The sequence below is a fragment of the Corylus avellana genome, chromosome 2 (assembly GCF_965113065.1).
Source record: "Corylus avellana chromosome 2, dhCorAvel1.hap1.2, whole genome shotgun sequence".
Lineage (NCBI taxonomy): Eukaryota > Viridiplantae > Streptophyta > Magnoliopsida > Fagales > Betulaceae > Corylus > Corylus avellana.
Genome location: NC_142491.1, coordinates 24022366 through 24083313, shown reverse-complemented (window position 1 = coordinate 24083313; position 60948 = coordinate 24022366). Strand labels below are relative to the sequence as shown.

Genomic DNA, 60948 nt, shown 5'->3' with positions numbered 1-60948 from the left:
TAGATGGTATTAAAGAGAGAATGCATCTTTTGTGAAGTTGTAGGATTTAATATGTAAAAAGAGACGCAAATTCAGCAGCTCATGTCTTAGCTAAATAAGCTATTAAGTGTGACATAGATAGTATTTGGCTTGAAGAAATTTCAAACTGTATTTATGGTATTGTAGTCGGGAAACAAATTGCCCTGGTTAATCAATGATTTTATTAATAAAGCATAAGTTAGGTATGCGAGAAAAACATGTTGAGAAAATAGAAAGCAGAATTAGGGCTCAACAGTAGAAACTATCAACCACTAGAAAGGTGAAAAACACGTTTAAGATAAAAGAATGGGAAAAGTACATTTATTCCTTTCAACTTTTTGTAATTTGTAATGTTTCACCCTTTAATTTGTGTAATGTCCCACTTATTTATTATTGAGTTTGTAATGCCCCATTTTTTTTTAAGTAAAAAAATAGCAAAATTAATCCGGATAAAAATTTAAAAAAATGGAAAAAGACAAAAAAAAAAAAAAAAAAGACAAAAAAACAAAACAAAACTCATAAAAAGGGACAAAAATCATGAAAATTTATCTTAGATAATTTTTTCTAATTTTTTTTTTTTTAATTTTTTTTTTTAATTTTTTTTTTTTATAACAAATTCAAAATTCAAATACAAATTACTTGAAAGTTAGTGGGAATAAATGTACTTTTTCCTAAAAAAGTTCTCTTGGCCCTCCAAATGCTGGAAAAGCTGCATTTTTTTATACTAGATTTTTTTTTTAAAATTTTTTATTTATTTATTTTCAATCTTGGTAATCCTAACTACAATGATGCGGACCTCATTTGCTGATTAAAATATAAACATGCATAAAAGGAAATGATTTTAACATATACAACAAATGTTCAAATTGATGAAGTAAATGATTTTAACATATACTAGAGTTTTTTATTTTTTATTTTTTGTTTTGTTTTAGGTCTGTTAAGCCTATAAGGTCAGCAATGCAATTCATTTCATCTTAGGTAGGATCGAGATTCATTATAATTAGCTGCGTGAATTGTGTGCAATTTGAACAATCTAACAAAAGAAAGGGTCGAATGACCATCTATTTGCAATTTCGAACTGCTCATACAAGAGCAAGCGAGCCCTACAACCTTGTCTCTTTAAAACAACCAAAATAGTATACAATTGGGACAACCCAATTTGAAGCGATCCTTAACCCTCCAAAACGACATCAATGCAAGATGTGTCACCTAACGGTCTAATACCGACAATATTTTGAGAAACTTAGCAACTCATTGCCTCTCTCTATTATATATGCAAATAATGCAATCCTTTATTACTCATAAAAAAAAAATGGAAATGCTTTGGGTCAAAGTAAACCTCACTGATGTGAGTGGGGGACCCGAAATGAATACGAGTCTAAAATAATTGAACAGCCGACCTGTTTTAGGCTACCCCACGAAAAAGTGGTGGCAGCTGGGACCATAATTAAAATATGAATCATATAATTTGTGTCTGACAACAATATCTGATACATAAAGGAACATGGGGAGGCAGCCTCGTAGAAATTGAGATTTCTGGTAGTTGTCTGTTTGAATTGCTAGCAATTTGAGAAACTGAACTAATTTACTTGGGTAATTAAGTTACTAGACTGTTAAGAAATTAATCATATTTTTCAGAATTGATGAGGTGCAAAAAATTAAGAACTCAAAAAACAAGCAATCACAAAACACAGAGATTTACGCGGTTCACCAATAAAGAATAAGTCTATAGAATTTCAGCGAGATTTTACTATTTTCGAGAAAAGAATACAAAAGTTGCACAAAACTCAACTACAAAAGCGACTAGGAATAAGACTCCCAACTAGGTTAGAACACCAAAAACATGCCAACAAACTGTACTCCATGGACTAAGAGCATGTTTGAGATTGTGTTTGAGAAATGGAGTTTTTAAGTCAAAATGCGCTTTTTGGCAAAAGCTTCATTTTGCGAAAAGTACATTTTGCCTATTTTTATGTTTTTTGGACCTTTAAAAGTACTTTCAATTTTTTTTACCAATCGGTTATTTTTTTCTTCAAACAGACTTTTTGAGTGTTAAACGCACTTTTAGGTCCTTCAAACGCACACCCAAACAGCCCCTAAGCCTCCGAAAAAAGAAAAAAAAAAAAAAGAATCTTATTTAAATCGTAGGGCTTCTAATGTCAAAATGGATCAAATACAAAATTAGGCTCTACATTATTTGAACAGATAAATCCTATATAAAATCTCTCACGTTACTAGATCAAATTACTATAAATTTAAACAAGTAATTGCTGTAAATCTTTATCCGATACAGAAACTAGCCAAACTAAAAAGCCTAAAGTTTGGTGGGGGTGGGGTGGGGTGGGGTAAGAGACATGTACATAAAGTTATAGGTGAAAGTGTGATTAATAGAGAATGGGAAGATGACAATATCATCTCACCAAAAAAGAATTTCCATCACATCTTTAATGCATGCCAAAATAAAGTGATATTCATCGATGGTCATGAAAGAGGAGATGGGTCTTCACATTCGTGGACATTTTCTAGTGGGTCACATCTTCTTCACCTTGTCACCATGTAGCATATATCTATCATATAATAATTAATTATATGTACACATATTATGGTCCTTTTTCTCTAGAGAAAGAGAGAGAGAGAGAGAGAGAAGAGGGCTTTATGGCCCTCACACAAACAAGGCCAAAAATTGCACACCCCACCATTTTCATGATTTTGAGATCTTATCATCATCATCATCATCAAGCATCAACCATATTTTCCAGAATATTACCACAACAACCAACCTACTACTCTTCCAAATCCTCACAAATCTCTTAACTTCTACAATATATTCAAAAATCTGTTAAAAACACAACACTGGTTTCCGAGGGCCGGAGAATGGAGACGAAATTTACTACCCCATATGCTCTTCACCTACCCTCCGACACCAGGCCGGCTAACCGGAAAAACAAGCCGGAACAGAAAGAAGAAAGCGGTATGTCGTCGTCGTCGTCGTCGTCGTCGTCTCTGAATCTGCGTAACCTGTCGAAGGTGATCCTTCCGCCATTAGGTGTTTCTGCTTCTAATCAAAATCAAATAGAGTCAAAAGGGTGGATCATATCACCCATGGACTCCAGATATAGGTACGTTATATATATATATATATATATATATATATATATATATATATATATTAACTCCACAAAATATTTTTTTTTTTTTAATTATTTATAATTACCAAAAATCAATGGTTATTTGTTTTTCTCAATTATGAACGATAATGGCTGCAACTAATTCATTTCTCAATTTTTTTTGTGCTCATGTACATTTGCATGTCATGTCACCATCTTTTCATGACAGCCACTATATTTTAACGAGCTACTTTTTATATCTATCTACTTAAGTACCGTTTGTTTCGAAGTTTGGCTCAACGGCTAGAAATGGCGGACGGTCAATGACGGCGATGAACAACTAAGGAGAAGCTCAAATTCCAAAAAAAAAAAAAAAAAAACTCATTTTAAGTAACTTAAAAGAAGTTTTTCTGATCAATCAAAAATATTTTGGATCTAATCAAGATTTTGGGCAGTACCAAGTATCGAAAAATGGGAATAATTTTTTTTTTTTTTTTAAAAAAAAAATATGGTGTGGTGTGGTGCAGGTGGTGGGAGACATTTATGGTGGTTTTGGTAGCATACTCTGCATGGGTTTACCCGTTTGAGGTTGCATTTCTGAATTCATCTCCAAAGACAAAACTATGGATTGCAGACAACGTTGTTGATGTGTTTTTTGGAATCGACATCTTCTTGACATTTTTGGTTGCATATATTGATCCAATAACTCTACTTCTGGTTCGTGACTCTAGAAAGATTGCCTTCAGGTTAGTACACTCTTTTTTTACTCGTCGCTTTCATGCCAGAAGTTTCCAGGAAAATATTTTCTGTTCTTTCTATTATTACAATATTTTTATTTGTATCTTCCAATTTTAAAAAGTGATACAGAGCTTACGTATCACTATCGCATGTTAAATTAGTCATTTTTATATTTTTCTCTTTAAAATGTATTTAAATTAAGTTAATTATTAAAAAAAAAAAAAAAAAACTATAAATACCAGAAAGGTGCGACTCTTTTCATATTAGCCGCCTTAATTTTTTTTATAAAAGTGTTTAATTTGATATGAGATGATAGTATGGGACGATCCGATGTAAACTAAAATGCTAAGGTAATTCAAGGATCAAAGTATATATTTTTTTCTCAAACTTTAATAACATGTCAAGTAATTTTTTTTTTTTTTAAGAAAAAAAAAACAGAACCTTTTTGGAACCACTTTTGATTGATTTCTCAAACAAAAACTGGTTATCCTTATCTCAAATAAAGTGAAAATAAATAGGTTAATTTAGACATTCAGTGATGCATGTGCATATTAAATTGATGATTGGAGTAAGAACATGTTCAACTTGGTAATGGGAGAACAAAATCACAAGCGTTTGCTGAAATTGGCTTTCTTGGTATGGTATGATTGATTCTCCCAGGTCAAGATTCACGCAGTCTAAATTGCTAATAATTTAAATATATAATATGAAAAAATATATATATATATATATATATATATATATATATATAGAATTCATCTGTTTGAGTAGGTGGTCAAACAACTCACAATTTTTTTCAGCCATGTAAGCCTCATATAATTTTTTTTTTTAATATATATATATAGTAAAGTATGACGGTGCGTTGCATGCAATAGGATCATCTTAAATTGAAGAGTATTCAGTTATTTATTTTATAAGAGTAAAATTGTCATTTTACATATTTTTTTTTTGATAATTTTATCCTTGTAATATAAACAACTGAATATTTCTGAGTTCAAATATATCTAAGTATGTGTTGGACCAACTTTTTATAATTATTATTTTAGTGGCCCCAAGAAAAATCACACAGTGAAGAGAGAGAGAGGGGGGATATTCTGCTTTTCTTCATAACTTTTTGTCATTAAAATAGTCATGAAGGTCGTATAAAAAGGAAAAAGAAGTCCAAAACGGAGGTCATCAACAAAGTAAGAAGAATGATTGCGAAGAGGGTAGAGTTGGAATTTGGTGCACAAAAATTATATGTTATCGCAATGCCAATCATGATTCATGGCGGTGCCCTCAATTCCCTTTAGGCCTTTATCTACACCACGACAAGCTGTAGAAATAAGGGAACAGATCATATCTGATCTATTTTAGACTAGAAAATATTTAGTCAATGGTCAGGATCTCTTTACAGAGATTTTAAGGCTATGAATAAGACACTTATTATTTCATTAATAAAAAAAAAATTAAAATAATTAAAAATAATAATAAAAAATTAAGAGGTGGCTGGCCACTCAGTAAGGGTGGCCAGACCACCCTAGTTGGAGCTGGGGGTGGCCGATGGCCCTTGGGGGTGGCACGACCACCCTCAAGGCCAAATCTTAAAAAAAAAAAAAAAAAAAAAAAAAAAAAAAAATCATTTGGCCCTTGGGGGCCATGGGGGTGGCCGGCCATCTGGGGTGGTCGAAGCCACCCCCATGCCCAATGGAGGTGTTCCGGCCACCCCAAGGGCCAAACGAAAAAAAAAATTATTTGGCCTTTGGGGGTGGCCGGACTACCCCGAGGTGTTCCGGCCACCCCCAATGGGTGGCCAGCCACTCCTTAGTTTTTAATTATTTTTCTTTTTTAATTATTTTTAAAATATATATAATTTTATTATTTTTTTAATTAATAAGACATGTGTCTCATTTATGACCTTAAGATTTCTATAGAGAGATCCTGACCATTAACTAGATATTCTCCAGTCCAAAATGGACTGGAGAGGATACTGTTCCAGAAATAAGTATATGATTCGTGATGCAAATGAGTTTGACATGTTGAAAACTAAAATTAATTTCTTCGGCGTAGATTTCTATATTTTTTAGCTCGTTAGATGTAATGAACGACCGGATTTAAAAATTTGAGAACCTTATATTTAAAACAAAATATGAGAGAATCTTAATCCGCTAGTATCTGGTGCATCTATCATTTTTATTTTATTTTATTTTTTTATTAAATAAAAATAATCACAAAATATTTAAAATTACTTTTATTCTTATATTACGTCAAAATACTTTTTCAAACAATTTCTAAAAACTAATAATAAAACTAGTTCTGAATTTATAATGTTAAGAATAATATTTAATCTACCTGAGAAGCACATGGTCAAGTAAAAAACATGCTACTAATGTGAAAATATCATTTCTTTTAAGATAGATTAATAACAAGTTTACAAGTGAGCAAATTGCTAGTTTAGAAAAATATTTGATAAATAAAGCATCAGTCATATAAATTGCTACTTTTAAAAACTATAGGTGGACAAATGGTTTTGAAAATATTTTGCTAGTTTTCAAAATAATTACAAGTCCAATTGAGTTATTGATCGTAATCCGCGGGCTAGTGTGTCAAATTTATTTGGGAAAACTTCACGTAACCACTATGAACTTTCATTGTTTACACATTATCTTTCTTAAAGTTGAAAAATTCTCAATTTATTATATCAAACTTTAAAAACATTGCAATCTCACAATTTCTGTTAAAATTTAGGGTTAAATTAGACCGTCAAATGATGAAATGACCATTATACTCCTATAAATTTTATGAAATTGAAAAATTATCCTTAAATTATAATTATTATTTTTTTTAAAAAAAAAAAATTAAAAATTGCAATATAGGGGTATTTTGGAAATTTCTTACTCATCCATTAGGATTTAACATAAAATTCTAAGAGAATGGTGATATTGCAAATTTTTTTAAAGTTCATTACAGGAATTGAGAGTTTTTGAATTTTAGATAAGGGAGATATTACAAAAGTGATGAAAATTTAAAAGAGTTTGGTGACATTTTCCCAATTTATTTTTATTTTTATAACTATTTTGCCCTCTGAGTAAGAGTCGGGCTAACATATATGGGCCTGTAAATTAGTGATCGAAGATGATTGGGATTAACGGAGTGATGGTGATGATGTTGTGATAATAAAGGTACCTGTCAACATGGTTCATTATGGACGTGGCATCAACAATCCCATTTGAAGCTCTAGGATACCTCTTCAAAGGCAAACGGGAAACGGGCCTCACTTACTCCCTCTTGGGCCTGCTCAGATTCTGGAGGGTTCGACGAGTCAAGCAACTCTTCACCAGGTTTTTCTTTTTTTTTTCTCTCAATCGAGTAATGATATAAGAAGGACTAGAGTCCTCCAAAATGTGACGTGTCTTATAAAATCACCATTGAATTTGAGATGATTATTATTGAATTTTGATCTATTAGTGATTTTAAATGACACATTATATTTGGGATGACTCTACGAGAACTCTAGTCCTCTTTATATCAGTACTCCCCCACTCATATTTCCCTCACAATCTGGAGACACATTCTAAACGTAACTCCTTCTGCCTTTCTCTTACTCATTTGCTAGGCTTGAGAAGGATATCAGGTTCAGCTATTTCTGTGTAAGGTGTGCTAGGCTATTAGCTGTAAGTAATACATGCTCCACCCGCTCCGCTCAAATTGAGATTTTCAGCAATTTGTTGCTTAGATTGATGTCAATTTGGATAGTAATTATGAGAGGTTTCATATGAGACTCACCTGACCAGCAACTAATCTGGACAGTGGGTCCCATATAGACAGTTTTCTTCTAAATTGGGTTGGAGAAGCTTTCTTTAACTCAGTCTATAAAAATAACATATATCATTTGAATATGTGAGATGTACATATGTTTTTATAGTAGGGACAAAGTTGTAACTAACATAAGGAATTGTAATCGGTGGGTGCAGGTGACGACATTTACGGTGCATTGTGCCGGGTGCCTGTACTACTTGCTAGCAGACCGGAACCCACACCAAGGAAAGACATGGATTGGAGCTGTGATCCCTAATTTTAGAGAAACAAGCCTTTGGGTACGATACGTTTCAGCCATGTATTGGTCCATGACTACCATGACCACAGTTGGCTATGGAGATCTCCATGCAGTGAACACCACGGAAATGATCTTCATCATTTTCTTCATGCTTTTCAACCTTGGCCTAACGGCTTACTTGATCGGCAACATGACCAATTTAGTCGTTGAAGGAACTCGCCGTACTATGGAATTTGTAAGCACTCCTTTTTGCATCTCTTAAAAAATGCTATTTAGTAGACTGCTACACTATTATCATACAACTATAGAACGACGTGATAATAAAAATCAATCATTGATTTTTTAGAAAGTTTCAGAAAATTTCATTGAACTTCCACTCGTTTTAACACTATCCCTCAAAGTTAAAAAAAAAAAAAAACTTTCAATTAAGAGTATCAAACTTTTAATTTCTTTCAATTATCTCATTCGTTAAGATTTTCTGTTCATTTTTGTCATAATGCCCAAAATACCCCTGTTTTTTTTTATAATAAAAAAACTAAAAAGCATTTGCAAAGATTTTTTTTTTTTTTTTTGAATTTTTTAACTTTGGAGTGTATATACTTTCAAAAGGAGTGGAAGTTCAAGGAGGTTTTGTGAAGTTTTCCCTTGATTTTTCTTTTTACATGCCCTTACTGATCTAAATATTGATTTTCACTGCCACATCATTCACGTTGTATGGCAGTCGTACAACAACGTACTAAATAGCATTACTGCACATTTTCCAGTCCCATATATATATATTATATATATATATACACAGAGAGAGAGAAATGCTAGGCTTACAGAAAAACTTTTACAAACTGATGTGGCATAATATGATTGGATATAAGATAAGTTCAAATTTTGAAAAACTTAATCATGTTATACCACATTAGTTTATAAAAGTTTTTCTGTAAAATTTGTTTATAAGCCTAACACTCCTCATATATATATATATATATATATATATATATATAATCATTTTATGGATTTCTTATATTGAATTTGGTGGAATATATATATATTGGATGCAGAGAAATAGCATTGAAGCAGCGTCAAATTTTGTATGCCGAAATAGGCTGCCTCCAAGGTTGAAACAACAAATACTGGCATACATGTGCTTGAGGTTTAAGGCTGAGAGCCTGAACCAGAACCAACTGATTGAACAACTGCCAAAGTCCATCTGCAAGAGCATTTGCCAGCATTTGTTTTTGCCTACCGTCAAGAATGTCTATCTTTTCAAGGGCTTTTCTGCAGAAGTTCTATTAATCTTGGTACGTACGCAAACTAAATATAATTTATAGCTTTTGAGACACGAATATCATTGGGAGTGAATCCCAATTTTGGTTGCCTTTTCTTGCCTTGATCTAACATATATATATATATATATACACACACACACATGTGGTACATTGAAATTGACTAGGTTGCCAAGATGAAGGCAGAGTACATACCACCAAGAGAGGATGTTATAATGCAAAATGAAGCAGCCGATGATGTTTACATCATTGTCTCCGGTGAAGTTGAAATCATTGATTGTGAGGTGGAGAAAGAACAAGTTGTGGGAACTTTGCAATCTCTCGACATTTTTGGAGAAGTTGGTGCACTTTGTTGTAGGCCTCATGGCTTCACATATCGAACCAAAACTCTTTCACAGCTCTTGAGGCTCAAAACCACCTCTCTAATGGAATCAACTCAGACCCATCTTCAAAACTATGAGAAAATGCTCAAAAACTTCCTTCAGGTCCATATAGATTTTGTTGATTCTACGGAAACTTCACTTTTTTTTTTAGGGAATTACTCCGAAACATAAGTGTTTTTACAATGTCAGTATCTCATGTACGTTTTAGTCCCTTTTAATTTCACGTCGTAGGTCAGAATTAAAAGGAGCTGAAACATGGGATGCTAACTTCGAGGTTATAATTGTAAAACCACTTATATTTTTCGGGGGGGGGGGGGGGGGGGGGGGGGGTAAGTGAAGATTTCCCCAAAATGTACTTATGTTTACTTTGACTAAGGAGTTAAGGCTTGTTATATGGTGTAAATTAATGCAGCATCACAAAAAGCTAAAGGATCTGCATATTGGAGATTTGATGGTGGAGAATGGGGAAGATGAAGAGAGGGATCCAAACATAGCTTCGAATGGGGAAGATGAAGAGAGGGATCCAAACATAGCTTCCAACTTGCTGAATGCTGCTGCTACAGGAAATGCTGCTTTTCTGGATGAGCTTCTCAAGGCCAAATTGGATCCTGATATTGGAGATTCCAAAGGAAGAACCCCATTGGTATTTTTTTTTATAATGTGTTAATTGATTAAATTACCTATGACATGCATATGAGTGAAATTCATGTACATCATCATTGACAGATCAAATAATGTGATGATGATTACATCATTGTTGTTTGTGTTATGATGCTTCAGCACATAGCAGCATCAAAAGGGCATGAAGAGTGTGTTTCGGTACTGCTTAAGCATGGATGTAATGTACACTTACGAGGTAATACCCAATGCTCTACCCTTCCATTTATTACATAAATTTTTCTGCTTTAGCGATAAAAATTGGGAGAAAGGGTTTTGCAATCACGACCTCAAATTATCAAAATTTGCAATGTAGGTATCATATTTTTCAGTCCCTTTTAAATTTACCCTACGGTTAGAGTTTAGAGTTAATTCAAACGGAAAATAGATGAAATTTCTCTTCTACTCCTGTAAAATTCAAAAAATACATATTTACCCTTAATTATTATTTTTAAAATAATAATAAAAAACCTAAACCAGTGTGGGTCTTGGCCATGGGTTAGTCTAGACTAGCGGTGGCAATTCGTGTTCACTTCTCAGGTTTAGGTTGTGTCGATATATGTATATATAAGACCATATAGGTCAACCCTAACCTGACCCATTTAGTTAAACGAGTCATCTCAACCCTAACCATCTAATTTTGTATCGAGTTCGTGTCAAGTTTGCGGGTCATGTCAAAAATTGCCTATAGTATATTATGTAGCGTGTTGAGTTTGAGCAATGTCAAAGCATAGGTATAAAACGATATAGGTCAATCATAATCCAACCCATTTAATTAAACGGGTTAGACTCGTCGACCCAACCCTTTAATTTTGTGTTGGGTTTGTGTACAGTTTGCGGGTTTGGTAAAAAATTGACTGCCCTAGTCTAAACCACATCACCAGAAATTGTTCTAAAAAATATATTATTTTGGGCATTTTGGCATTATATGTTAGGATTTAATGGGGATGAAACTTGGGATACTGACATTACAAATTTTGATAATTTGAGACTATAATTGCAAATCCTAAACAAGCAATGAAGTAAGTGAAGCTTTTCCTAAAAATTAATTACGCTCTTCAGGTTCTTCAATTTGAATTAGGATCTTTTCAATTTCATTTGAACTAGAAAATATTCAGTTAGTTATAAAAAATTGATATTTTTGTCCCCTCAAAAAGTAAAAAGATATAAATATCCTTCTACTATTACTAACTCTGGATATTCTCCATTTCATTTGAAGTGGAGAGGATCATGCTCCCTTGAATTTACTTCAAACTATTTGGTTAATTATGATAATTAATGCCGTAAATGGCAGACATGAATCGCGACACTGCATTATGGAATAGTATATCATCAAAACACCATTCCATATTCCGGATCCTCTACAACCCCACCGCCCAATGCGATTCACACACCGCCGGCGATCTTCTCTGCACCGCCGCAGAAAGAGATGACACAACCGCGATGAAGGAATTACTGAAACAAGGACTAGATGTTGACTCCAAAGATCGCAATGGATTAACGGCAATCCAGATTGCCATGGCCAAAAACAACGTGGAGATGGTGAATCTTCTTGTGGGGAACGGTGCAGATGTTTCGAATGCAAAAACACACGAGTTTCCTACGGCAACTTTGAATGAAATCCTGCAAAGGAGAGAGGTTGGTCACCGGATTACAGTCCCCGATGCCGGAATAAATGGAGTGGTTTTGGCAAGGCATGAAGGAGAGCATCAATGTCCTGGACATGTTTGTCCGAGGGTGAGCATTTACAGAGGCAATCCAGTTGTGAGGAGAGAGGCTGGTTGCGTGGAAGCTGGGAGACTTATTAGGTTGCCAGCTTCCATGGAGGAGCTCAAGAATATTGCAGGTACTTTTTTTTTTTTTTTTCCTAATCTTATGTTCTCATGAATGATGCTCAAACATTATACTAAGAGGGTTAGAAACTACATTTTTATCCAAGAAATGATACATTCTAATAAATATCCCACAAGTTGCCCATATAAATGTGAGCCGGCAAAGAGCACATGGCCCATTTGCAATTTTTTAAAATTTTTAAATCAAAATATATATATATATATATATATATATATATATATATATAAAAGAAGTTATATTGCAAGGGGTGGCTTCGTGGTTTGGTGTGGCCGAAGCCACCCCTAGCCAAAACTGTGGTGGCCGGCCACTCCATATGGGGTGGCCGGCCACCCCTTGCAATATCCTCTTTTTTTTTTTTGGTTTTAATTTTGATTTAAAAATTTTTAAAAATTAAATAATAAAAAATTGCAAATGGACCATGTGTGTTTTGCCAGCTCAGATTTATATGGGCAACTTGTGAGATATTTGTTAGAATGTATCATTTCTCTTTTTATCTTACAACTATCTCGCATTAAGGCATATGTGGCAATCCTAATCAACTCTTGAATTAGTTATTGTTAAATATATGAGATATACTATAGTGCAATAAAAAGATCATTTTTTGCCCATAAAAGTTGTAGGTAGCAAGATGCCACATGCCCTATCAGTGGGTGAGGCCACAGTAACTACGGATGTGGCTTGTGGCCTCTTACCACCTAAGACTTTTATAGGCAAAAAATGAACTTTTTATTGCATTATAGCATTTCTCTAAATATATATAGCGGAAACTTTACAAAATCCCCCCATGAATTTTTACCCGTTTTGAAATTACCTCCTCCGAAGTTCAAAAACACTCAATTTAGGATATCGAATTTTCAAGTTTTTGCAATGTCCTCCATTCGTTAGGATTTTTTTGTTAAATATTTTCGAAATTCCCAAAATAGCCTGATTTTTTTTTTATAAAAAAAATTGCAAAGATTCATGTAAAGGTATTTTTTGCAAATTTCGTTAAATCAAAAACCAACGCCTAATCTATGCATTTTTTTATTTTCTATTAAAAAAAGGCTATTTTAGGAATTTCAAAAATATTTAACGGAAAATCTTAACAGAAGGGGAACATTGTAAAAAATTAAAAATTCGATACCCTAAATTTAGTGTTTTTGGACTTTAAGGGATATAATTTCAAAATAAGTGGAAGTTTAAGAGGTTAAGTGAAGTTTCTCCTACGTGGTTAGGACTGCCACATTAGCATTATGAGATAAAAATGTGGTATATAGGACATAGCATTTCTCTTACATTAATTCTACTCAAAGATGACTTGAATATACTTTTTTACTCATACACACACAATAACATATTCAATCAACATGGCATTCATTTCATTCCCAACCCGGAAAATCTTAACCCTACATTCAAACACTATTTATTAGAATATTAATTAAATGGTTAAATTTATTATCTCCTATTGGTTTAGGCTTAATGAATTGGGAAAAGCTACATACACAGATACACTCACACTTACACTTCTAAGTGTACACTCCCTGACATGGTAGTAAAAATCATCATTAGATCCAAAATCTAATAGTAATTTTTACTGCAACACTAAGGAGTATACACTTAAGAGTATGTGTAGCATCTCTCTTATAAATAAGTAGTTATTTAAGATAGTATGAGACCGGTGAACTGAGTTTGAATCTTATCTTTGTAATTCATCTTGCATTTAAATTAAAAATTTCACATATTTAAAATCACTTACTCATAAAAGTTTGAACCTGCACATAAAGGGGCCAATGTGTTAGAATATGAATGAAATGATTTAATTCATCATTTTTTATAACCTCAAACATTGCATATACTAACTATTTTTTTTCATTATTGAAGTAAAAAAGTTTCCAATTTGACCTTATTTGTTTGTTCTATGATTTTGAATAGGTCAAAAGTTTGGGTTTGATGCAAGAAATGCTACAGTAACAGATGAACAAGGATCACAAATTGATTCTATTGATGTCATTAGAGACAATGATAAACTTTTCATAGCTGAAGATCCAAATTCTGTAATGTAATAAAAAAAAAACTGATACATTAATTAATTAGATTATGTGGGATTAGAAAATAGTTTGTCAAGTATTTTCTATCCCTCACTTCCAGAAGGAAAGTTCTTGCCTGAAAGAGAAGTGTATGTTTTTAGTAGGAATAAAAATGCTCACATATTCATACAAATATCTCTTGTTTTCCCTTTTCTTTAAGTTTTATTTTTTATTTTTATCTTGCACTAATCAGATTGCAATTTAGGAGTGTTGTCTAGGATTTCTCCTTAATGCTCTTCTTTATTTATTTTGATAATCCTTTCTGACTAATTTCAACATGTTTTTCATATGAAAAGTTTTAATCTATAGGTTCGAGCAAGAAAAGATTACATAATGTTTATCTAATAGGGCTTAAAAAAGAAGATTATTTGCTCAGGAAAAAGAAGATGATAAAAAAGAACTGAAGCACCAAGCCAACTTGCTTCAACCTTCTTTAATTATTAGAATATTATTTAAATAATTAAATTTTTTTATTTTTTATTAATTTAAGCTATTAAAACAATTAATTATTTAATACGGTATCGAAATTGTGACTTCGTCTCCGTATTTTTATGAGCCCCAAGCTCCCAAATTAACCTAGGCTCAAAACTAGGGTGGATAGATTAACTGTTTACCGCCTACCGACTGCGACAGAATCTACGTTAACCGCCTACCGTCAGAAGTCGGTCGGTAATCAGTTAAAAATTTTTATACCGACGTTGGTTTGGTTTGGTTATATAGTATAAGTATCTTTTTGTCGAATTAACCGATAAGTAACTAATAATAAATATTCTAGGACCAATTTATTAGTAGAATTGTAGAGCATATATATGATGAACTTTTATTGTGTCAATTAATGGGCCCATTTAAAATTTGTTTGGTTCAATAAGATATTTTAGCCCATAAAACAATTTGGACCCCCCAAAACAATCAATTTTTTGCTCAATTAAAAAATCCCACGGTTAACTGATTAACCAAACTTTCGAAATAAATCCTAATCGAAATGTAATCGATAAATTAACTGATTTAACCGACAATTTTAGTTAACCAACCGAAAATGACTTTATAGAACCAAACCGAACAGTCTTGTGAGATAATGTGAGATAATTAAATGCGGGTCTTCTTGGATAATTCAATCTTAAAGAAACATCTTGACATAGAGGTTTGTGAGATTAATCTTATCACACAGAGGATCCAATCTGAAACATGTTTTCTTTTATATATATATATAAAGTAAGATGAAAAAAGAAAAGGCGGAAAGGTAAAACTAGAGTTTGATGATATTTATTATTCAGTTCATTCATCATATATATATATATATATATATATATATGGCCTGCAATTAATTTAATGGACTTTCATTTTGTTTTGCAGAGCCATTATTAATGGTGAACATTTCTTGTTTTGCTGGGTAGTAGAAACACAAGCCCATTTTGCACTTGCATTTTGCTGGGTCACCGCAATCATCAACAGTCTTGCATGGATAATTCACATTCCTTGCTTTCCACTTTTGACTGCAAACCTGGTAAAATCTGTTATAATGTTACAAACATGCTTTTAATTTTTGAGCCGTTGGTTTATATTGATGAGTTTTTAAAGAAAAAAATCAGACTAACGGTTTTATGACCGTTTGGATATTATCAAGTTTTATGATTTTTGTTATTCTCTTCAACCGTTATCACCGTTTGTCATTTACTCATATTCATTAGCTTTGGAAAAGGTCAGCACTTACTTATTTCTATATATGAATATATATTCTTCAATCTCGATAGTGAAAACCATTATATATATATATATATATATATACCTTGGCCTACATAAAAAGTTCTATTCTAAAACGTCACTCTTTTGCATATCGGCTTTGGAGACTCTCTCTTTGATGCTGGAAACAATGCCTTCATCAATAGCCATACGGCAGATTTTTGGCCTTATGAGAAGAGCTAATTCAAACACCCCACTTGTCGTATTTTAATGGTCATCTAGTCTCCGATTTTATTGGGTTGTTCTATTACTCTTCGTTATTGGAAGTGCGTCTTTAACGAAGGTAGACACTATAGTCTAATCCTGGGAGGTTGCGTGTCAAAGGATCCGATCGCACCGAGTGATACACTCCGGGAGGCACGAATCAACCTTTAAGAGAATTTGTGATTCTATAGCATTGTGAGATCTTTCCATACTCTACTTTTCATCTCTTGTATTTTATTTATTTTATTGTTAATTTTCATATTGTAATTATTTTATATCAATGAGAATTTGTGCACCATCCAAAATTATTTCCAACAATCTTAAATGTTGATTATGATGGTTGCACAAATATTGTGATTAGTATCATAACAATAGTATTTAAACTTATAAGAAGGCAAATACTATAAGAGTTTGTGGTATGCAATTCGTATATGAGAAAGATGAAATCAAATATTTGAGTGGAAATATTTTGTATTCATTTATCAGAAAAAGAATTTAATTTCTTATGTAGTTGTTGAAAATGAAAATATTTTGATTGAAAGAGTTTTCAATTATTTGAACTCAATTTATTGATTGTCAAATAATCTTTTATTGTTGGGTTACTATTCTTACAATAAAAAGAGTTAAGCCTTTTTTATGGATTTGTAGAACTTAGCATTTTCTTTGTTATGTTGTGCTAAGCTTGGCTGGAAAACATCCATATAGATTAATAATAATAACAATGAATAGTTACTCATGGTGTGGTGGAGAAAAATACATAGGCATTGCTAAATGTGTGTAGAGAATACAACTTTGCTAAAGATTTTTGCAGGTAAGCACATTGTAAGAGGAAAAGATGTGGTACGCGTATTGAGTCGATCGGTTCTTACGATACCTAGTTGGTGTGTGGTGACGACAAGCATTTTACACACCTTGTGGTTGTCATAGTCTTAATCTTGTACTATGTGATATTGTTGATTCATGTCCTAAAGCTATATCTTTTTTTGGAATTGTACAACGTATATATACTTTGTTTTCATCATCTACAAAACGATGGAAAATATTACTAGATAATGTGCCAAGTTTAACTCTTAAGCCATTATCACAAACACATTGGGAAAGTCGGATTGAAAGTATAAAAGCAATAAAATTTCAAACTCCACAAATTGTTGATATTATTTCATGAAACTAAAATTTCGAATTTATTATTATTTTATGATTATTTTGAATTTCAAATAAATAACTGATCTCCTATTATCATGTTTTAATAGTCATTTATTTTAAATAAATAACTTTTTATCCTATTATCTTGTTTTGATCGGTTACCACCACTTCATCAATATCTCCTATTATTATGTTATATGAGATCATGTGTTTTCAAGTTTCAACTGTTTTTTCAACGTTAGATTTTAAAATATATGTAACCGTTATTTCAATTAAACAAAAAAAAACTGCTTCTGAGATAATATGGAATTATATAGATATATATTAATTCCCAGTAGTTTTATTATTTTACAGATAATTTTATTTTCTCTTTCTTCCTCTCACGATTATTAACCGCTGTTACAAAAAAATTTCTGTTCTGGATAGTGTTCAGAGTTTTGCAATCTGCACACTACATCAGGCAGTATTGTATCCTGAGGATAAGATTGCTTTGATTCCCTTTTGCAAGACTTCTAATAGAAGTGGGAGGCAATGTTTATCTAAAAGATAGAGTCACAATCGCCTTACTGTCCAGATTTCATTTATTTCTCATTCTGTTTGTATTTTACGTTTATTTTTCCCTGCAATTCCCACATCTAGATTTTCCAACTCAAATAAGAGAGGCTCTGCTACAATTAGCAAAAACAAGTGAAGATTCTAAAACAAAAAGTGAAGCTAATTGTTTAGCAACCTATGAGATTGAAAGTTTAGAATTCTTATTGAGTATGACTATTTGGTATGATATTTTATTTACTGCAAATACTGTTAGTAAAAATTTACAATCGAAAGACATGCATATTGATGTTGCTATAGATTAATTAGAAGGTCTTATTTCCTATTTTAAAACTTATAGAGAAACTAGATTTGCATCGGCTATGATTTCATCTAAAGAGATTGCAACCATAATGGAAATAGAACATGTTTTTTGTGAAAAACGTGTAATTCGTAGAAAGAAACAGTTTGATGAGAATGCTAATAACGAGACAACATAAACTGCTGAAGAATCTTTTAGAATTCATTACTTCTTATATATAGTAGATCAAGTTATTTCTTCAATTCAAAGTAGGTTTGAACAATTTTAAATATACGAAAATATTTTTGGTTTTTTATTTAATTTTAAGAAATTAAAATCACTAGATGATGGTAGTTTGCAAAATAAATGTCTTAATCTAGAATGTTTCCTAAAACATGATCTTGATGGTTTAGATTTATTTTCAGAACTAAAAGTTTTAAAAGAAATTTTACAAATAGAAGAAAATGCTCAAATTGATATATTAAATTATATAAAAAGATTTGACTATTTTCCAAATGAATGTATCGCTTATAGAATTTTATTGACAATATCTGTTACAGTTGCTTCTGCAACAAGAAGTTTTTCAAAATTAAAATTGATAAAATCTTACCTAAGATCAACAATGTCACAAGAGAGATTAAATGGATTAGCCATATTATCAATTGAAAAAAAAAGATATTAGAAAATCTTGAATATAAAAACTTAATTAGAAATTTTGCATCTCAAAAAGCGAGTAGAAGAATTTTTAAATAAATAAATAAAATATATATATATATATGTTACTTTAAAAAAAAAAAAAAAAAATTGACTTTAAAAAAAAAAATTGTTACTTAAATAAAAAAAAAATAAAAAAATAAAAAAAACAAATTTAGGCCCAATTTCAAAGTTTTGCCTAAGGCCCCAAAATACATTGAGCCGGCCATGTGTCTATTGAGCATACAAGTATTAAATTAATAATTGCGGATCCCATGACTAAAGGTTTACTGGTGTGCTGTCACAGGCACCCAAAAATAAAACCTATACTTCTAAGAACAAGGATGGGGGGCTTTAGTATAACGAAAACAATTTTAAGAAGAACAACTAAGGAACAATTCAAATTAAAATATTGAAATCAATCAAAGGAACAAACATTGGTCTAAGTCAACATCCACCATCGGAATGTTACAACTGATCATCGATGCGAATATATATCAATTCATACTTTGAATATTCACCGTTGGAACTATTTTCCTATCTCTCCTTAGTCGCAATTAATTAGAAAACAAACGATCTAATTAACCTTAACTACTAAACAACCCAAGACAAGCGCTAAGGGTTTAATCTAGTAGCAGCCTTAAGAATTAGAGAGATCGATGAAACTAAACAACACAAGCACAAGCGGTTGCATTTAATTTCGTCAAACGTTCTTCCTAAGATCTAATAATTTCTGACGCAGCAAATCATTAAATCTTAGTTGCTTCACAAATTGGAGGGATCAAACAATTACGGATTTGATATCTAACCTAGCAGTAGATTGCAACGAATAATAAACTAGTAGGCCTCCTAGTAATTAAACAAGACAATTATGAAAATAGGCACAGAAGAACATCCAATACTCAAAGCATAAATTGAATAATAAAAACAAATTAGATCTCACAGTTTTATTGATTCCGAGGCTTCCGTTTCCTTCGACCAATTATGAAAGTTTAGTCGCGCAAGGCCATGATTGAAACTCAAAGGAGAAGTTAGAGAAGAGGGGAGAAGATGCTTCTCTAGTCTGATGATTCCCCCCTCTTTATACACTTTTATGTCCCATATTAGAAGCCTACAAAATCTCCTAAAAAAATATTCTAAATATTATCCTAAAATAACAATGTCCAAATCTGACTAATTAAGGAAAATATTAAAAATAAAATAAAGTACTAATATAACTAGGAAGGTGGTATTTGCAGCTGGAATTTTCGTGCACCAGATCAAAACTTCCGCAAATAAACCGCGTCAGATCCGCGTATTAGATTTGTATGCTAAGGAACATTCCAGAACGTCAACAGTGTAGATGCAGCAACTTCAAACCCAATTTCTACCTTTATGCTTTCAGTATCTCTCAAAAATCAAAACATGAAAGTTGTAGAGATTTTTCTTGGTGTTCCATATCATCTTGAATCATCTCAATCGGAGCTCAGAGGAGAGAGTTATGCCCAGATTACAAAGCAAAGTCGAAACTGTCCAAAACCGCCCAATTAGCTTTGTTTTGCATTTAATGCCTCCTTTTGCATCCTAAATCAAAATAAAAGAATAATGAGTACATTTAGGCACCAAATAAGTATAAAAGATTAAACATTTAAGGAGAAAAATTCAACATTTTGCATTCTCATCATTTACCGGTAAAGAAAGTATAAAGTTATGTGGAATATATGAGATTCATTAATTCATTTGTGCTTAGTTTCCCTTTAATTGGTCTATAGACATAAATGTAATGTTATAAAGATTTTGTGCGCATATATATTATTCTTATCAGTGGGGATAAAATTAAAGTTGGACCTAAATGACTTATAAGAAGTTCATTCATAAAGTACATTATCCATAAAGTATTCATTTAGGGGGGTATTATACATTGTGATACATGGAAGGGACGGCTTATCATATAAAAGCTTTACCGCCATGATTCGTGTGTAGTATTCCTTGAGTGAGAGGGAGGATTCCATGAATGGTTGGAATAAATAAAGTAATTGCTATATCATAGAACCGAACACCATAAGGAATTTATGTGTCATAAGGGCCAAGCGGGAGAATGTAAGAAATTTTATTTAAGGTATGTCCCTTATGTCACATATAGGGGAAACTTCACTTACCCCCACAAACTTTCGCGGTTTTGGCAGACACCCCTCCATTGTTCAAAATCTCTCACTTTGGTGTATCTAATTTTGATTTCCTTTCACTTACCCCCTTCCGTTAGGATTTTCTTTAAAATTCTAACAGACCTCTCCTCACTTGCCGTGCATGTGTTTTTTTATTTATGAAACACCGGTTATACCCCTCTCTTTTTTGCTGAAACACTCGTCTTCCTCTCTCCCTCTCTTCACCTGCACACCACAAAAGTGACTAAATAAAAATATGGTTCAAAAAAACCATCAAGAATTGAAGTTTGATTATTTCTAAGGTTGGTGGCCACCTTAGAGGCAAGGGAATAAAGCTGAAATTAGGGTGGGTTGAAGCGCGAAATTTGACAAGAATTAGTTTAGGACGATCTAATGGGTTATGAAAATTATGTTTTAACTCAACTTCAACAAAACAGAGCTCCAAGTCTTTGTAGAAGGACAAAGACCCTCAAAGCTCAGTTACAATATATTATATAGCCTTCAAAAAAGTATTAGTGCCCAAGCCTCTTGTAAACAGAGAGACTCTCGAAAACCCATTTACATGGGTTCCATAGCTAACACAGCAAAAGCACAGCTTTTCCCCTCCGTTAACTCCACCAATCTTTTTCTCAACCAAAACACATTGTACACCAAACCCTGAAGGTCCTCCATACTCTTCCACAGATTGTTGTATTCAGCCCATAAATCCTTTGCCGTCAAAGAATGGATTTCTTCGTCTGTTTCTTCAAATGCTCGATCCCACCAAGCCATCAAATTCTTCCTCGCCACTTCAGAGTAGCTTCGAAGCTGAAAAAAAATGAGGACACTGAGGGATGCCTTTCAGAATTCGCGAAATGCTTATCAGTGGTAAATCTGGACATGAAGCCGGTACATAATTTTCTTCCATTAGCGAAACCATCTCGTTCTCTTTATGGGTTGGTTGCTGAATGGGTTCAGGGGTAAAACGGGGTTTTCCTTAAATTTTCCCACATGTACGGCACATGCGAAGGGTTCTGTTAGGATTTCACAGAAAATTCTAACGGAGGGGGGAAAGTGAAAGAAAATCAAAATTAGATACATCAAAGTGAGAGATTTTGAACAATGGGGGGTGTCTGCAAAAAGCGCGAAATTTTGTGGGGGGTAAGTGACGTTTCCCTCACATATATTATTGTGATTATAAAATATATGTAATTACGGTGTTCAGTGATTTATTTCAATTAAAGCTTATTCTATGAAATCAAATATTTTGAATTAAATTGTTGATTTAATTCTTGTGGAAACAAATATTTGAATTTATTACTGATTTTATTTTATGGAATCAATAAGTTATATTGATTATTTATTTGATTTTTATTTCTTGATGGGAGGAATAATTAAGGTAACAGCTCTAATTGAGGGTCCATGACCTACCTATAAATAAGGCCTGTGTATTCCATTAATTGGCACTCACTGGTAGGCATAGGTTAGAAGAACCTCTCAATAATTTTTAGATTTCCAGATTTTACTGCTGTGAAGCTGTTCTTCAATTGGCTTGAACAAAAGCATGGCTAGAGGTATTTATATAATTATTCATTCCGCTGCTAATTTTATTGTCAATTAGCATTTAATTATATATTGAATTCTTACATATGCATGACGGTGACGCCAATCCTTCTTGGACTTGGGGCTTTGCTTGAGAGATCTCTGCCAAATGTGTATAAATGCAGCACTGTAGATACATTCCGCCTTGGCTCTCTCATCTTCTCGCATGCATGGGGTGAGTTTTCTCTTCTTTTATTACATTAGGCTTTGTTTGGTTGCTGAGAAAACTGAGGAAATAATTAAAAGGAACTCTGAAACTTCAAATTTTGGCTGTTTGCTTGCTGAGAAAATATATGAAAAGGAGAAAATGGAAATAGAAATGTAGTAAACATTTTTTAGAAGCGTTTTTTTTTGAAGTGTTCGAGATTGTTCCTAAAACTGAACCAATGATTCTTTTTTTTTTTTTTAATAATATTATTTTAATATGACGTGGCACCCATGTGGCGCCTTCAAACCACAGAAATTACGCCACGTGTTAAGCAAAAATAATGAGGTTTTTTGCTTACCATATGTACCATTTATGACACTTTTTAAAACTCAAGTGGCTATTTGATTTTGATATAAATCACAGGTACTAAAAATGTATTTAACCCTATATATATATTAAATGGTGTTGTTTTTGTGTTTAAATATATATACAAATATATAAACATTTAGAAAACATGTCGTATGTAGTAGGGTATTATCGTATTACTATAGAAACGACGTCATTTTCGTTTTTTTTTTTTTTTTTTTTTATCAAAAAAAAAATTAACTTTTTCTTTTACAAAACGGTTAGCGATTATTAAGGTTATCAACCACTAACCGCTGGTTAACCATCTAGGCTGTTCGTGAATTTTACTAACCGCCTAGGCGGTTATGGTTAGCGGTTTTAGCCAATAACCATTAACTGTAACTACTTTATTACTCCTAATAAAAATGAGTAATGGTAGGAACCATCATTTTATCATCTTTTTATCTTCATAAAGTTGATGTGTTTTTTAAAATCACAATTAAATTTTAGATAAATCATACTTGAATTTTGATCCAATGGTTATTTTAAATGCCACATCAACTTTAGGAGAATAAAAAGATGGTTCATAGCATTATTCAATAAAAATCCTTCTCCATCACATCTTTCACTCATCTCCATTTAATGAATAGGTCAATCCACCATTGAATTTATATGGAACCTACATGAGTCTACAAATCTAATGTATCTACCATTAGATTTGTCAAAAGAGACTGTTGAAAGATAATTGAGAGAATGGTATGTAAAATACCTCCAAAATACGCCACACATGCATTTAAAAAATGTGTTTTTCACAACTATAGGGGCACATGAAAATTTTATAGATTGGAATTGAGAAAATTCTTCCATCCCAATTTGGATGATTAATTTTATAAATCAATATATTGTGTATTTTGTTCTAAAAAACGTTAATAATTATTTTTAAATTAAATAAATGATATTGCTAATTTTCATGTACAGTATTACTATCTTTACAATATTGCTAATTTTTCATAATATGCTATTTTGAAGAGAAATGAGGTAGGTGAAACCAATAACCAAAACTGATATTCAAACAAATCTGGAACTTTTAGATGTTGTTGACCGTTGACAATTGGATGATGATCCATATCAGCATGACTAATCTTCTCCTTATGATATGATTCTTAATTAATATAAGTGGACACCAATGTCATTATACATGCATTAAATTGAGGATTATCTATTTGTTGTAATTGAAATTACCAAAATGATCCTAATTAACTTGATTTTTTTTTTTTTTTAACAAGTTATCTATTCATTGATATAATAATTAAAAGGGTTAAATACCTAATATCCCCTGGAGTTTAAGAACTTTATTTTTACCCTCCTGGGGTTTCATTTTTATCACAGGACCCTCTTGGAGTTTTGATAAAAGACCAACTTAGTCCATCTATTAGTTAACCGTTAAAACTGACACGTGGACCAATCAGATGTTGACACGTGGTATCTATTTAATTTTTTTTTAATTAAAAAAAAGTATTTAAAAAAAAAAAAAGTAAAGGAAAAAAATTGGGGGTGGTTTTGTGCCTAGAGCCACCCCCTTTGGCCATGCCACCCCCAATTTTTTTCCTTTTCTTTTCTTTTCTTTTTTTTTTTTTTATTTTTTTGTTTTTTCCGTTTTTAAATACTTTTTTTAAAAAAAATTTTTCCTTTTTTTTTTTTTTTAAATACATTTTTTTTAATTAAAAATTTTTTTTAATAGGTGCCACGTGTCAACATCTGATTGGTTCACGTGTCAATTTTAACGGTCAACTAACGGATGTACTAAGTTGGTCTTTTATCAAAACCCCAGGGGTCCTGTGATAAAAATGAAACCCTAGGGGAATAAAAATAAAGTTCATAAACCCTAGGGGGTATTAGGTATTTAACCCTAATTAAAATTGGCAAAAATGCTCCATACAATGCCAAAGATACAATTTGCAATCTTCACAACCCGAACACTATTTATGACACACACAAAGCTTCTTGGTCTATTACAAAACAATATCTATAAAATGCCACCGTCCCAATTAGTTTTTAGATTTACAGCAAATTCTAGCGAATCAAATCTATATCTACTACCAGGTCATTGATTTTTTGGTTTTTCGATCTTCGCTACTAGTGTTTTACCAAATGCAATCTCCTTCGCTAGCTCTACTATGGTGACAATTCTTCTATATGCATGCTTGGTAACTCCTCCGTCATCAGTTTATGGTTTGCTCCCATAAAGGAACCAAAAGAAAACAAAAGTCCGACTGAAAACCAATTCCGTCATTCTAAAGGATTCGTGAAAACAAAACTTAAGAAAACGACTAAAACGCCACCCAATAGATCGCTGCTGATAGGAAATCTAGGGAGAAAACAAATTTATTCAAAAAAAACAAAAATACAATATTAACAGAAGAACAATTCAGCGGCTCATGAAATGGCCCAGCACGCTTTAAAGATCTCAACTGACCAAGTGTGGCTTGAAGAACCCCCCAGTGTATTCTTGACATTGTTATTTTAGAGCAATTAGCTCTATCTATGTAGGGCTTTGTCCCGCATTTCTCAGTTTTTTCTGAATAAAGATTGCTTTCTCTCAAAAAAAAAAAAAAAAAAAAAAAAACAGAAGAACAACAAAAACCCCCAAACAGGCAGCCAACACACCCTAAGACATTCTACATGCCACCACCAGCCACCCACGCGTTGCCGCCATCAGATGTTTGCAGAAAGGACTACCAGATTTCGGATCGAAGGCTCCCGATCTACACAACCCCTTCAAAATCAGCCTAAACTCATGCATATATGCACCCTCACGCACTGCTGTAGTAGGTGGAATCCCTTTTCAAACGCTGCTGTCGGACACCCCACGCTGCTGCCAAGCAACGGTGGAAGTGGGAAAGGTGGGGGGGTGGGGGGGTGAGGGGGGAGTTACGACTAACTCTCCCCACTCTGCTATGCTCTGTTTCTCGGCTAGGATTAACTTGATTCTTATTACCTAACATATCTCAAGGTTTTATGTACAGAAATCTCAAAAGTTTGAACATTTGATCAATTAATAGTATTTGGAGGAAAGAAAAATAAAAAATAGTATTTTGGTTGGTGATTAATTTGAAAATGATGATTGCATGTTGGTTGTGCTGTAATTTGTTTGATTATAAGAACTTGAAATTTTCACACCGTAGCTTAAGCACATGTTGAAAAGGCCCTAATATAACTAGAGAATTAACACATGTTAAATTGATAATTGTCTCAAAATTTTAAATTAATAGAAAAAATAAATAAATTTAATGATTTAAATAATACTTTAATATCTCTGCTCGTTTGATCATCTCATTTTTAGAAACACTTTTTCGATTTTCGTTAATAAAATTAAGATGTATTGAGGCTTTATTTGTCGAGGTGATTTCTTAAAAAAGATTTCTCCCAAGAGCCCCCAAGAAAATTAGGTGCTCTCTCTCTCTCTCTCTCTATCTGTATATGTATAATTATTTGTTAGCATCTTGATTTTCTTTTTTCTTTTTTTTTGGGCAAATCTTTTTTGGCTCTTTGAAATCGCAGCTTCTGGAAGGGTCTAATAAGCATGCATTGCCTGGCTCTCTCCCTTCTCTCTATGTGCCTTAATTTCTTGTCATGTTCAATTTGTTCCTTTGCTTTGTTTGGTTACAGAGAAAAGGTGGAAACTTTTTTCGTTCTTCAAGCGAGCAAAAAGTGAAATGTTCCTTTGAGTTCAACTGAGTGGGTATATTTGCGGAAGTTTTGGTTTCTATGGCTCTCAGTGATTTGAAATTTGTAATTTAATGCAGAGAAATCGTGCATTATACATATAAACCCGGTAGGGTTGGCGTTGTCTTGAAGAACTTATAGTATAATATCTGTGCCCCGATTATTGTTGCTTTCGGTCATGTACTAGTAACTTGACTGAGTTTGATCTTGGATGGCCCTCGCTATTAGTAAAGCCGTAATGGTCACTCATCCTTTCATGGTATGCCTATCACAAATAACAATTGAATCCAAAGCCAAACAATAGAAGTAATTCTCTTTGATCCCAGGGTCAGGCCCATATAAACATCTTCCCGCCATCTTTTCATGGCGATCCACACAAATATGTTCAATCATAATTCGTATAATAAGCAAATATCCGTTCGAAACATTTATAAACATGTTATGAAAATCGATAGGTTTGAAAAGTAAAAAATGTACAGTTCAATGACATATCACATGTTAGAATAAAAACAATTTCATAAGCATTTACTTACCTCGAGCAATCCTCCTCACTCCTAAATATCTTAATCACCAAGTCAGTGCAAATCACACTTTAATATTAGATACCACATGCTAGGAATACTAATCTACACACGTAAAACCCTAGTAATACGGTTGAAACCTTAATCCGTTATTAAAACTCTAATTATTTATTTCCCGGTATCGTCGAACATTCATTCCTTAAGGGTCGAACATTCATCCTTTGAAGTTGGAACGTTCTTTCTCCTGGATTAAGAACTAAAAACCTAAAAATCAACCACAAGTTCTATTTTTATGCAATAATCTTAATTCCTACACATCACATAGGTCCTAAAATATTAAAACACACCATTCATGTATAGATGAGAACCACTAAGATTATTCTCATATGTTGATTAAACTCTTGAAGGTTATAATATGCGTTTAATAAACCCAACATTAAAATATTAAGCATGGGTAGTGGAAACATTATATTATATATTAGAACTCATCATCTACAAGGAGTTTTTTTTTTTTTTTTTTGACATGTCCACACAAGAGGGGGAGGGGGGATTCGAATTAGTGACCTCCGCTTCATGCGGCGTAGTTCCTAACCGATTGAGTTACCTCTTGGGGACCCCTACATGGAGATTTAAAGTGGCTCACATGTCACATATATTATATATTATATTATATTAAGGGAGTTTTTATTAAACTAAAACTTTTCGGTAATTAAATATATAGATAACTACTTAAGGTGAAAGGTTATTTAATTTCACCAAATGTTGTATCCCTTGACGGAAGGAAGCAACGTTAGATAAATTGGATAAGAGTCTTAGTCTATCTATAAATAAGCATGTGATATCCATCAATCACAAGATGAACGTGAGAAACATATAGGCCAAAAACTCTTATTTGTCACTCTCCAAGATATTGTGAGAGTTATAAGATTGGTTCTAGGATTGTAAATTCATCAAACATTCAAGTCTGAATTTCTCGATTATTCAATTCAAGTACTTAAGCAACAATAGCCAAATGATAGTGTTTTTATTTGATGTTTATATGATAATCTTCCCCCAAATTCTTACATTATAAGAACTCAACCACTATTAAATCTAGGATACATCGTTCAATGTAAAATACTTGTGTTTTCATGCAAGATTCGTTTATTATAAAATCAACCTACTTAACAAATCACATATTTCTCCTAACAAACAACCAAAACATGTTTAAGTATGATTCAAAACAGTGGAATATGCATAAAACTAAGAGGTTAATGATCGGTTACTGATGTAGGGTGAGCGTAGTGGGTTCGCAATAGCAAACAACAATAGAATTACAACTCTTCTTAAACCAAGATTCTATCAAGAAATCAAGGTAAAAGTGATAGAAAATCACTCATAGAGTGTTTCATATTGATAGATTAATCAAAATATATAAAATCTGCCTCTTACATATTAAGTATGCTGGATTTATAACAATAAGCAAACTTGGAGCAAAAGTAAGCCTAAGACTATTATGGAAATTTCTAGAATAATAAAAGGGAAAATTACAATTAAATAAAATCCTAATTTAAATAATATAAATAATAAAATAAAATATATTTGATTGCTAGATTATCTGACTTGCTGGAATAAAATCTTCATTAATGTCCACAATAGAGCAATCAAATATTTCCTTATTTGATTATTGCCTTTATTTCCGTCCATCTTTTCAATTTTACCTTTGCACCCTATTTTGACCTAATAAACATCAGAATTAGCCAAACCTTATGAAAAATGACTTTGTAAATCTTTGAATTATCTTTCCAAGGCCACCATGTTTGCTCAAATCCGATATCCGAAACTCCAGATATAACCTTTTTAGTAAAACTTATCAAGTGTGAATTTTACCAAAATGGGTAAAATTGGCTTGCGTCCGTTACCTTTGGGAGGAGTCCTCCATGCTTTGGAATGACTAACGCTCAAGAGTGGCCTTCTTTCTCTTTCACTCTCTCACTCTTAAGTCTAAGGTTTTTGAACTAAGGGCAAAATGGGTCTGAGACTCCATCCTTGCTTTAAATAGGACAACCCTTGCATCGCATCTAGGGTTTTCAAAAAGTGTCATTTAAAAAAAAAAAAAATTGTCTGGACAAATTGAACATTTGTTGAAAGCTTCAATCGTTCAAGGATGATCGGTCAAATCCAACATCAATCGTTCGAGGGTCGCAGGTGTTTAAAATAAAATAAATAAATAAGGAGAGGTTCTTTTATTACTAGAAATACCTTTTATTTATTGAAACTTGCGAGGGGTTAGATAAAAGGTTATTGTCATTGTTTCATGTTATTTTTATTAAAATATAGATATTGATTATGAGGGGCATTACACATTTGAACTGGTAAATACTCAGTTCGAATTGAGACCACAAAAAATGAATTTTTTCAACAGAAATTTGTAAAAACATTTCGTCTATTTAAAATCCAAATTATATCAAAAATATTTGGGCACCAAATTAATCAACACTAAAAACCTAACACCATTAATTAAGTTGTTGAAATTTGGATGAACCCAAGGGTTATTCATTTTCAATTTTGGGAGTTTAGTTTTGTGCATGTAGTTGTGATTTTAGTGTTTGTTACTTAGGGGTGGTGCGACCACCCCCAAATGCTCCTAGGGTGGTTGCACTGCCTCAATTTCTGGAGTGGGTGGCCAACCACCCCAGGTTTCATTATTAGCATTTTAATGGTGAAAATAACTCAATGCATTGGAAGTCAATATCACACGCCCTCATGTTCAACATGATTGGCTTTTAGCACAAGCGAAATTCCGAAGAGGTTTTAAAGAACTGCCCCAAGCCAACTTGCTTCATCCTTCCGATTATAATATTAATTAAATAATTAAATTCATTATTTTTTATTAGGTTAAACTTCTTCCCTCGTTTTCTAGTTCTATTTATATTCTTATTATTCTTCCTTTTTTTTTTTCTTTTTTTTTTTTGGATTGAAGTGAAACTCGTTTATATCAAAAGATTGCAAAAACCCTTACTCGTTTTATAATGTAAGGAGAAATTCCTCAAAAAAAAAAAAAAAAAAGGTAAAAGGTAAAACTAGAATTTGATGATATTTATTATTCAGTTCATTCATCTAATTAGATAATAGGAATATTTTGGGAGTAAGTACAATATATTAAAAATTCATGATGAATGAAGATACTCAATTTCTTTTTTTCCTTTTATTTATAAGAATGACAATACATACGGCCTGCAATCATGAATTTAGTAGAATTTCATTTCATTTTGTTTTATTCATTTATTTTCCCTATATTTATATGGATATATGATAATACATATGGCCTGCAATTAATTTAATGGAGTTTCATTTTGTTTTGCAGAGCCATTAATAATGGTGAACATTTCTTGTTTTGCTGGGTGGCAAAAACACAAATTCATTTTGCACTCGCATTTTCTTGTGTCACCACAATCCTTAACAATCTTGCAGGGATAATTCACGTTCCTTGCTTCCACTTTTGACTGCAAACCTGGCAACATCATTTATATAAGTTAAAATAATATATAAAGTTTTATTTCAACACAATCTCCTTTACAATTCGTTGATACGTGTTGGTATGTGATTGGAACGACATCAGTCACCAAAAAATTGTAACACCTTGTAATCATATGTTGACACGTGTCTACAACGATATAGATCTAGCAGTTTTCATCTGTAAAACCATAAAAACTTTGAATTCAAATTTGATTGATGAGGTTTTATTCGTTTTAATTAGATTAATCTCCATTGATAAAACAATAACTTTTCAATTAATGCTTCTATTAGTGGGCACAAATGATTTAACTACATTTTTACTTGATTCTGATTTAACACAAATTATTTTGACTACTTTTTTCGTTTTGTTATATAAATCCTATTGAATATAACTATTGAATATTTTCATAAATATTCATAAATATATGTTAAAATGAGGGAAGCAATATCGAAGATTGTTGACCATCACACACACACACATATATGAATAGGGTTAATATATATATATATATATATATATATATATATATATATATATATATATATAGTGTGTGTGTGTGTGTGTGTATATGTGTGTGTGTGTGTGTGTGTGAAAGGAATTGTAACACTTCTTGAATAGAGTTAATGGATTCTTACAGAAGCATATAACCAAGAGTGCAATTAAGAAAGTCAGCTTCAAGGAAGATTTCTCCATCTCTGATATTTTTTGTGCAGTCGTTTATGAAGATTTTGATGATTTTGATGTTTACTTTTGAACTTGCTCCTTGGGCTCTTTTTAATCATAACTATGTGTATATATAGGTGAAATCAATGAGCAAAAATGGCTGTAAATCTGATTTAGCCAAAAGTGGAATTTTTTTTGGATTTAGTTTACATTTGATAATTAACATAGGTTGCATTAATTGTACATTTGGAAACTATATTCCATGTATCTAAGTTTAATACAGAGTTTTCCTACAAATTGGTCCATGTGTCTTTTCTTGAGCATGCAGCACGTACTTTTTTAATAGCATTAATAGAGTTTGATGAAATTCTATTAAAGAAAGCATGTGTTCTTTACTTCTTTACATGCTATTAAAAAATGTACATGTGCTTTCCGCACGCTTAGGTAGGGACATATGAAATTTTTATAAATTAAGATGGAAATATTTCCTCCAACCCAATTTATATGATTACTTTTACATATCAAGATATTGTGTATTTTGTTCTCAAAAAGTTAATAATTATTTTTAAATTAAAAAAATGATATTCTAAAATGCATTTACCATCTTTACAATATTGCTAATTTTTCATACAACGGTATTTTGAAGAGAATTGATCATGATCCCCTACAATTTTAAGAAAATTATATATTCTCAAATTACGAAAATCAAACCTTTTTAGCCATTGAAACAATTGGAAAATGGTACTTATTAAAAGGTGGCATGTTACGGTTGAAAATTAAGTATATTTTCATTAAGATCTTGCTCAATATGTTGTAAACAAAACTTTGAGCCAAAAGCTGTGTTTTGATTTTCTGAAAAAAGAAGCGTATTATAAAAGTGAAAAATAACACTTTTGAAAAGAAAATTCTTTCTAGTTGCCTTGATAACATGCTACCTTTTTAATATGTGATATTTTCCAAGCGTTTTGATTCCTAGAAATAGCATAAATTCTATAATTTAAGAATCAACAATTTCTTAGGAGATCCTAATCCTAGAGAAATGAGGTAGGTGAAATCAATTACCAAAAATGATATTCAAACAAATTTGGAAATTTTGGATGTTGTTGACCGTTGACAATTGGATGATGATCCATATCAGCATGACTAATCTTCTCCCTTATGATATGATTCTTAATTAATATAAGTTGGCTCGAACGTCATTATACATGCATTATTTGTTATAATTGGAATTACAAAATGATAACAATTAACTTGATTCTTAGTACCTGACATAACTCAATGTTTTATGTACCAAAATCTCAAAAGTTTAAACATGTGATCAAATAGTATTTGGGGGGTAATTCATAGTTGTCTAAAAAATTTAATTAATTGAAAAATAAATTTAATCATTTAACTAATAGTTTAACACTTCAAGGGGTCACGAATCATCAGAGCTATCAAGATTCAAGCCTTTCCAAGTCTTGCAAGCAAACCTCTTCTACAATACTTTTTCGCAAGTTTTACTTCTACATCACGCAATCTTAAATTAAGCTATTCTTGTCGCTAATTTGAGATCAAAAACTTGTAGTAACATTTAGCATGACTTTACTAAGAGAAATGCTAGGCTTAGAAGTGTTAAATATATTGGAGATATATATTGAAGAAGGGAGAGAAGAGAGAGAGAGCGGAAGCATATAATGGACTACATTGTAGTAAGACTATATTATATGAAGGATTATAGAGACCTCTATTTATAAAGAGGCAATCAATGACATGCAAGTAATCTACATAACGAAGTAAATAACCCTAAAATAATATCTAATATATATTCTTAACATCCTCCTCAAACTCAACGTGTAAGCTTGAATTTGGAAAAAAGAATGGAAAAGAAATAGTTGAATTCGCCGAAAAAGTTGCTTGTGTTGGAATAGTTGCTGGAGTGACGCCATAAAATTTGCTAGAAACCAGTGGCTTACTGTTGGAATAGTGGATTAGGCCGCTGCGATGGGTCTTCACTAAAGTAAGTTAATGCATTTGGACTGGAGCCTAGTTCACTTAGTAGCAGTTTGACTCAAAAACCATATACTAGTTGAAAAATGCTACGCTGGTGTATATCACCCAATATGCGAAATTAATTGTAGCAATCTATAAATAGTCAATCACCAAAATAATCAAAACAGTAAATCAATCATACACAATAATTTTGGTGACAATGAGGAAACTTTTTAGAAATCATTTTAAAAGTAAAACCTCTCCGGAATAGCCAAACTCAGGAAATCACTATAAGAACATATTCTAATATTACAGACACGGGGAACACTTACAACCCTATGCAAGTCCTTGGCTCTATAATCGACACGCCTCCAACTCGTCTTGTTGCTCACAATCTTCTTCACACGTGATTCTCCTTTATCATACCCTTCCAATTAACTTCTCAATGAAGCACACAATTCAAACTAACCAATACTCTAAGAGGGATGATTTATCTCACAATATAAACTCGCTATTTGCACAGTCTCTCACGAACTTTCTAGTAAAAAATCCATACCTATACAGATCTGTAGAGATCTATATATAAATCCTAAAGACCCCTAGTCTAGTTAGAACTCAATTACATTGTAAAATAGACCTAGAGGCTACAAACCGTCCGAACGGTAAGTGGGTCCGTCCAGACACGGCTTGTAATACACGGGAAACTTGGTTTCGCATACACGGCCATTTGGACGGGGAGTATGTCTGTCCGGACCGGCCACGGGCAACATCGTTTCGAAGCGTCTTGTGGTGCGATTCGTCCGGACGGCTAGCAGACGAGATTGTAGACGAGACTTTCGGGTTTTCTTGTTCATCTATCTCATCCAGACGCCACGCAGACGGGCTTGCAAATGAAGCTCTTGGGTTGAAGAAATACTTTGCGGCACTGATGTCCGTTCAGATGGCTATGCATCCCGTCCGGACGCCCATGTGGTTTTGGCACTTTGAACACCATTTTCATCACCGAATTTTAGCCAACAAATAAAACAAACACTAGTAATGGACTAGCTTGCTTGGTCGGTTGAGCAGATAGAAAAGGGCAGGTTGAACGAGCTACTATTGCCCCAAACGCTTGAATCGTCTCGCCTGTCGGCTGATTTGGCCCAAAACACTTGGACCGTCTAACCTAGTCGGCTGAGCTGAGTTGAGAGAAAATGGCCAGTTGAAATGGGCCTGTTTGGCTTGAACCCATGGACCGGATGAAAGATTGATCTAACCCAAGAGTTATGGGCTAAAATGGATTGATGACCTGGGGACAGGCTACAATTAGTGGTGATGGCAGCGGTTGGCTAGGGATAAGTGGGCCAGTAGAAATGGCTTGTTTGGTCGGAACCAATGAACCAAATGAAAGGATCAGTCTGACCCGAGAGTACTCGAGAAAAAATGACCACAAGAAGAATGTATCGAGGTGAACTGCGCCAAAAAATGCATTGGAACCGAATTGAACAATGCATAAACCGACTTGAATCGGACAAAACAAATGCCTTAACTTGGTGAAGAATCTCATTTTGTGCCATATAAAGATGCCAAAAAGTAAAAACAAACCACAAATATGAAAACAATGCAAAAAATTAAGTAGAAAACACCTGGTCAACTCTGAGTGCGGTCAAAGTCAACGGTCAACCATAGGAGAAGTCAAAGTCAAACAAGAGGACAAAGTCAAGCTTGACAATGGGCTGACATGGCAGAGACTGACATAGCTAAGGCTGATGTGGATCTTGGTCTGGTTGACACATGGTGATAGGGAGGAGCGGAGAGTGTTTGGTGCATTTGATACACGTGCTCCACTGGCGGCTGCACGTTGGTTCGTCACACCCACACGCAAAATATTCTACTAGTGCGTGGACGAACGTCTAACTTCTGTTGGCGGCGTGCTTGACAGATTTGTGATGGCTGGCGACAGATCTATGGAACGGTTTCACAACGAGGTTGATCGACTGGACGTGGTGGCGCGTGTGGGCGGGTGCAAGCGTGGGTGGCAGAGATCTTGACCAATCTAGACTTGTCGGCGTTTGATCTATTGTTTGGCATTGCTACCGAGGCTATCGAACGAGTGTGGTGTTGCATGGCTGCGTGGGCAGAATGTTGGGGAGGCGCGTGGATGATCCGATGAGGCTGTACTCAAGGGCTCTAGGCTTGTCAGGCCCTGATCTGTCAATTGGCATTATTACCAATTTACCACGGCGGCTCGTTTGGACACCGTTGGCGGCGAATGGAATGACCGGCTCTTGGTCTATAGACTTGGAACAACTTTTGAGGCTATGAGCAGCAGAAATTTTGGCGGCACTTGATGTAGGGTGACGAGACTGAAATTCATCAAAGGAAAACGCCAAACAATTTTACGTTTATTGAAGGTCACAGAAAAGTGGTTCTAATACCATGTTAAATATATTTTTGAGATATATTGAAAAAGAGGGAAAGAGCGGAAGCATATGATGGACTACATTGCAGTAAGATTATATCATATGAAGGATTACAGAGACCTCTATTTATAGAGAGGCTATGAGTTATAGGCAAGTAACCTAGTAGAGTAAGGAAACCCCTAGAATACATAAGGAAGTAAATAACCATAGAATAATATCTTCTTCTTTTTTTGACATGTCTAATATATGTTCTTAACAAAACAAAAAAAAAAAAACCCTCTACACTATCTGAAGAACTCGCATTAGGGTGGGTTTGTTAGCAAAACCTCTACAAAAATTCTGACTAAATTAAAAAGGATTCAATACATTGTTTGTAGAACAACTTCTCATCAGGTACCCATCTTCGTACATCTCATTCATTCACCCAAAATCAGTGTATTTGTTGCGTAACAGCTTGCATCTACTCTAATTCCATACACCCACAGAGCTTCATTTTGAAATAAAATAATAAAATCAGCGAGAAAAGAGAAGATTTGGGCTTTCATTTTTGCATCTCTCTCATGTTTGGATCAACCGGGTTTGTTCTCATACGTCAATTAAAAACATTTAAATGGTTATAATATGCGTTTAATAAACCCATCATTAAAATATTAAACATGGGTGATGGAAACATTATATTATAAACATTTAACCACTTTTAAATCTGGAATACAAGGTTGAACGTAAAATCCTTGTGTTTTCATGCAAGATTCGTTTCTCATAAAATCAACCCATTTAACAATTCACATATTTCTTTAACAAAAAACCAAAACATGTTTAAGTATGATTCAAAACAATGAAATATGCATAAAGATTGGTTACCCTTAGGTAGGAGTCCTCCAAGCTTTGGAGAGACTAACCCTCCAGAGTAACCTCCTTTCTCGGTCCTCTTTCTCTCTTCTACTCTAGTTCTAGGGTTTCTAAAATATGGTCAAAATGGGTTTGAGACTGCATCATTACCTTTCAACAGGACAAACCCTTGTATCTAAGGTTTTCGAAAAGTTTCCTTTTAAAAAACAAATTGTCTAACAGATCGAATGTTTGTTAGAAACTTCAATCGTTCAAGAATAATCGTTCAAATCCAACTTCGATTGTTTGAGGGTTGCAAGTGCTTAAAATAAAATAAATAAATAATAGAGGTTCTTTTATTGCTAGAAATGCATTTTATTTATTCAAACGCGCGTGCGAGGGGTTAAATAAAAGGTTACCATCATTGTCTCATATTATTTTTATTAAAATATAGGTATTAATTATGTGAGGCATTACATGTTCAAACTGGTAAATACTCAATTCGATCTAAGAAAACTTTTTGAATTTTTACAACCAAAATTCCTAAAAAGATTTAGTCTAATTAAATTCAAATTACATCTGTTAGAATATATAGAAAATATATAATATTTTCCGTATATTCCCTAAATTGGATAAGAGTCTTGGTCTATCTATAAATAAACCTGTGATATCCATCAGTCACAAGATGAACGTGAGAAACATATAGGCCAAAAACTCTTATCTGTCATGCTCCAAGATATTGTGAGGGTTAAAAAATTGGTTCTAGGATTGCAAATTCAGCAAATGCTCGAGTCTGAATTTCTCAATTATTTAATTCAAGTACTTAAGCAACAATGACCAAAGGTTAGTGTTTTTATTTGATGTTTATATGATAATCTTCTCCCAAATTCTTACATTATAAGCACTCACCCACTATTAAATCTAGGATACATGGTTCAACGTAAAATACTCGTGTTTTCTTGCAAGATTTGTTTATTATAAAATCAACCAATTTAACAAATCACATATTTCTCTTAACAAACAACAAAAACATGTTGAACTATGATTCAAAACAGTGGAATATGCATAAAACTAAGAGGTTAACCATCGGTTACCATTAGGAGGAGTTCTCCATGCTTTGGAGTGACTAACCCTCATGAGTAGCCTTCTTTCTCTCTCTCTCTCACTCTAAGTCTAGGGTTTCTGAACTATGGGCAAAATGGGTCTGAGACCGCATCCTTGCCTTTAAATTGGACAACCCTTGCATTGCATCTAGGGTTTTCAAAAGTGTCGTTAAAAAAAAAAAAAAAAAAAAAAAGAAGGTTGTCTTGATAGATCGTAAGTTTGTTGAAAACTTCGATCATTTAAGGATGATCGCTCAAATCCAACATCAATCGTTCGAGGGTCACAGGCGTTTAAAATAAAATAAATAAATAAGGAGAGGCTCTCTTATTATTAGAAATACATTTTATTTATTGAAATGTGCGAGGGGCACTTCAAAAAATAAAAATAAATAAATAAATAAATAAAAAGGAGAATTGTTTACGTTTTTACAGTAACTCACTTTTTGCCATGTCACTAATTAGTGACATGTTGAATTTGCAACATCGCTAATTAGTGACGTGGCACATTCCACATGTTAATAAATAGCAACGTGTCAAAGACTGCCACGTTGCTAAATTTAAATTCAATTTAATTTAAAAATATATATATTTAAATTATATACATTAGTTACATGGCAAATTAATTATTGACGTGTCAAAATGACACGTCAACTCGTTATTGACGTGCCATTTCACACATTAAAAATTATGTGTTTTTAAAAAAATATTAGGTAACAAAATTTAATTTGTATACCCTATATATGTGTATAATTATATCATTGCAGTTTAGGGCTTTTTTTTTTTTTAATCTCTATATATAATGATTATTTTAATTAGAATTAAATAACTTATTGTAGTGAAATTAAATTGAATTTTTAGGGCTCTAAATGTCATATATTTTAAGTGTTGCAAACTACTAAGCTTTAAAGTTTAGTAAATTTACTAAACTTGTAATTAGTTTGTACAACTTAAATTCAGTGCAAACTAATTAATTAGGTTGTTTCTGTAAGAGATATATTCAAACCCATTAAAATTTTATAAAATTCTTCAACTTCAAGAATTTTATAAAATTTTAATGGGTTTGATTGAATTATAGGTTTATAATTATAATAAGGTGCTTAATTAATTATTATGCAATGCTTTCACTATATTTGGTTATTATATGTGCTTTGTATTCTTTAATTTATTTGGAAAAAATTATTATGGCTATATCACGTTTTCAATATTGTGGGATTATTATCAACAAAAAAAAGTGGATTTTATTATTAACAATCTAGAATACATATATGTGTTCTCTTAGTCTTTAAGTATATTTTATTTATAAAAAAATATAAGAGAAAAAAAAAATGACATGACGACTTTTTTCTCTTATAAACAAATTAGTGTTTAGGAAAATATTAAATAAATAATTCCAATTGTTTTTTCTTGACGTGTTACATGTAACATGTCAAGCAATTATTGTCGTGTCACATGTGGAACATCAATAATTTCTTGACGTTTCTCCTGTGGACACGTCAAGAAACCTAATCGGGAAGGCGTGAGCCCAACTGGACCCCCTTTTGCTTTTTTTCTTTCCTTTTCCATCCTCTCTTTCTTTCTCCTCCCGCACGCGCCAACAGCCTTTCCTTTCAAATAAGTTTGATGGGGTTTGTTTTGTCATTTTTTTATTTTCTTTTTCTTTTCCTTCTCACCTTCCCCACCTACCGACATACACCCTCCTCTTCTCTTCCTTTCTTTCCTTTCTCCTTCTCCTTTCAACTTTCTTCTCCCAAATTCCTTCCTTCTGCTTGTCTTTTGGTTCTCACTGAAACAAAGAGTGAAAACCAGAGAGGTTAGGGGGTTGGGAAAAAATGAAGATCTAAGGAAGAAGAAGAAGAAGAAGAAGAAGAAAATGAAGATCTAAAAACGCTCCTCAACTCTCTCCGCCAAAAGCTCACCGACTCCCCTCATCCTCTTCACACGTCAATACTGACACGACACTAAACTTTAGTGACGTGTCAGGAGGCGTGACACGTCAAAAATGGGTGGTCAAGAAATTTTTTTTTTTTTTTTTTTTTTAGTAGTGGGGTTAGATAAAAGGTTATTGTCATTGGTTCATGTTATTTTTATTAAAATATAGATATTGATTATGAGGGGCATTATACCACTGCAAAAAATCGAATGGTTTCTGACGTGGCAAACAGTAACCAAATTTTGCCACGTCAGTAATTATTGACGTGCCAAAAGTGGCACATCAACAAATTTTTTTTTGACATGTTAAATGTGCCACATCAATATTTATTGACGTGTTATATTCAACACGTCAGGATTTATTGACACGTCAGGAAATTTAAATTTAATTTATTTTTTTATATATATATGTCAGGTTTCTGACGTGCTATTTTTAGAACGTCAAAAATAAATAAATAAATATTTTTTTTATATCAAGTTTATTTATATTATATATAGGGAAATTATATTTAAAATCCTTAGGTAAACGCACCTTTATTAAAAACTCCATAGGTTTTTTTTTCGGAAATTTAGTCCTTGGGTCACTCGAAACTACTAGAAACTCCATACCGTTAATTTTTGGTAACTGCCGTTAGTCCACTCAAAACTCACCGTTTCATCTGATTAAAATATTAATTTTTTATTAATTTAATTTAAAAAAAAATTAAACTTTAAAAAAAAAAAAAGAAAAAAAAATTGAAGGGTGGCCAGGGGTGGCCGGGCCACCCCTGGCCACCCCCCAACCCTTAAGGGGTGGCCGCAAGCCACCCCCGGGTGGTTTGGGGTGGCCCGCAGGCCACCCCAAGCCACCCATGGGGTGGCTCGAGCCACCCCATGGGTGGCTTGGGGTGGCCCAAAGGCCACCCCTGGTGGCCAGGGGTGGCTCGCGGCCACCCCAGGGGTGGTTTGGGGTGGCCGCGAGCCACCCCTGGCTTGGAGGGGTGGCCCGCAAGCCACCCCAAACCACCTAAGGGGTGGCCGCAAGCCACCCCAGGGGTGGTCAACCCACCCCTGGGGTGGCTTGCGGCCACCCCTGGCCACCCTTCAATTTTTTTTTCTTTTTTTTTTTCTTTTTTTTTTAAAAAGTTTAATTTTTTTAAATTAAATTAATAAAAAATTAATATTTTAATCAGATGAAACGGTGAGTTTTGAGTGGACTAACGGCAGTTAACAAAAATTGACGGTAGAGAGTTTTCTAGTAGTTTCGAGTGACCCAGGGACTAAATTTCCGGAAAAAAAAACCCAGGGAGTTTTTAATAAAGGCGCGTTTACCTAAGGATTTTATATACAATTTCCCTTATATATATTTCATCCCTTTTTTTTTTTATACAGGTTTCTGACGTGCTATTTTTAGCACGTCAGAAATATATATATTTTATATCAGGTTTATTTATATTATATATATTATATATATTTCTTTTTTTTTTTTTAATATCAGGTTTCTGACGTGTTAAATGTTGGCATGTCAGTAAAAAAATGAGCGGGATTTTCAACTTTTTCCCTCTTCTTTTCCCTTAATTTATTCTTTTATTCAACTTTCGCTGGCCTTTTCTTTTATTTCCCCAGACCCATGAGCTCTCTCTCTCCGAATCCTCTCTCAATCTCCCTCTTCTCTCTGCACATGCAGCCGGCCAGCTCCCTCTAGAGGGAAGAAGAAAAGGAAAAAGAGAAGAGAAGAAGAAGAAGAAGAAGAAAAAAAAAAGGAAGAGAAGAAGAAGAGAAGCAGAAGAAAAAAAAAAAAAAAAAAAAAGGGAGAAGAGAAGAAGAAGGATAAGAAGATAAGAAGATTTTTTTGGTTTGACATTTGGGTTTTTTATTTTTCGATTTGGTTGATTTTTTTATTTGGGTTTTTGATTTTTTCATTTTTTGGGTTTGGGTTTTTGAAAATGGAGGAAAGAAGAGAGAGAGAGAGTGAGAAAATGGAGAAAAGAAGAGAGGAAGAGCTAGTAATTGGAGAGAGTGATCAGAAAATGGAGAAAAGAACAGATCAGGGGGAGAGCTGGCCGAGAGAACGTCGACGGTGGAGAAAAGAATTAAAAAAAATATATATTATTTTAATTGCAAAATAATTTAAATTAATAAATTTTTTAATTGAAAAAAAAAATTCCAGAAATTTTTTTTAAAAAAAAAAAAAAGAAAAAATATTATTTTTTTATAATTTTTAAATTACTGACGTGTCAATTTTGACACGTCAGAAAATTTTTCTGACGTGCCAATTTTGACACGTCATAAAATTCTGACGTGTTACATCTGACACGTCATAAATTTTTTGTTTCTGACACCTAAAATTTTAACGCCTGAAACACGTCAAAAATGCCCCGTCAAAAAACCCATGTCAGCAAAAAACTCGTTTTTTGTAGTGCACGTTTGAACTGGTAAATACTCAGTTCGAATTGAGACCACAAAAAGTTAATTTTTTCAACAGAAATTCGTAAAAACATTTTGTCTATTTAAAATCCAAATTATATTAAAAATATTTGGGAACCAAATTAACCACCACTAAAAACCTAACACCATTAATTAAGTTGTTGAAATCTGGATGAACCCAAGGGTTGTTCATTTTCAATTTTGGGAGTTCTGTTTTGTGCATGTAGTTGTGATTTTAGTGTTTGTTACTTAGGGGTGGTGCGTCTACCCCCAAATGCTCTTCGGGTAGTCGCACTGCCTCAATGTCTGGAGTGGGTGGCCGACCACCTCAGTTTTAATTATTAGCAATTTAATGGTGAAAATAACACAAAAATAGTGAAAGTCAATAGAACAAGCCCACATGTTCAACATGGTCGGCTTTCAGCACAAGCGAAATTCGGAAGAGGTTTTAAAGAACTGCACCAAGCCAACTTGCTTCATCCTTCCTATTAGAATATTAATTAAATATTTAAATTCATTATTTTTTATTAGTTTAAACTTCTTCCCTCATTTTCTAGTTTTGTTTATATTCTTATTACTCTTCCCTTTTCTGTTTTTTTCCTTTTTTTTTCCTTTTTTTTTTTTTTGGTTGAAGTGAAACTCGTTTATATCAAAAGATTACAACAACCCTTACTCATTTTATAATGTAAGGAGAAATCCACCAAAAAAAAAAAAAGGCAAAAGGTAAAACTAGAATTTGATGATATTTATTATTCAGTTCATTCATCTAATTAGATAATAGGAATATTTTGGGAGTAAGTACAGTATATTAAAAATTCATGATGAATCAAGAGACTCAATTTCTTTTTTTGCCTTTTATTTATAAGGATGACAATACATATGGGCTGCAATCATGAATTTAGTAGAATTTCATTTCATTTTATTTTATTCATTTATTTTCCCTTTATTTATATGGATATATGATAATACATATGGCCTGCAATTAATTTAATGGAGTTTCATTTTGTTTTGCAGAGCCATTAATAATGGTGAACATTTCTTGTTTTGCTGGGTGGCAAAAACACAAATTCATTTTGCACTCGCATTTTCTTGTGTCACCACAATCCTTAACAATCTTGCATGGATAATTCACGTTCCTTGCTTCCACTTTTGATTGCAAACCTGGCAACATCATTTATATAAGTTAAAATAATATATAAAGTTTTATTTCAACACAATCTCCTTTACAATTTGTTGATACGTGTTGGTATGTGATTGGAACGACGTCAGTCACTAAAAAATTGTAACACCTTGTAATCATATGTTGACACGTGTCCACAACGATATAGATCTAGCAGTTTTCATCTGTAAAACCATAAAAACTTTGAATTCAAATTTGATTGATGAGGTATTATTCGTTTTAATTAGATTAATCTCCATTGATAAAACAATAACTTTTCAATTAATGCTTCTATTAGTGGGCACAAATGATTTAACTACATTTTTCGTTTTCTTATATAAATCCTAATCAATAATAATCCTTTAACTATTAAATATTTTCATAAATATTCATAAATATATGTTAAAATGAGGGAAGCAATATCGAAGATTGTTGACCATCACACACACACACATATATGAATAGGGTTAATATATATATATATGTGTGTGAAAGGAATTGTAACACTTCTTGAATAGGGTTAATGGATTCTTACAGAAGCATATAACCAAGAGTGCAATTAAGAAAGTCAAATTCAAGGAAGATTTCTCCATCTCTGATATTTTTTGTGCAGTCGCTTATGAAGATTTTGATGCTTCCTTTTGAACTTGCTCCTTGGGCTCTTCTTAATCATAACTATGTGTATATATAGGTGAAATCAATGAGCAAAAATGGCTGTAAATCTGATTTAGCTAAAAGTGGAATTTTTTTTGGATTTAGTTTACATTTGATAATTAAGATAGGTTGCATTAATTGTACATTTTGAAACTATATTCAATGTATCTAAGTTTAATACAGAGTTTTCCTACAAATTGGTCCATGTGTCTTTTCTTGAGCACGCAGCACGTACTTTTTTAATAACATTAATAGAGTTGGATGAAATTCTATTAAAAAAAGCATGTGTTCTTTACTTCTTTACATGCTATTAAAAAATGTACATGTGCTTTCCGCACGCTTAGGTAGGGACATATAAAATTTTTATAAATTAAGATGGAAATATTTCCTCCAACCCAATTTATATGATTACTTTTACAGATCAAGATATTGTGTATTTTGTTCTCAAAAGGTTAATAATTATTTTTAAATTAAAAAAAATGATATTCTAAAATCAGAGCATTTACCATCTTTACAATATTGCTAATTTTGCATACAATGGTATTTTGAAGAGAATTGATCATGATCCCCTACAGTTTTAAGAAAATTATATATTCTCAAATTACGAAAATCAGACCTTTTTAGCCATTGAAACAATTGGAAAATGGTACTCATTAAAAGGTGGCATGTTACAATTGAAAATTGAGTATATTTTCATCAAGATCTTGCTCTATATGTTGTAAACAAAACTTTGAGCCAAAAACTGTGTTTTGATTTTCTGCAAGAAGAAGCGTATTATAAAAGTGAAAAATAAGACTTTTGAAAAGAAAATTCTTTCTAGTTGCCTTGATAACATGCTACCTTTTTAATATGTGATATTTTTCAAGCGTTTTGATTCCTAGAAATAGCCTAATTCTATAATTTAAGAATCAACAATTTCTTAGGAGATCCTAATCCTAGAGAAATGAGGTAGGTGAAATCAATTACCAAAAGTGATATTCAAACAAATTTGGAAATTTTGGATGTTGTTGACCGTTGACAATTGGATGATGATCCATATCAGCATGACTAATCTTCTCCCTTATGATATGATTCTTAATTAATATAAGTTGGCTCAAATGTCATTATACATGCATTATTTGTTATAATTGGAATTACAAAATGATAACAATTAACTTGTTCTTAGTACCTGACATAACTCAATGTTTTTTGTACCAAAATCTCAAAAGTTTAAACATGTGATCAAATAGTATTTGGGGGGAAATTCATAGTTGTCTAAACAATTTAATTAATTGAAAAGTAAATTTAATCATTTAACTAATAGTTTAACACTTCAAGGGGTCACGAATCATCAGTGCTATCAAGATTCAAGCCTTTCCAAGTCTTGCAAGCAAACCTCTTCTACAATACTTTTTCGCAAGTTTTACTTCTACATCACGCAATCTTAAATTAAGCTACTCTTGTCGCTAATTTGAGATCAATAATTTGTAGTAACATTTAGCATGTCTTTACTAAGAGAAATGCTAGGGTTACAAGTGTTAAATATATTGGAGATATATATTGAAGAAGAGAGAGAAGAGAGAGAGAGAGAGCGGAAGCATATAATGGACTATATTGTAGTAAGACTATATTATATGAAGGATTATAGAGACCTTTATTTATAGAGAGGCAATCAATGACATGCAAGTAATCTACATAACGAAGTAAATAACCCTAAAATAATATCTAATATATATTCTTAGCATCCCCCTCAAACTCAACGTGTAAGCTTGAATTTAGAAAAAAAAAGAAAGGAAAAGATATAGTTGAATTCGCCAAAAAAGTTGCTTGTGTTGGAATAGTTGCTGGAGTGACGCCATAAAATTTGCTAGAAACCAGTGGTCTACTGTTGGAATAGTGGATTGGGCCGCTGTGATGGGTCTTGACTAAAGTAAGTTATGCATTTGGACTGGAGCCTAGTTCACTTGGTAGCAGTTGGACTCAAAAACCATATACTAGTTGAAAAATGCTATGCAGGTGTATATCACACAATATGCGGAATTAACAGTAGCAATCTATAAACAGTCAATCACCAAAATAATCAAAACCGTAAATCAATCAGACACAATAATTTTGGTGACGATGAAGAAACTTTTTAGAAATCGTTCTAAAAGTAAAACCTCTCCGAAGTAGCCAAACTCAGGAAATCACTATAAGAAAATATTCTAAGATTACAGGTACGAGGAACACTTACAACCCTATGCAAGTCCTTGGCTCTATAAGATCGACACGCCTCCAACTCGTCTCGTTGCTCACAATCTTCTTCACACGTGATTCTCCTTTATCGGACCCTTCCAATTGACTTCTCAATGAAGCACACAATTCAAACTAACCAATACTCTAAGAGGGATGATTTATCTCACAATATAAACTCGCTCTTAGCACAGCCTCTCACGAACTCTCTGGTAAAAAATTCGTACCTAAACAGATCTGTAGAGATCTATATATAAAGCCTAAAGACCCCTAGTCTAGTTAGAACTCAATTACATTGTAAAATAGACCTAGAAGCTACAAGCCGTCCAAACAGTAAGTGGGTTTGTCCAGACGCGGCTTGTAGTACACGGGAAACTTGGTTTCTCATACACGGCCGTCTTGACGGGGAATATGTCCATCCGGACGGGCCACGGGCAACATCATTTCGAAGCGTCTTGTGGTGCGATTCGTCCGGACGGCTAGCAGATGAGATTGTAAACGAGACTTTTGGGTTTTCTTGTTCATCTATCTCAACCAGACACCATTCAGACGGGCATGCAAATGAAGCTCTTGGGTTAAAGAAATACTTTGCGGCACTGATGTCCGTTCAGAAGGCTATGCATTCCATCTGGACGCCCATGTGGTTTTGGCACTTTGAACACCATTTTCATCACCGAATTTTAGCCAACAAATAAAACAAACACTAGTAATGGACTAGCTTGCTTGGTCAGTTGAGCGGATAGAAAAGGGCAGGTTGAACTAGCTACTATTGCTCGAAACGCTTGAATTGTCTCGCCTGTCGACTGATTTAGCTCGAAACATTTGGACCGTCTCACCTAGTCGGCTGAGCTGAGTTGAAAGAAAATGGCCGGTTGAAATGGGCATGTTTGGCCTGAACCCATGGACCAGATGAAAGATTGATCTAACCCAAGAGTTATGGGCTAAAATGGATTGATGACCTGGGGACAGGCTACAATGAGTGGTGATGGTGACGGTTGGCTAGGGATAAGTGGGCCGGTAGAAATGTCTTGTTTGGCTGGAACCAATGGACCGAATGAAAGGATCAGTCTGACCCGAGAGTACCCGAGAAAAAATGACCACAAGAAGAATGTATCGGGGTGAACTGCGCCGAAAAATGCATTGGAACCGAATTGAACAATGCAAGAACCGACTTGAATCGGACAAAACAAACGCCTTAACTTGGTGAACAATCTCATTTTTTGCCATATAGAGATGCCCAAAAGTAAAAACAAACCACAAATATGAAAACACGACAAAAAATTGAGTAGAAAACACCTGTTCAACTCTGAGTGCGGTCAAAGTCAACGGTCAACCATGGGAGAAGTCAAAGTCAAACAAGAGGACAAAGTCAAGCTTGACAATGGCCTGACGTGGCAGAGATTGACATAGCTAAGGCTGATGTGGATCTTGGTCTGGTTGACACATGGCGACAGGGAGGAGTGGAGAGTGTTTGGTGCTTTTGATACATGTGCTCCACTAGCTGCCGCACGTTGGTTCGTCCCACCCACACGCAAAATATTCTACTAGCGCGTGGACGCATGTCTAACTTCTGTTGGCGGTGTGCTTGACAGATTTGTGACGGCCGGCAACGGATCTATGGGTTGGACGACGAGGTTGATCGACTGGACGTGGTGGCGCGTATGGGCGGGTGCAAGCGTGGGCGGCAGAGATCTTGACCAATCTAGACTTGTCGGCGTCTGATCTATTGTTTGGCATGGCTACCGAGGCTATCGAACGAGTGTGGTGTTGCATGGCTGCGCGGGCAGAATGTTGAAGAGGCGCGTGGATGATCCAATGAGGCTGTACTCGGGGGCTCTAGGCTCGTCAGGCCCTGATCTATCGATTGGCATTATTACCACGGCGGCTCGATTGGACACCGTTGGCGGCGAATGGAATGATCGGCTCTTGGTCTGTAGACTTGGAACAACTTTTGAGGCTATGAGCAGCAGAAATTTTGGCAGCGCTTGACGTAGGGTGACGAGACTGAAATTCATCAAAGGAAAATGCCAGAAAATTTTTCGTTTATTGAAGGCCACAGAAAAGTAGCTTGGATACCATGTTAAATATATTTTTGAGATATATTGAAGAAGAGGGAGAGAGCGGAAGCATATGATGAACTACATTGTAGTAAGATTATATTATATGAAGGATTACAGAGATGTCTATTTATAGAGAGGCTATGAGTAATAGGCAAGTAACCTAGTAGAGTAAGGAAACCCCTAGAATACATAAGGAAGTAAATAACCCTAGAATAATATCTTTTTTCTTTCTTTCTTTCTTTTTTTTTTTTTTTTTTTTTTTTTTGTTTTTGACATGTCTAATATTTGTTCTTCACAAAAAAAAAAAAAAAAAAAAAACACCTCTACGCTATCTGAAGAACTCGCATTGGGGTGGGTTTGTTTGTAAAACCTCCACAAAAATTCTGACTAAATTAAAAAGGATTCAATACATTGTTTGTAGAACAACTTCTCATCAGATACCCATCTTCGTACATCTCATTAATTCATTCACCCAAAATCAGTGTATTTGTTGCGTAACAGCTTGCTTCTACTCTAATTCCATACACCCACAGAGCTTCATTTTGAAATAAAATAATAAAATCAACGAGAAAAGAGAAGATTTGGGCTTTCATTTTTCCATCTCTCTCATGTTTGGATCAACCAGGTTTGTTCTCATACGTCAATTAAAAACATTTAAATGGTTATAATATGCGTTTAATAAACCCATCATTAAAATATTAAACATGGTGATGGAAACATTATATTATAAACATTTAACCACTTTTAAATCTGGAATACAAGGTTGAACGTAAAATCCTCGTGTTTTCATGCAAGATTTGTTTCTCATGAAATCAACCCATTTAACAATTCACATATTTCATTAACAAAAAACCAAAACATGTTTAAGTATGATTCAAAACAATGAAATATGCATAAAGATCGGTTACCCTTAGGTAGGAGTCCTCCAAGCTTTGGAGAGACTAACCCTCCAGAGTAACCTCATTTCTCGGTCCTCTTTCTCTCTCGTACTCTAGGTCTAGGGTTTCTAAAATATGGTCAAAATGGGTTTGAGACTGCATCATTACCTTTCAACAGGACAAACCCTTGTATCTAAGGTTTTCGAAAAGTTTCCTTTAAAAAAACAAATTGTCTAACAGATCGAATGTTTGTTAGAAACTTCAATCGTTCAAGAATAATCGTTCAAATCCAACTTAGATTGTTTGAGGGTTGCAAGTGCTAAAATAAAATAAATAAATAATAGAGGTTCTTTTATTACTAGAAATGCATTTTATTTATTCAAACGCGCGAGGGGTTAAATAAAAGGTTACCATCATTGTCTCATATTATTTTAATTAAAATATAGGTATTAATTATGTGATGCATTACATGTTCGAACTGGTAAATACTCAATTCGATCTAAGACAACCAAAAATGAAATTTTACAACCAAAATTCCTAAAAAGATTTAGTCTAATTAAATTCGAATTACATCTGTTAGAATATATAGAAAATATATAATATTTTCCATATATTTCCTAAATTGGTTAAGAGTCTTGGTCTATCTATAAATAAACATGTGATATCCATCGGTTACAAGATGAATGTGAGAAACATATAGGCCAAAAACTCTTATCTATCACTCTCCAAGATATTGTGAGGGTTATAAGATTGGTTCTAGAATTGCAAATTCATCGAGAAGGCGCGAGTCCAGCTGGACCCCCTTTTTCTTTTTTTTCTTTCCTTTTCCGTCCTCTCTTTCTTTCTCCTCCCGTGCGCGCCCACAACCTTCCTTTTCAAATAAGTTCGATAGGGTTTGTTTTGTATTTTCTTTTTCTTTTCCTCCTCACCTTCCCCACCTGCCAGCATGCACCCTCCTCTTCTCTTCCTTTCTTTCCTCTCTCCTTCCCCATCTGCCGACATGCACCCTCCTCTTCTCTTCCTTTCTTTCCTTTCTCCTTCTCCTTTCCACTTTCTTGTCTCAAATTCCTTCCTTCTGCTTGTCTTTCGGTTCTCACTGAAATAGAGAATGAGAACCAGAGAGATTAGGGGGCTGGGAAAAAATGAAGATCTGAGGAAGAAGAAGTAGAAGAAAAAAAAAAATGAAGATCTAAAAAAGCTCCTCAACTCTCTCCACCAAAAGCTCACCGATTCCCCTCATCCTCTTCACACATCAATACTGACACGTCACTAAAGTTTAGTGACATATCAGGTGGCGTGACACGTCGAAAATGGGTTGTCAAGTAAAAATGATATTTTTTTTTTTTTTTGTAGTGGGGTTAGATAAAAGGTTATTGTCATTGTTTAATGTTATTTTTATTAAAATATAGATATTGATTATGAGGGGCATTACACGTTTGAACTAGTAAATACTCAGTTCAAATTGAGACCACAAAAAGTGAATTTTTTCAACATAAATTCGTAAAAACATTTTGTCTATTTAAAATCCAAATTATATCAAAAATAGTTGGGCACCAAATTAACCAACACTAAAAACCTAACACCATTAATTAAGTTGTTGAAATTTGGATGAACCCAAGGGTTGTTCATTTTCAATTTTGGGAGTGTTGTTTTGTGCATGTAGTTGTGATTTTAGTGTTTGTTACTTAGGGGTGGTGCGACCACCCCCAAATGCTCTTGGGGTGGTCGCACTGCCTCAATTTCTGGAGTGGATGGCCGACCACCTCAGGTTTAATTATTAGCATTTTAATGGTGAAAATAACTCAACGCATTGAAAGTCAATAGCACACGCCCACATGTCCAACATGGTCGGCTTTTAGCACAAGCGAAATTCAGAAGAGGTTTTAAAGAGCTTTTAAAGAGCTGCACCAAGCCAACTTGCTTCATCCTTCCTATTAGAATATTAATTCAATAATTAAATTCATTATTTTTTATTAGTTTAAACTTCTTCCCACGTATTCTTGTTCTGTTTATATTCTTATCACGCTTCCCTTTTTTCTTTTCATTTTTTCTTTTTTTCTTTTTTTTTTTGATTAAGTGAAACTCGTTTATATCAAAAGATTACAAAAACCCTTACTCGTTTTATAATGTAAGGAGAAATCCACCAAAAAAATGAAAAGGCAGAAGGTAAAACTAGAATTTGATGATATTTATTATTCAGTTCATTCATCCAATTATTAGATAATAGGAATATTTTGGAAGTACAATATATTAAAAATTCATGATGAATCAAGAGACTCAATTTCTTTTTTTCCTTTTATTTATAAGAATGACAATACATACGGCCTGCAATCATGAATTTAGTAGAATTTCATTTCATTTTATTTTATTCATTTATTTTGCCTTTATTTATATGGATATATGATAATACATATGGCCTGCAATTAATTTAATGGAGTTTCATTTTGTTTTGCAGAGCCATTAATAATGGTGAACATTTCTTATTTTGCTGGGTGGCAAAAACACAATTTCATTTTGCACTCACATTTTCTTGGGTCACCACAATCGGCAACAGTCTTGCATGGATAATTCACGTTCCTTGCTTCCACTTTTGACTGCAAACCTGGCAACATCATTTATATAAGTTAAAATAATATATAAAGTTTTATTTCAACAATCTCCCTTACAATTTGTTGATTAGTGTCGGTATGTGATTGAAACCACGTCAGTCACTAAAAAATTGTAAAACCTTTTGATCATATGTTGGCACATGTCCACAACGTTATACATCTAGCAGTTTTCATCTGTAAACCATAAAAACTTTGCATTCAAATTTGATTGATAAGGTTTAATTTTTTTTAATTAGATTAATCTCGATTGATAAAATAGTAACTTTTCAATTAATGCTTCTATTAGTGGACACAAATGATTTAACTACATTTTTACTTGATTCTGATTTAACACAAATGATTTAACTACTTTTTTCGTTTTGTTATATAAATCCAAATCAATAATAATCCTTTAACTATTGAATATTTTCATAAATATATGTTAAAATGAGGGAAGCAATATCGAAGATTGTTGACCATCACACACACACGGACACACACACACGTGTGTGTGCCTGTGTGTGTGTGTGAGAAAGGAATTGTAACACTTCTTGAATAGGGTTAATGGATTCTTACAAAAGCATATAACCAAGAGTGCAACTAAGAAAGTCAGCTTACAACCCTATGCAAGTCCTTGGCTCTATAAGAGCGACAAGCTTCCAACTCGTCTCATTGCTCACACTTCACACATGATTTTCCTTTATCGGACCCTTCCAATTGACTTCTCAATGAAGCACACAATTCGAACTAACCAATACTCTAAGAGGGATGATTTATCTCACAATATAAACTCTCTCTTAGCACAGCCTCTCACGAACCCTCTAGTAAAAAATTTGTACCTATACAGATCTGTAGAGATCTATATATAAAGCCTAAAGACCCCTAGTCTAGTTAGAGATCAATTACATTGTAAAATAGACCTAGAAGCTATGGGCCGTCCAGACGGTAAGTGGGTTTGTCCGAACCGAGAGTATGTCCATTCGGACGGGGCTAGGGCAACATCGTTTCGGAGTGTCTCTTGGTGTGATGCGTTCAGACGGCTTGCAGACGAGATTGTAGACGAGACTTTCGGGTTTTCTTGTTCATCTATCTCATCTAGATGCCATTCAGACGAGATTGCAAACGAAGCTCTTGGGTTGAAGAAATACTTTGCGGCACTGATGTCTGTTCGGACGGCTATGCATCCCGTCCGGATGCCCATGTGGTTTTGGCACTTTGAACACCCATTTGATCACCGAATTTTAGCCAACAAGTAAAACTAACACTAGTAATGGACTAGCTTGCTTGGTTGACTGAGCGGATAGAAAAGGGTTGCCTGAACAAGCTACTATTGCCCGAAATGCTTGAATCGTCTCGCCTGTCGGCTAATTTGGCTCGAAACCCTTGGACCATCTCACCTAGTCGGCTGAGCTAAGTTGAGAGAAAATGGCCTGTTGAAATGGGCCTGTTTGGCCTGAACCCATGGACCGGATGAAAGATTGATCTGACCCAAGAGTTATGGGTTAGTAAAGGATTGATGACCTGGGGAGTGGGTACAGTGACCGGTGATGGCAAGGGATAAGTGGGCCTATAGAAATGGCTTCTTTGGCTCGAACCAATGGACCGAATGAAAGGATCAGTCTAACCCGAGAGTACTTGAGAAAACATGACTACAAGAAGAATGAATCGGGGTGAACTGCGCCAAAAAAGGCTTTGGAAACGAATTGAACAATGCATGAACCGACTTGAATCGAACAAAACAAACGCCTTAACTTGGTGAAGAATCTCATTTTGTGCCATACAGAGATGCCAAAAAGTAAAAACAGACCACAAATATAAAATCAAGACGAAAAATTGAGTAGAAAACACCTGGTTACCTCTGAGTGCAGTCAAAGTCAACGGTCAACCATAGAAGAAGTCAAAGTCAAACAAGAGGACAAAGTCAAGCTTGACAATGGGCTGACGTGGCAGAGACTGACTTAGCTAGGGCTGATGTGGATCTTGGTCTGGTTGACAGATGGCGATGAGGAGGAGTGGAGAGAGTCGGGCGCGTCTGATACACGTGCTCCACTAGCGGCCGAGCGTTGGTTCGTCTTTCCCACGCGCAGAATATTCTGCCAGCGCGAGGAGGCGCATCTACCTTCCGTTGGCGGCGTGCTTGATAGATTTGTGATGGCCGGCGATGATCCATGGAACGGTTCGACAGGGAGGTTGATCGACTGGACCTGGCTGCGTGTGTGGGCGGGTGCAAGCGTGGGCGGCAAAGACCTTGACCAATCTGGACTTGTCGGCGTCTGATCTATTGTTTGGCACGGCTACTGAGGCTATTGGATGAGTGTGGTGTTGTGTGGCTGCGCGGGCAGAATGTTGGGGAGCGTGTGGATGATCCAATGAGGTTGTACTCGGGGGCTCTTAGCTCGTCAGGCCCTGATCTTTCGATTGGCATTATTACCGCGACAGCTCGTTTGGACACCATTGGCGGCAAATGGAATTACCGGCTCTTGGTCTATAGACTTGGAACAATTTTTGAGGCTATGAGCTGTAGAAATTTTGGCGGCACTTGATGTAGGGTGACGAGATTGAAATTCATCAAAGGAAAACGCCAGAAAATTTTACGTTTATTGAAGGCCACAGAAAAGTAGTTCTGATACCATGTTAAATATATTTTTGAGATATATTGAAGAAGAGAGAGAAGAGAGAGAGAGCGGAAGCATATGATGGACCACATTATAGTAAGACTATATTATATGAAGGATTACAGATACCTCTATTTATAGAGAGGCTATGAGTGATAGGCAAGTAACCTAGTAGAGTAAGGAAACCCTAGAATACATAAGGAAGTAAATAACCTTAGAATAATATCTTCTTCTTTTTTTTCTTTTCTTTTTTTCTTTTTTTTTTTTCTTTTTTTGACATGTCTAATATATGTTCTTAACAAAAAAAAAAAAAAAATCCTCTACGCTATCTGAATAACTCGCATTGGGGTGGATTTGTTAGCAAAACCTCTACAAAAATTCTGACTATATTTAAAAGGATTCAATACATTGTTTGTAGAACAGCTTCTCATCAGATTCCCATCTTCGTGAATCTCATTCATTCGCCCAAAATTAGTGTATTTGTTGCATAATAGCTTGCATCTACTCTAATTACATTCGCCCAAAGTGCTCCATTTTGAAATAAAATAATAAAATCAAAACAATTGGTTCGAATGTGACCAACTTTTCCACAATGATGACATGTAGAGACAAACTTTTGAGAAGGTAATTTCCTAGGAGGATGCACGACTCTAGGCTTAAAGTAAGATGCAGTGTGGAGGTAAGCAGTTTCTTGTTGTCTTATAGAGTCTAGGATTTATAAAGAGTTGTAAGTGTTCCTTGTCTCTGTAATATGGAACTTCTTTGCTAGTGATTTATCCAATTTCGCTGCCCCAGAATGATTTTTTCCTTTGATATGTTAACAACAAAATCTTGTGTTGTCAATGTACAATTGATTTTGTGGTTTTGATGTTTATGTGCCTTATGTTTCAATACTTTTATCTTATAATAATTATTGCATATTGTGGCCTGAGTTACTATCACTACGATAAATTTAATTTGATATATATTTATTTATATTGCTACATTTGTGCTTGTGGTTGATTTGGAATTGGAACCTTATCCTTAATTCCATACACCTTTCAACAAAATGGGCAGACTATCCATTTTCGGCCATGAGTTTACACTAACGGCTACCCTTGCTTTATTATTACACTAAAAGCTTTACCTAGTTGATGAAATAAACACTGTAGACATTAAAACCAACAAAACAGACTATTTTAGCAGTGAGTATATGTGCACATTCCAATCTCCCGCTTGGAAATAAATACATACAAACACATCTAAGTCATATAATATTTATACATCATATAACCCAACAACACATGTATACATGTATTCGCCTGCCTCAAGCTAAACACATGCATAGAGGCATATAATAGCAAGAAATTATATGAAAACATCATATGCAACCAGCTGCAACTTCATAGCCTTACTTTATTATTAGAGAAAGGGGAGCTTATTATTATTATTATTATTATTATTATATAAGCTAAGGGGGCTAAGAATCGCAAGAATTGAGAAGTCCTCCATTGAATTGAATGGGGTGGGAAAGCCCTAAAGGTAAGAAGGTCTTTTTCGGAAATGGCCGGATTAGCAAGAGGAAGGGCGGCCCCACCCTGAAACAAAGGTGTACGTACAAAAATAAAGAGGGTTTTTTGTTTAGGGTTTAGGGTTTAGGATTCCACAACTCAATCCAAAACATATGCATATAGAAACATCTAACATGAAATCCCTCGTAAGTCCACATCATAAACATTATCATAATACAATGCAATGCATACTTTCGTTTACCCCCTTCATTACCATTTCCATTCCTCCCCATTTCATTTCTTATCGTGGTGCTGGGGGACTTTTACCCTCAGTCTTCATTTGGTGTGGTGAAACTCTAAACCAGTCTTTAGGTAGGTTTAGTGTTGTGGGACTCTAACCCACAATTTTTGTTTTTGTGTCTTTATTTACCACTTTTTAACTTTTATTTCTTAACCCCATTTCATTTTTCATATACATGCTCATGATACCTTCATTAAAACTTGCCTTATTTTCCTTTCATAACTTTACGTTCATTAAAAACATTAGATTTTAGTTTTTTTTTTTTCAAATTTTATAGGGGTATTTTTATCGTAATTAATAATTGGGTATATATCTTATAAATCTCTAAGTCAATGCGCCAAAACAAAAAAAACTCCCATAACTTTTTTTTTTCAAATTTTTACTCTTGGGGTCAATTGAAAAGGCAAATTAACCCCTATCATCACATTTTCCCTCAAATGTTTAACGCACGTCAATCCCAAACTAAACACATCGTTTCCAAGTTGCCATCTCTTTCCCAATTTTTGATCCTACGTGTCCACAATGGACACGTAGGATCAAAACTCATTGTTTTAATTTGATGGCAAAACAATGAGCATTTGAACTTGGGAGTTTTAATTTCGAAACTCCCAAGTTATCATTCAATCAGACCCACCCACGAGCCCCATCTCTCAAAATAGATGGTGCCCAGTTCCCCATCGATGGCTACATTTCCTGTCAAATTCCCAGCATCCATAACCCAACCTCTAAACGCGACATTGCTGGTCATCGCAATGCTCTCTATTTGATGGCTAGGGTTCCGTTTATGCCAAAGAGCGATTCCGCGAACGCCTTAAGGAAGACGAAGGTAATTTTTGGTACTTTTTGTGGTTTTTGTTGATTCAAAAAATGGAAGCTTTTTGTTGGATTTTATACCCGATGAAAGCCTTTTTCTACCATATTTGTTTGAACTTGTGGTCCATGCTTTTGTTGGTATTTTATTCCCTTGTTAACTGTGAACTTTTGTGGTTTAGTGGTTTTGTCCATAATAGCCTATGTTTGTGCGAAGGTGTGTCGTACTTTGTTCCCATTGCTTGTTGCTATAGAGCAAGGAATGAGGCATTATTACAAATTTTTGGTAGCCATTCTAAGCAATATCGTCAAACAAGGAGGTGCGTGTCGGCATTACTAAGTGCCAACCCTGATAGTAGTGCTTATATTCAGAGAGATTGAGCATTCTTCCAACGGATGTATATTTGCCTTGATGCTTGTAAAAAAGGGATCAAGTATGGTTGTAGGTCCATCATTAGTTTTGATGCTTGTCATTTGAAGGGAGAATATGGGGTGCAATTATTGTGTTATAGGTAAGAATGACAATGACGACATATTCTCCATTGCATTTGCAGCTGCCGAGGCCGAGATTAGAGAGTTATGGGAATAGTTTATTTTGATGGATGATATATATGCTGGATCCGAAAGCGGACGTGGTTGGACTACTATGTCTGATAGTCAGAAGGTATTTGGTGTAATAAACTGCTTATGAGGCCGAGATCAGAAAGTCGTGGGAATGGTTTATTAACATTTTGGTAGATGATATATATGCTGGATCCGAAAGAGGACGTGGTTGGATTATTTTTTTCTTTTATTTCTTTATGTTCTTACATATTATTCAATGTTATATGTATGTGTGTAGGGGCTTGGAAATGCAGTTGACATTGTGTTGCCACATGCTGAGCATCGTTTTTGTGTTCGGCACCTACATGCAAACTTCAAAGCAAAAGGCTACACGGGGAAAGCTTTTAAAGATAAGCTGTGGGGGGCTGCACGGGCATCCAATATTGATGCATTCGAGCACCACATGCAAAAGATCATGTTGATGGATGGAGGTGCACACAATTACCTTAGTGGTGTACCTAGTGCATCATGGTCTAGACACACTTTCATTTGCCATAGCAAAAGCGGTATGTTATTGAACAACTTGGCTGAGAGCTTTAATGCTAGGAGTAAACCCATCCTTACTGTGGTCAAAGATATTCGTCGGTAGATAATGGCACGGAATCCAGTCATCGCAGTACTCAATATGCCCAAATATTCAGAAAAAGTTAGAGAGGTCAAAAATTGATGCAATAAATTGTATTTGCGAATGGCAAAATGAATTGGAGTTTGAGATAGACCACGTGTACAATGCAGGGTGTATAGTCAAGCTAGATGACCAGACATGCACATGTGAGAGATGGCAGCTAAATGGGATCCCTTGCTCACATACTTGTGCTGCAATTTACATGCATAAAATATTTAGATGGATATTATGATGGATAAGTACATGCAGGCATATGCAACTTGAGTATATGGCATGCAAGGACCAAACACATGGCCAACTAATGAGGCATGTGATGAAATTATGCCACCTATTGTTAGAAGAGCTCCTGGTAGACCAAAGATTACTAAGAGAAGAGCACCAAATGAGCCAACTAACCCCTACAAGATAAGTCGTAGTAAATATGTGGTCGAATGTGGAAATTGTGGGGGTCCATGGCATAATTATAAATGTTGTCACCTACCTTTGAACTCGGACCAGAAAATGTGGAAACCAAAGAAATACAAGCTAAAAAATAATGCTATTAAATCACAAGTAAAACCAAAAACTCATACAACACACAGTTTATATACCAAAATATTTTAACTTTGTATTTTTGTTTTTAAATTATGGCTTTCTTTTTTTTTTTTGGTTAACGTATTCTAGGGATCACAATCTCAACTCCATGCAGAAGCAGAAGTAGGGTCATCACAGCCTATTTGTACACATAGGGCTAATACTCACAAGTAAAACGAAGACTCTTTAGAAAAAATAATGTTGTGTTATTTTAACTTAGTAATATTTCACGTTTTTTATTTGTTAACGCATTTTATGGATCCCAATATGAACCACAAGCAGAAGCAGAAGCAGAGTCATCACAGCAAGTGCGTATATGTAGGGCTACTCAATCACAGGTAAAACTAATATTATTTAGAAAACACATTTCATATACCAAAATAATGTTGTGTTATTCTAACTTAGTAATATTTCACATTTTTATTTGTTAACGCATTCTATGGATCCCAATATAAACCACAGGCAGAAGCAGAAGTAGGGTCAACACAGCCTGTGCATATACGTGTACTAAGGAGCCGAGGATGTAGGGCTACGCAATAGGCATAATTATGTTGTCAATGTAATTAACTAACTTACAGTTCATTGTGTTAAAAACTTAACACATTTCACATTAATTTTGTTTAAGACGTTATATTTTGCTTGTAATGGATGAATATAATGTGCCACAATATATGACAATGGTGGCGCTTTTGTTTCAACTTTTTTTGTTGATGTTATAATTGGGGTTGTAAGGCTACACCTACATTGCACTGATTCCATATCATCTTTGGCCGACGATAATACAGACGCCGACGACATTGACAGTGACTGTTCATTCTACAGTGAAACCTTAAATTATTAGCAATAATCACAGTTCCCTTATGGGTTTCACAAAATAGAAATTCACAAACCTATTTCAGCTTCCCAGTGTAGAATTCGTCTTCACTATCTCCTTTCCCGAAAATTTTCTTCTTCCTGTTCATCTTCTCTGAAATTCTTTAATTGTAAAAGAAGATTATAAGTAGACCACATGTACAACTTTACACCAAATAAAACCACTAAACGTACCAAATGAACCCATCTTTCCTTTGACTTCTCACTTATATTATAGTAGTATATATAAGTCATAGAAGTTATAATAGCACTAATGAAAACTAATTAAGTCATAGTAGTTACAATCCAAATAAAACTAACAAATTTATCAAACTGTAACAAAGAACTACAACCAAACTCTATCAAACTTTATTCAACATCTCTCTAGATACTAAAAAATTTTCATCAGTTAACCACATGAGATGCGTGAGAATTAGAAAATCACAAGTTATTTTTTGCTTTGACTTAGACAGACCAAAGCATGGTTGAAAGGAACAAAAAGCAGAAACAACCAAAACTACACAACAGATATCAAAACATTTTGAGCTTACATTTACCACAACACAAAAGTGACATGGGGTTTCTATGAAAAATGGAAATTGAACCACATAAGCTATAATTTCAGAATCAAGTGCGTCTTACCTGTTTCAGTAGATGCGAGCCACATACAGAGGAAGTAAGTAACTTAAAGTACTAGGAAAGAAGTCCCGCAACAATTTGCAATTTGCTTTATATGCTCATTTGGCAATTTGCATGTACTAGAAATGATGCTACCATTATTGAGTAGCGATAATGGAGACACTGGCGTAAGTGAACAGTCACTCACACCGATTTATTTTATAATATAATTTTTTTAATATTATTGTTCATAGATTTTTTTAATAATATTTTATATTATAATAAACCGGTGCCGATGTCTCCATTATCTCTACTCACCATTAGTACAAAGTACTATAAACTTTGTGCAGATTTCAAGATTTTAATACTTCCAAGAATGATGGAAGTTTGTAGTACTTTCAAGTTCATCTCGGGTGTATTTGGCAAAGGACTTGAAAAAGGGAGTGGATTGGAACTATAGCAGATTTGATTGATGTGAAGAAAAAAAAGTAAGAATGTTTTGTATGAAAAAGTAAAAAAAATAATAAATAATAAAATAAAAATAAATAAATTGTTTTGTAGTAATTTTTTTTATTTGAATAATAATAAAAATTAATTGATGTGATGTAAAATGTAAGAATATTATTGGAGTTGATTTTGAGATGAATATTTTGGGTCTTTGGGTCCGGTCCAGTCTAGTTCTTTGACAAACATGCCCCTCGAGGTGATATGGGATCTTGCTGCAGACTCTTTTACAGAGGATAACAAAGAACTAAGGTACACACAGCATTCTAGAGGATTTAGCTGATTCAAGCTTCCTGTGAAATTTACTTTATCCATCTTAATTCATTTGCTACACGGTCCTAGTTTCTGTCAACCATAATTTTCTATATCCTTCATGCTGATAAATTGCTAATA

The 60948-nt window shown here is 33.9% G+C and overlaps 1 protein-coding gene across 1 annotated transcript; it reads left to right on the top strand.

Annotated features, from left to right (window-relative positions):
* Positions 1 to 2684: 2684 nt before the first annotated feature.
* On the top strand, positions 2685 to 14209 carry KT2/3 (potassium transport 2/3). The gene is made up of 11 exons (XM_088513303.1): positions 2685 to 3137; positions 3653 to 3871; positions 7025 to 7183; positions 7459 to 7516; positions 7817 to 8134; positions 8952 to 9191; positions 9344 to 9661; positions 9972 to 10202; positions 10340 to 10415; positions 11511 to 12062; positions 13982 to 14209. The coding sequence occupies exons 1-11, from the start codon at positions 2893 to 2895 to the stop codon at positions 14110 to 14112; spliced, it is 2547 nt and encodes an 848-aa protein (XP_088369429.1). The 5' UTR covers positions 2685 to 2892; the 3' UTR covers positions 14113 to 14209.
* Positions 14210 to 60948: the final 46739 nt, after the last annotated feature.

Coding starts and splice junctions, on each gene's coding strand:
- KT2/3 (XM_088513303.1), top strand. CDS start 2,893: ATGGAGACGAAATTTACTACCCCATATGCTCTTCACCTACCCTCCGAC. Junction 9,662..9,971: donor TGCTCAAAAACTTCCTTCAG/GTCCATATAGAT, acceptor AAATTAATGCAG/CATCACAAAAAGCTAAAGGA. Junction 12,063..13,981: donor GGAGCTCAAGAATATTGCAG/GTACTTTTTTTT, acceptor GATTTTGAATAG/GTCAAAAGTTTGGGTTTGAT.